Source organism: Heteronotia binoei, chromosome 4, assembly GCF_032191835.1.
Source record: "Heteronotia binoei isolate CCM8104 ecotype False Entrance Well chromosome 4, APGP_CSIRO_Hbin_v1, whole genome shotgun sequence".
Classification (NCBI taxonomy): Eukaryota; Metazoa; Chordata; class Lepidosauria; order Squamata; family Gekkonidae; genus Heteronotia; species Heteronotia binoei.
This window is the reverse complement of record NC_083226.1, coordinates 184,207,373-184,279,278: the sequence shown is the minus strand read 5'-3', so window position 1 is coordinate 184,279,278 and position 71,906 is coordinate 184,207,373. Positions and strand designations below refer to the sequence as shown.

At 46.1% G+C, this 71,906-nt stretch overlaps 1 protein-coding gene across 1 annotated transcript; it reads right to left on the bottom strand.

The window, feature by feature from the left end:
• Positions 1–29,543: 29,543 nt before the first annotated feature.
• LOC132570195 (zinc finger protein OZF-like) lies at positions 29,544–57,839 on the bottom strand. Its single transcript, XM_060236628.1, has 4 exons — positions 57,830–57,839; positions 56,851–57,652; positions 32,346–32,821; positions 29,544–29,680 (listed from the first exon to the last, which is right to left on the bottom strand). The coding sequence occupies exons 1-4, from the start codon at positions 57,837–57,839 to the stop codon at positions 29,544–29,546; spliced, it is 1,425 nt and encodes a 474-aa protein (XP_060092611.1).
• Positions 57,840–71,906: the final 14,067 nt, after the last annotated feature.

Here is a 71,906-nt window from a genome sequence, read left to right as displayed (position 1 = left end):
CAAGAGTCATTATAAACAACAATGGTGATAGCGGGCATCCTTGCCTTGTTCCTTTACTCACTTTCAATTCTTTGGTAAGGTCTGCATTTATACACAATTTTGCATGCTGATCTGTATATATTGCTCTTGTCATTTTTATAAATTGTTCCCCTAAATTAATTTTTTCCATTACCGCAAACATAAAGTCCCAATTTAAGTTGTCAAAGGCTTTCTCTGCGTCAACAAAAAATAAGGCCACTTCTTTTTCCGGGTGCTTTTCATAGTATTCCACGACGTTAATAACAGCTCTTACATTGTCCCTTATTTGTCTTTTAGGAAGAAATCCCGCTTGGTCTTTGTTTATAAAGTTGGTCAGATATTGTTTCAGTCGCTCTGCTAAGATTCTTGTATAGATCTTATAGTCATTATTCAACAATGAGATTGGTCTATAATTTTTCACGTTTGTGCTATCTTTATCTTCCTTAGGAATCAAAGAGACTACAGCTTCCCTCCAGGTCTTTGGGATTTTCCCTTCTTCTCTTATCGTGTTTAACAACTTCAACAGTTTGGGTGTTAATTCATCCTTAAGAGATTTGTAAAATTTTGATGTAAATCCATCTGGCCCTGGAGCTTTACCCTCTTGCATTGCTTTTATTGCTGCTTCTATTTCAATTTTCTCTATTGGGTCATTTAATATCTTTTTCATATATTCCGTCAAAGGTGCCACCTGGATGTTTCGTAGATACTCTTCCACTTTTTCTTTACTTACGTTCACACCCTTGAATAAATTTGCATAGTATTTAAAGAATTCTCTTTTAATTCCTTCTTGATCCACTACTGTTTTCCCATTTGCCATAATTTTATTTATAGTCTTATTTTCTTTCTTTCTTTTTAATTGCCAGGCCAGGTATTTACCAGGTTTGTTTGCACTTTCAAACGATTTCTGTTTCAAATTTTTTAAATTCCATTCTAGTTCTTTATTCAGCAAATGTTTAACTTGGGATTGTAATATCGTAATTTCTTTTATTAATTTTTTCTTCCCTGGTCTTTTTTTTAAGTCCTTTTCTTTTTTATTTATTTCATTTTGCAGTGCTGACAGCCTTTCTTCTCTTGCTCTTTTGTCTTTATTATTCAATGTAATTAATATACCCCTCATTACTGCTTTATAAGTGTCCCATACTGTTTGATACTCCATATCATCCGTTTCATTTATTTGGAAGAATGCTGCAGTCTCCTTTTCTAAGAATGACACAGTGTCTTTATTTTGTAGTAAATCCTCATTAATTCTCCATCTTCTTGATTTTCTTTGCAATTTTGTGGACCAGCATATTGGATTATGGTCCGCCCAAACCCTTGGAAGAATCTCAATTTTTTTTGTTATGAGGCCCAAGCCTTGGGAACCCCACAACATGTCAATTCTGGAAAAAGAATTATGCCTTGCTGAGAAAAATGTATAGTCTCTTACCTCAGGGTTGAACTTTCTCCAAATGTCTTCTAGATTTTCCTGTTTAATCAACTCAAAGAAAGAATTGGGCAGCTTCCCTTCTTTATCATTCTTCTTTGGACTTGATCTGTCAAGGTTATTTTGTATTGTCCCATTAAAATCGCCCATCATCAATACCTGGTCATAGGTCTCTTCGTCCATTTGTCGATTTATGTCTTTAAAGAATTTGTCTTTCGCTCCATTGGGTGCATAAAGTCCTAGTAGTAACGTTTTTTTCGCCTCTATCGTCACCTCAACAGCAATATATCTTACTTCTTTATCTTTAAAGATTAATTTTGGGTCAAGTTGTTCTTTAATGTAAAAAACCACCCCTCTTTTCTTTTGCTCTGCTAGTGAAAAAAATTCCAACCCCAAATTTCTATTCCACAAAAATTTACTGTCCTTGCGTTGTATATGAACTTCCTGTAAACAAATTATATTACATTTTTGCTTTTTAATCCAATGAAATGTTCTCCTTCTTTTCTGTGGTGAATTTAGTCCATTTATATTCCAAGATAGTAATTTGTACTCCATTATGATGTTGGTTCTTTATTTTCTTCAAAAAAGCTATGCATCTCTTGTTCGCTTCTTATTGTAATCCTTTTGCCATTTTGTTCAAATCCAAGACCCTCTGGTATTATCCATCTATATCTTGTGCCCTCTGCACGCAACTGATCGGTTAGCTTCTTGTACTTTTTCCTATCGCTGATCACTTCTCTTGGTAGCTCTTTCATTATTTTAACTCTGCTCCCTTCTATTGCCCAGGCTTTTTGGTACCCTTTCCTCAAGATTTTCTCTGCCACCTCTTTTGATCTTAATCTTATGACGATGTCTCTTGGCAGGCCTTTATTTTTCACATAAACTGAGTTGACTCTATAGGCACCCTCCAACATACTCTTAAATCTGTCAGGGTCTTCTTCTATGTACTCAGTGATGATATCCACCATATAGCCTTTTAAATCTGTCTCTTCTTTTTCAGGTACCCCTCTTAGACGCACTTGTGACTCCAGCAACTTACAGTCGTGTATTATGACCTTTTCTTGAATTTTTAGCAAGGCAGAGGCCTGTGTATCCACTTTCATCTCTACCTCTTTCACTTTATTTTGAGTCTCTTCCTTAAAACTCTCTATCTCCTTCCTAAGGTCTCCAACTTTTTTTTAATATCTTTTTTTATTGCCAAATGCAATTTGTCCATAGCTTTTAACATTTTGCCTCCAGAGCGTCAAATTGAGACTGCATCTTGTCAAATGATTGGGCCCTTGCACGTGTTATTCTTTCTACTGACATATAAAAAATCACCAAACCTTAAAAAAATCCCCACATAAAGTTTGGCATCCAATCCAATAGCTTAGAGCCAGTTCTTTCAGATGAGACTAGTTTCGTTTTTCTCCCTTCTTCCTGAGCAAAGATATTGAATTTTAACAATTTTGACAGTTTTTCTCCCTTTTAAAATGGCAATCGTTATTTCTCTATGGTACAGTTCCAGCCTAGAGAGGTCTCTCTTCGTCTTTCTTGGTCTGAATCTTGGACTCAATTCCTTCCTAGTTCAAAGGTCGGATGTCACAGCTCTTGTTATCCTTATAGGCTCTGATTTATTGTCCAGCCCCTTTTAGTTTCACTTCCTGTCACAGCTTAGACTGATCTCGTGTCTAATCTCGCAGTTTTTTGAGCTGCATGAAGAAACCGCAACCACAAAAATCCACAACAATATGTCTTTACTCCAGATATCTTTGAAGGCAATTATTTTTACGGCGTTCAATTTTCACAAGCTGAATTCTTTTCCTACTATGCCCCCACTCAGCTCAGTTCATTCAAGGTTCTGCAGTTTATGGGCATATATACACGGCAACTCTCTTTTCTTTCTTCTGCGTCACCAGCCTCCGACTGCCAACTTTCACTCTTATCTTGAAGGGTTTTTTTTATTTTTTGCTGTTGTTCACTTCCAAAGCCACAGAGCTCAGCTTAACAAGGTAAAAGTTTTTTTTTCCATTCAATTATGCTTTGCCTTCGTCTGTTGTTAATCCACTCAGTGTTTAAACTATATTCAAAGTCTCTCAGAGTGAAGATAAGAATGATAAGTGTACCTTTTAGATGTTCTCAACTTCCCCGGCTGTTATTTTCTTGCAATTAAAATCAGTCCTTCTAGAGTGCTTGGATTCCGACAGCCTTAAGTGACCGAAGTCACTTTAGAGTCACTGCAGACGATGGTTGACAAATTCCATTGCCGGACATCAAGAAATGAAGGAGTCAGCTTCCTGACTCTTCCAGTTCGATATCAACAGCATTAAAGGAAGATAAGTCGTCTTGGGTTAACCCTTGCCTAGGGTTAATGAGCATAGACCTTATCAGGGGTCTTTAATACCCTGAACAGTGACAATAAAATCCCCCTCTGTTAGGGAGCTGCAGACTGTCTTCCAGCCAAACAGGAAGCCCAGAAACTGCTCTTGAGAGAACATCTCTGACAGAGTTAGGACTGACCCAAGGTCACTCCAACGGTTTAACCTGGAAGAATGGGGAATCAAACCTGGTTCTCCCAGATAAAAGTCCACTCACTGAACCACTACACCAAACTGGCTATAAGGGACACGGATCTCTGAGGCAAAGCACCCCCTCCCAAGGGTTAATGCGATTATTGTCACCTGGTCCAACTTTCAGGTGTTTGCGATTTGTGTCTCTCTGCAGCATTATCTTCTTCAGGGACAGACTACAGAATGTGGCAAATGGTTAATCATGAGAACGTGTAATCAGTAGTGTAAGCAGGAGGGAGGTGGCATTAGGATGGTGCTGACAATCTCTGGAAGATTCCATCAAGAAGGGCCCTTGATTGGGTCGTTAGGACCACTTGAGGTAAAGGTACAACGTATACTACGGGTATCGCCCAGAGGGAAGCCATGGTAGTACACCTTGATATTATCCTGCTTCATCATGAAGAATACTTTTATGTAGAGTAACTTAGGCTACAGCTGGTATATTCATGCTACAACAAGAGTTGTCATCTAATACAAAGTGTTTCATGTATTAGATAGTTCAGTTGGTGTTGTGGGTCAGCCAGGCCTCACCAATAGTGAGGACTCCTCAGTACAACAGGAGCCCCCTGTAGCCAGCCGGCTGACCAGAAGGAATACGAACTGCAGGCTTGTCAGGATTCACAGCCAACAGCTAGGGCAGAGCCACCGAAACCCTAAGCAGGTAACCTCAGTTGGCTGTCCCCAGCCCTCCGGTATCACGCACAAAATTAGAGTGCTGCAGACGGAGGCTGAGTACAGAGCTACAGACAAGACGGCAAAGTGCACGGTCTCCTGGTCTGACGCCAGCTGCTTGCTGATAACAAAGATAGGTAGTTGCAGGATTGTTCCCAGGCACTTCGCTGCAAGCATGATCCTTAGCCGTGGGTTATAAAGCCAGCCAAGAGAGGCTGTCAGGCATGGATACAATGTGTCGAAAGATGCTAAGCCACCAACTCTGCCTTGCTTGGCTTCTGGAGCCCTGACCTTAGACTAAACAACCCTATCTTCCTCCATTCTGGCACCTGATACTCGAAGTCTGCAAGCCAGCGCAACTAACTTTTCTTCTTTTTTTGTTGCCGAGCTGCAGAAACTGAGCTGTTTAGCGATGTTTAAAAATCTTTAATGAACTTTTATATATCTTAAAAGAGGGTCTGTATTACTTGTGCATACTCTCCTCCTGTGCCCACTGAACTGGGTGCTGCTTGGGTACAAAGAGTGAGGACTCAGGGAGACCCAGGCTTCGGTTCTGTATATGACCGTTTCCAGATCACAGGCAGGTGTGTTGTAAAGTTTAGCCACAGAGAAATGAGGATTTCTGAGGGTTCTCATCCCCTTCGGCTCAAGCCAGGGCACCTTCTCCTGTTGAGAGATGACCACAACACTGGCCTCAGTTGCCCCTGGACAAGTACACACACATTCAAACACATGAAGCTGCATGCTACTGAATTAGACCCTTGGTCTACTGAAGTCAGTCTTGTCTGCTCAGTCTGGCAGCAGCTCTTTTTGTTGTTGGCTGCCCTGAGCCTGCTCCGGCAGGGAGGGCGGGATATAAATAAAATGTGAATGAATGAATGAATGAATGAATGAAGCTCTCCACAGTCTCAGGCAGAGGTTTTTCACATCACCTCCAATCTGATCCTTTTAACTGGAGATGCTGCTGGGGGTTGAACCTGGGACCTCCTACGTGCCAAGCAGAAGCTCTGCCAGTGAGCCACAGTAGCGGGAGAGGCCTCAAAATGCTGTATTGCTATTGAATCTTTTGATTCAAGCCTCATCACAATGGCAGCAATTGGCACCTTTGGCCCCTATGAAAGATCCTTACCCAGAAAGGCCACGCTCCCAGAGTTCTCCAGCATGACTTCCCTGTACAGAGCTCTTTGTCCTGGATCCAGCAGGGCCCACTCAGCCTCCATGAAAGAGACGGACACCTCCTCAAAGGAAAAGGGACCCTGGAAGAAAAAGCAGATTCCCTCCTCAGACGTCACGGCAGGCAGAGGTGGCACCAGGGAAGGGAGTCCTCTGGGAAGTTACAGGGACAGACAGAAGGAACGGGGCTCAGAGGAACTCTCACTCACACACCTTGTAGCGACTGCAGGAGTAAAAGCCACCCCCCCCCCCCCAGAAAGGAAGAGGGACCCAGGCTGTCCCCCCTCCCTGCTCATCTCCCCTACCTGGACTGGAGCTGCAGCAGTCGTTTTCACATCTCTGAAAAGAGGAACACTCAACAGCATCTCTTCACTGCTTGTTACTGAGATAAAGGAAGAAGGAAGAATGTTTGTTTGTTTCTTCCCTCCTGCACACACCTCCCCCCCTCCCCAGGAGTCTGAAACCTTCCCTGAGCAAATTCTTTAACACTTTTTACTACATTATGGGAGAAGCACCAGGGATCTAGAGCGAGTTAGAGCGATTCCTCAGTGGAACAGGCTTCCTCCTTGGGAGGTGGTGGGCTCTCCTTCCTGGGAGGTTTTTAAGAGACTAGATGGAAATCTGACAGCAATGAAGATTTTGTGAATTTAGGGGGAGGTGTTTGTGAGTTTCCTGCATTGTGCAGGGGGTTCGACTAGATGACCCTAGAGGTCCCTTCTAACTATTATTCTATGACCTATGAGCTTTGGGGATTCGAAATGCCACCAACATATTTCAAGCCGTTGTGAGATGTGGGGCTGGCCTGGGGGGAGTGAAGGGAGTGGGGGATGTTGAGATGACATAGCATGACATGTTACCATCACATTCACAATCTACCAGAGAGAGGGCCTTCTCGGTAGCAGCCCCCTGCTGGTGGAACCAGCTACTGGAGGACGCGAGGGCCTTGCGGGACCTTACTCAGTTCTGCAAGGCCTGTAAAACCACACTCTTCTGGCTAGCCTTTAACTGATCTGGAGTTACCGTATTGCGGGAGCAAATGTAAGAATACTGAAGCCATCGGAAGCGAAACAACTACAACCTCTAAGAGCACCAGATTGTTTTAATAATTTAAATGGTCTTATTAATGTCATGCTGTTTTAAAATGGATTGTTTTCATTTGTTGCTGCGAGCAGCCCTGAGCCTGCTTCGGCGGTGAGGGCGGGATTTAAATCAAATCAAATAAATTCAACCCAGATGTGACTTGAATACATCTGGAAACTTGAGAGTAACAGGAATGAGTTTTCAGAGTGTCTTTTTGCACGCTCATATTACAACCAGGCTTTCAACCAGATGCAACATAAACATGACATCACACCTGCCCCAAGCCCCCCCTCCTAAAAAACAACTGCTGGGGGGAGCAGACCATCCCCTTCCCTCGTTTAGCTTCCTGTTTCCCACAGCAGGCTGCCAGATGTCCTTTTTAAGTTCGGGCTCAGAAGCCACATTCCCCCATTATTATCGGACCCCGGAATCTGGTTTTCAGAATTCTGCTGCCCCAGAAAATTGGGGCTCCCTTGATTTACTGAGTGGAATGGCTCTCCCCAGGTTTGTCTGCCTTTTCTCTTTAAAGGGGCCAGCATACCTTCGGGACCGCCTCTCCCTGTATGAGCCCCATAAGTCTGTGCACTTAAGCACTATGGCTGACCCAAGGCCATTCTAGCAGGTGCAAGTGGAGGAGTGGGGAATCAAACCCAGTTCTCCCAGATAAGAGTCTGTGTACTTAACCACTATGGCTGACCCAAGGCCATTCCAGCAGGTGCAAATGGAGGAGTGGGGAATCAAACCCGGTTCTCCCAGATAAGAGTCTGTGCACTTAACCACTATGGCTGACCCAAGGCCATTCCAGCAGCCGCAAGCGGACGAGTGGGGAATCAAACCCGGTTCTCCCAGATAAGAGTCGGCACACTTAACCACTACACCAAACTGAAATTTTGGATATTTTATATATCTTTTAACTGACTTTAATTTTTGGCTGTTTTTACGATGTAACCCACTCTGCACCTGTCCTACAGCAAGGGTGGGCTAAAAATCGAACAAAATAAATAAATAACTAAGTAAAGCCACCTTGAGTTTCTCTTCTGGAAGGAAGGTGAGATATGAATATTTAAATTAATAGGAGGAATCACCATGAATTTGCGTGATCTCCTTTTAGAGGCATCACAGTTAGTGGACATGGAGTGCCACAAATTAACTCTGTGTTGTGTGAAGAAGGATTTTAATTCTCTTCCTCACCCCCAACTAGTTTCTCCCCATCAAATCCACAGTGTGCCACGGTTGCACCCAGCCACGACAGGTCTTTACCACAGCAAAGGGCATCTTGGGCCTGCTCCGTGGCCTGCGCCCTCTGCCCTTGCTCCAAGGAAGCTCCTTCTGCCTCAGGAATTGCAGCTTCTGTCTTCACGGATGGTGCCCACATCTGAAACAGCAGCGAGGGAGAGGGGTAAGAGATGGAATGGAAGAGAGACCAAGGAAGACATCTTGCCCCACTCCCAGACTCTGCACCCTCCCATCAGCAGATCTGGTCAGTTATCTGGAGGGATCAGAAATTCTCTAGTAGAAGAGTCTGTGAAAGAGCCTGTTTAATCTCCCATTTGGAAGATTAGCACTCGGACAGATGTCTGGCAAGGAACCTTTGGGAGAAGGCCAGATATGATTGCTGGAATTGGACATACCTGGATGGAGTCCCCTCACCTGTTCTGCCTGCCTCTTCTCCTCTGCCTGACTCAGGAGGAAACCTTCGGCCAGGGCCACCGCCTGGGAACTGGTCTCCGGCCCACATTCCCTGACCCAGCTCTGCATTGCCTGGGGCAGAATGGCCAGGAACTGCTCCAGGATCACCAGGTCCACGATCTGCTTCTTGGTGCGCCTCTCCGGCCTCAGCCACTGGCTGCAAAGTCCATGGAGCTGGCTGCAGACCTCTCGGGGCCCATCAGCCTCACGGTAGCGGAATTGCCGGAAGCGTCTGCAATCTACTGCTGAGATGGCAGTGAGCTGATCATGGATAATTGGCATCATGGATAATTGGGTGGTATGGAGGCTTTCAGTTGCAGCCTTGCAGGTCCCAGGTCCTTCTGGGTTCTGCTCTTCCATCTCTTCCCCCTTCTCTCAGGTCTCCTCTGACCGGGTAATGATGCCTTTAGTCCCTTGGGTATGAAGAGAGGCGTCTCTCTGGAGGAAAGCAAAGTCACAGACAGTCACATGGAAAGTCAAAGGGAATGGAGATACAGTACTGCATTCTCCACTGCAGGGGAAGCCAAAGTGCTTGGTATTCCGGCCAGCCAATCAGCATGAATGAGTCATCCCATTAGATCCCATTTGGGCCTCCTTTCTGCATTAAAGTTGGAAGGGACCTCCAGGGTCATCTAGTCCAACCTCCTGCACAATGCAGGAAACTCACGAATTCCTCTCCCTAAATTCACAAGATCTTCATTGCTGTCAGGTGGCCATCTAGCTTCTATTTAAAAACCTCCAAGGAAGGAGAGCCCACCACCTCCCAAGGAGGAAGCCTGTTAGAATCATAGAAGAGTTGGAAGGGACCTCCAGGAACATCTAGTCCAACCCCCTGCACAATGCAGGAAACTCACAAACACCTCCCCCTAAATTCACAGGATCTTCATTGATGTCAGGTGGCCTTCTAGGCTCTGTTGAAAAACCTCCAAGGAAACCGAGCCCACCCCCTACAGAGGAAGCCTGTTCCACTGAGGAACCACTTTAATGGTCAGGAAGTTCTTCCTAATGTTGAGCCAGAAATTCTTTTAATTTCAACCCGTTGGTTCTGGTCCAACCGTCTGAGACCACAGAAAACAATTCCACACAATCCTCTAAATGACAGCCCTTCAAGTACTTGAAGATGGTGATCATATCATAGAACCATAGAGTTGGAAGGGACCTCCATCTAGTCCAACCCCCTGCACAATGCAGGAAACTCACGAATCCCTCTCGCTAAATTCACAGGATCCTCATTGCTGTCAGATGGCCATCTAGCCTCTGTTTAAAAACCTCCAAGGAAGGAGAGCCCTCCACCTCCCGAGGAAGCCTGTTCCACTGAGGAATCACTCTAACGGCCAGGAAGTTCTTCCTAATGTTGAGCTGGAAACTTTTGATTTAATTTCAACCCACTGGTTCTGGTCCAACCTTCTCAGACCACAGAAAACAATTCCACCCCATCCTGTATAGGACAGCCCTTCAAATACCTGAAGATGGTGATCCTATCACCTCTCAGCCGCCTCCTCTGCAGGCTAAACATCCCCAGCTCCTTCAACCTTTCCCACCCTCCTTTTCATGATCTGCCAAAATTCACAGGATCTTCATTGCTTTCAGATGGCGTTCTAGCCTCTGTTGAAAAACCTCCAAGGAAGGAGAGCCCACCACCTCCCGAGGAGGAAGCCTGTTCCACTGAGGAACCGCTATAACAGTCAGGAAGTTCTTCCTAATGTTGAGCTGGAAACTCTTTTGATTTAATTTCAACCCACTGATTCTGATCCTACCCACTGGTTCTGGTCCTACCTATATGACAGTCCTTCAAGGACTTGAAGATGGTGATCGTATCACCTCTCAGCCGCCTCCTCTCCAGGCTAAACATCGCCAGCTCCTTCCACCTTTCCTCCTAGGACTGGGTCTCCAGACCCCTCCCCATCTTCGTCGCCCTCCCCTGGACCCTTCCAGCTGGTCTAGCCCCTTCTTCAAATGTGGGGCCCCAAACTGAGCCCCATTTGTCTCCAGCTCCAGCTGCCACTTTGTCTCTAGCTGCAGACAGAGCCGAGGTGTGGCCAGGGAGGCGCTTCCCTCCAGACTCCCCTCCCTCGCCCCCCCACTGCAAACGGGGTTGCCAACCTCCAGGCGGGTCTCCAGCTCTCCCCCCGGGATGACCACCCACCTCTCGCCGGGAGAGGCCAGTTTTCTGGGGGGGAAGCCCCGGAGGGTGGGAGGGAGGGAGAGGGGTGGCTGTCCCCGTCTCCGGTTCCCCCCCCCAGCTGGCCCTTCCCGCCATGCACCCCTCCCCCAATGCCCAGGGATTCCCGCCCGCCCGGGAGCTGGCAACCCCTCCCTGCAGCTGCCAGCCTGGGACTCCCCTCCGAGGCCCCCTGCCCGACACCCTCCGGCTGCTGCCGCCTGCTGGGGTTGCCAACCTCCAGGGGGGTCTCCAGCTCTCCCCCGGGAGGACCACCCACCTCCGCGGCTTCCCGCTCCTCTTCCGCGGGCTGCAGAGCCTTCTCCGCCCCCTCCCCGCCTTCCCGGTCCTCCCGCGGCCGCTCCAGCCGCCGACTCGGTGGCCTTAACCCTCTCGGCGCTGCAGAGGAGGGAGCGAGAGGCGCCCGGTCCCCTCCCGCTTGGCCAGGCTGCTGCTCAGCCCCAGATCTTGGGAGCAGACCTGAGCCCGGTTGCAGGACAGGAAGGGACAGATAGCCAAGAAGCAAACAGATGGACGGTGGCTGGATGCTGCTGCTGCTGCAGCCCTCGGCCGGGTCAGGGGAAGGACCCAAGAGAAGCCCTGTTGCCCCCCACCCCCCGCCCCAGCAGCAAGAATACAGAGCATCCCTGCCCCAGACAGAAGAACATAAGGGAAGCCCTGTTGGATCAGGCCAATGGCCCATCCACTCCAACACTCTGTGTCACACAGTGGCCAAAAACCCAGGGGCCCTCAGGAGGTCCACCAGCAGGGCCATAAGAACATAAGAGAAGCCCTAGTTGGATCAGCCCAATGGCCCATCCGCTCCAACACTCTATGTCACACAGTGGCCAAACACACACACACACTGTGGCTAATAGCCACCGATGGACCTCCACTACATATGTTCATCCAATCCCCTCAGGAAGTTGGCTATGCTTGTAGCCTCCACCCCCTCCTGTGGCAGTGAATTCCACATGTTAATCCCCCTTTGGGTGAAGAAGGATTTCCTTTTATCCGTTCTAACCTGACTGTTCATCAATCTCATTGAGCGCCCACCAGCCCGAAGCGTTTTAAACTTTCTTCATAGGGAAAGTGTTCCAACCCTTGAATCATTCTAGTTGCCCTTTTCTGCACTTCTTCCAATGCTGCAATATCTTTTTTGGGGTCGTGAGCAGAGAGTTCAGATCACAGTACTGCTTGACCACTCTTTGGAGATTATGACCATGTAGCAGGGTGAGAGATTTCATCTCACTACTTTAACTTGGAAAGGCCTCTGCATTAGGGTTGCTAACAGGCCTGAAAGGGGGGGGGGGGATCCTGTCTTTTCCCCAGAGGCTTTGTGGGTAGAAATGGGCATCTGAAGAGATAAATAACAGCCTCTGTTAAAGGGAGAGAAGGCTTTTTCCCCCTTCAGGCAGTGAGCCACCCTAGAAAGCAAAACTCAGTTTAGGAAGGAGCACAGCTCAGATTAAAGAGATGATGATTTGCATCAGGCAAATCAGACTTTGTGTTTTCTGTGTTCAGCAGGTTTTTAATGAGTTGGTCTTCATTAAATCCACAGGAGGCTTGGAAGGACGTTGAGTGCCTTTTAGCAGGTCACATTTTCAGGCTAACCGACCTTGCCAGATAGCTTTAAGGACTATTTTTTTCTTTTGGAGGGGAGCCCTTATTCAAAGAGATATGCTTGATAGGTGTGGAAATCTCATGACTTTTACATTTATTTATTTATTTCTAAGTGGGCAAGGACTTGGGGGATGCATCTCATTTCCCCCCCCCCCCACAGTTTCATATTTCCCTTTCTCGAAAGACCTCCTTTTCTCATGCTTCCTTCTCTCCTTCCCACCCCATAGCCAACCTATATTTTCTGCCCCCGTCTTCAGCTTTCCAGTTTGGTGTAGTGGTGAAGTGCGCGGACTCTTATCTGGAAGAATCGGGTTTGATTCTCCACTACTCCATTTGCACCTGCTGGAATGGCCTTGGGTCAGCCATAGTGGTTAAGTGCACAGATTCTTATCTGGGAGAACCGGGTTTGATTCCCCACTTCTCCACTTGCACCTGGTGGAATGGCCTTGGGTCAGCCATAGTGGTTAAGTGCACAGACTCTTATCTGGGAGAACTGGGTTTGATTCCCCACTCCTCCACTTGCAGCTGCTGGAATGGCCTTGGGTCATCCATAGCTCTCACAGGAGTTGCCCTTGAAAGGGCAGCTGCTGTGAGAGCTCTCAGCCCCACCCACCTCACAGGGTGTCTGTTGTGAGGGAGGACGGTAAAAGAGATTGTGAGCCCCTCTGAGATTCAGAGTATGGACCGGGGTATAAACAATATCTTCTTCCTTCCTCTCTCCCCGTTCAGCATCCTCTACCTTGGAAAAGTAAAGCCCAGTTCTGAGCTGCCGGCCACTAGGTCAGGCCCTCCAGGACTTCAGGGGGGGGGAGCCTCACTTTCCCCTCTGAGCCCGTTTGGTATAGTGATTAGGAGGACAGGCTCTAATCGGGAGAACTGGGGTTTTCCCCACTCCACATTAAGCTGCTGGGTGACCTTGCTAGGGGGAAAGTGCAGATGATTGGGGAAGGCAATGGCAAACCACGCCGTAAAAAGTCTGCCATGTAAACACTGGGAAAGCAACGTCACCCCGGAATCAGAAACAACTGGTGCTTGCACAGGGGACCTTTCCTTTCCTTGAATTGTCAAATATAACTTTCATGGTTTCGAACTTTAAAAGCATATCAAGTTAGCATACAAAGGGTTATTTGGTATAATATCATTTTGCGATAAATGTTCAATTACCGGAAACCATGGTCTAACAACCTTTTTTGATATTTTTCATCAAGAGCGGTTCTTGAAGAGCTCCCTCAGCCCCACCTACCTCACAGGGCGTCTGTTGCGGGGAGGGGGAGGGAAAGAGACGGTAAGTTTAAATCCCTCCATTCTAGCCTATTGGCCCATAGGAAAGAACGGACTCCATTCTTTAGTAGGGGCCATGGGATAGAACAGAGGGATCAGGCCTCCACTACGGCTCCCAGTCCCTCCATTTTATTCTATGGGCTCATAGGACAGAATGAGGGAGGGACGCACAAGTCGTTAGTTTTGGCAAGGGCACAAAAGGCTCTAGGGCCAGCCCTTGACGTGATTTTCCAGTGCGCAGTCCAATGCCCCCTTGCTGGGCAAGGCAGCCCTCCACCACCACGGGGACTGGAGGGGCTCCAGCAGCACAGCACGCCTACCCAAGGGAACGCAAGGCTGTCCTAAAATCTTGTCTTCTCGGGGTCATCGGAAGTGGTTTTTTAAGAGACCCATTGGATTGGCAGGGTTGGTGGGCGCACTGCAGGGCCTCAGGTCCCCACGGGGGATGGGGGGTTTTCCTGGCCTGCCAAAACTGAGCCCCGCCTCAACTCGCAGCGTCTCAGCCCAAGGTCTTTCCCATCACCCCTGACACACACGAACCCCTGGGTCCTTTTAAACTGGGAATTCCAGGAATTGAACCTGGGGACCTTCCTGACTGTTAGAGCGGTTCTTCAGTGGAACAACCTGAAGAACTCCATCAGTGCTGCCACGGCCAGCGCCTTAACAGCCCTGATGGAAGCCGTGGCAAGCTAGGCGTTGGAGTTCCTAAGGCTTATGGTCTTGGGCGATTTCAACGTCCATGCGGATGACATGGCCTCCAATCAGGTGCTGGACCTAGTGTCTTCCATGGCGACACTGGGACTCTCCCAATTTGTTACCACCCCCACGCATCAGGCCGGGCACATGTTAGACTTGATCTTTGCGTCCGGGATTCTGGTGGACGGTATCGCAGCAGAAGTGGTGCCATGGTTGGACCACCTACCCCTCAAGGCTCGTGTGGGTGCGCCGCCCCAACCCTGTATGGGTGGCGAGCCTATTTTGGCTCGCCCGCGGAGTCTGATGGACCCTGAGCGGTTCCAAAGGGCCCTGCAGGACCCCTGGCCCCCTAGCGATTCCCTTGATGACCTTGTAGAGACCTGGCACGTCAGGCTATCCAGGGCCATCAACGAGATCGCACCCCGGCGTCCTTTGCGCCCCCGAAACAGGCTAGCTCCATGGTACACCTTGGAGCTACGCCAACTGAAACAGGGACTCAGACGACTAGAAAGGCGGTGGCGGCATACTCATGACGAAGCGGCGAGAACATCCTACAGAACGTTTATGAAGTCTTATGAGATGGCAGTCAAAGCCGCAAAGAAGGATTACTTTGCGGCTAGGATTGCATCTTCAAATTCGTGCCCGGCACAATTATTTAAGATAATTGAGAATTTGACTACTCTGCCTGAAGGCAGACCAAACATGAGAGAATTGGAAATAGGCTGTGAGGCTTTTGCGAAATTTTTTGCAGATAAAATCTCGTCGCTCTTCCAGGACCTTCCCGCCACATTGGATGCAGTACAAGAACCCGAGGCTCCGTGCCTGTCTTCTGATTTTACCTTGGATCACTTCAACGTGCTTAGCCTAGGGGAAGTCGACGGAATTCTCTCAACTGTACGCCCTACAACTTCCGATCTTGACCCATGCCCCTCCTGGCTAATTAAACCTTGCCAGAGGGAGCTTAGATATCCTGTACGGGATATCATAAATAGATCCCTCTTGGAAGGGCAATTTCCAACATCCTTGAAAGAGGCTATGTTCCGCCCTCTCTTAAAAAGGAGTACAGCAGATCCGGCCGAATTGGCAAACTATCGACCGGTCTCGAACTTATCATTTTTAGGTAAGTTTATTGAGAGGGCAGTGACGCTACAGTTGCAGAGTTTTTTGGATGACACTTCCGCCTTAGACTCCCACCAGTCCGGCTTTCGTCCAGGCCATGGGACGGAGACAGTGCTGGTCACCTTGGTGGATGACCTCCAGCGGCATCTGGATCGAGGCGGCGTGGCAGTGCTGATGTTTTTGGACCTGTCGGCCGCATTCGACACGGTCGATCATCGGCTACTGGCCCGCCGGCTCGCCGATGCAGGGATTAGGGGGTCAGCCTTACAGTGGCTTTCCTCCTTCCTTGATGGACGGGGACAAAGGGTGGCAATTGGGGGAGAGCTGTCCCAGAGGCACCCAGTAGCATGTGGGGTGCCACAAAGGGCAGTTCTCTCTCCAATGTTGTTTAACATCTACATGCGCCCCCTTGCCCAGATTGCTCGGAGGTTTGGGCTTGGGTGCCATCAATACGCAGATGACACCCAGCTCTACCTACTAATGGACGGCCAACCTGACTGCATCCCAGAAAACCTGGACCTAGCATTGCAGGCCGTGGCAGGTTGGCTCAGACTGAGCGGGCTGAAGTTGAATCCAACGAAGACAGAGGTCCTTTGCTTAGGCCGCGGTGGCCTGGGAAGGGAAATCCCCTTGCCGGTCTTTGACGGTGTGCTGCTGAAAGCAGCCCATAGGGTCAAGAGCTTGGGGGTTCTTCTGGAGCCTTCATTATCAATGGAGGCACAGATAGCGGCCACTGCCAAGTCTGCTTTTTTTCTTCTTCGACGAGCGAAGCAGCTGGCCCCCTTCCTGGAGCGCCGGGACCTAGCAACGGTGATCCATGCTATGGTCACCTCGAGACTGGATTACTGCAACGCCCTCTACATGGGGCTGCCCTTGTGCCGAACTCGGCGGCTGCAGCTGGTGCAGAACACGGCGGCCAGGCTGCTGTTGGGGCTCCCAAAATGGGAGCACATACGGCCGGGACAACGCGGACTGCACTGGCTGCCATTGGTATACCGAGTTCGTTACAAAGTGCTCGTTATTACCTTTAAAGCCCTATATGGCCGAGGACCTGCCTACCTGAGGGACCGTCTCTCCCCATATGAGCCCCAGAGAGCGCTGAGGTCAGCTGGAAAGAACCAGCTGAATATCCCTGGGCCAAGAGAGGCCAGATTGAAGACCACCCGGGATCGGGCCTTCTCCATTGCAGCTCCACTGCTGTGGAATCAACTCCCAGAAGAGGTGCGGGCCCTACGATGTTTAGATCAATTCCACAGGGCCTGTAAGACCTACCTCTTCAAAATAGCCTTCACCTAATGCCAAGCCAAGAAAGTGCCGCTGGATATGTTTTTAGCTACTGAACCTCACTGAAGACCTAATGTTTATAGCACTGTGACGGAACCGGCCCGATTCTGCCTTCAGACCCAGTCCCGTCAGCTCCCTGCTGAGTTGCCAACTCCTGGAGGGAGCTATTTCTCCTCCGGCCACTTGGGCTCGCTGCCACCACCTGTTCAGTCTAGGGGTTCAGATTGAGAGGAACAGGACTCCCAATCCCCGTCTCTAGCTATGAGGCCAGGCCTCAAGGTCCTCTGCCACCCTGTACTTGGGTATCACAGAGACCTCAGCACTCCTTTGGGAAACCCCTGGAGGATTGGCACCTTATCCAACTGCATGCCTTTCCCCTTCCCCGGGGCCCCCTTTATAAAGCAGCGTGGTCTAAGCGGTCGGGATCTATGTGGTACAGAGTTTGACTGCCAGCATTCCAAACAGTAAAAATATTTAATTAAAAGAGAAAAAGAAAAGAAACGAAAAACAAAACAAAAACAGTTGCATATAAAAAGTTAGCACAGCACAGCACACAGCATGACAAAGAAAAGGTGGTTATAAACGCATCCTACTGTCCCTGGTCTAAACTTGCCCCACCTTGGGGATGACTTACTTGGTCTGACTGCCTGGGGGCCTCACCGGCAGGAGCCCCCATGCTCACAACCTCCTCCTTTGAGCGCCAGTTGAGGACTGCCTGTTCCCCTCTAATTCAAATAAGGAGAAACAAAAGAACTTCCTGCCTCTCTAGGAGGCTTTCCTCCAAGAGTCGACGGTTTAACTCCGGAAGGGAGGGGGGGAGTAAAGGGATGACTAGGCGGCAGCCTGCCTGGCAGTTTCATGTTCCCTCCCAACCAAGCATCATCATGAACTAAGATGGCATTTCTCCACAAGCACCATAATGTTAATTTTAATATAACTTGTAAATTGTTTTAATGATGATTTTATAATTCTAACTGTTGCTGTATGTTGTATTCCTATGTTGTGAGCCGCCCTGAGCCTGCCCTGGCGGGGAGGGCGGGATACAAATAAAAAGTATTATTAGTATTATTAAGCTTCCTCAGGAGGTGGTGGGCTCTCCCTCCCTGGAGAGTTTTCAACAGAGGCTAGATGGCCATGTGACAGTAATGAAGATCCTGTGAATTTAGGGGGAGTTATTTGTGAGTTTATTGCATTGTGCAGGGGGTTGGACTAGATGACCCTGGAGGTCCCTACCCATGCTATGATTCTATGACCACCTGCATGCCTAGCAGATGCTGTGCAGCTCAACCACTGCCCCTCCCCTGTGATGTGTTCCTGAGGACTGGAAGGAAGCTAATGTCACCCCCATCTTTAAAAAGGCCTCCAGAAGAGATCCAGGAAATTACAGGCCAGTCAGTCTGACTTCAATACCGGCAAAGTTGGTGGAAACCATTATCGAAGAGAGAGTTAGTGGGTACATTGATGGACAAAAATTATTGAGGAAGACTCAGCATGGGTTTTGTAAGGGAAGATCTTGTCTCACTAACCTGTTAGGAGTTCTTTGAGTGGGTGAACAAACATATGGACAAAGGGGACCCAATAGATGTTGTTTACCTTGAGGAAATATGTGAGGGGAACGGTGCTCAACATGCAAAACCAGAACATATAAGGAGGGTATGAAGTTCCAACCTAGGATCAGCGTAGGGGTAGTACATAAACACCTAGTTCCTTTAAAGGAAACTAAGTCCTCAGGGCCAGATGAATTGCATTCAAGGGTTCTAAAAGAGCTTGCGGATGTAATTTCTGAGTCTCTGGCTATTAGTTTTGAAAATTCTTGGAGAACAGGAGAGGTGCCGTTAGATTGGAGGCAGGCGAATGTTGTCCCCATCTTCAAGAAGGGGAAAAAAGAGGATCCAGGTAACTACCGACATGTCAGCTGGACGTCTGTACCTAGAAAAGTTTTAGAACAAATCATCAAACAGTCGGTCCTGGAACATTTAGAAAGAATGAATGTGATTACTAAGATCCAGCATGGTTTTCTCAAGAACAAGTCATGTCAGACTAACCTGATCTCTTTTTTTTTCTGAGAAAGTGACTACCTTGCTGGATTGGGGGAATGCTGTAGACATCATTTATCTTGATTTCAGTAAGGCTTTTGATAACGTTCCACATACTATCCTTGTTTTTTTTTTTTTTAACTTTTTATAGTTTTTTTTTATTAGTTCCAAAAAAAGAAATACAACAGCCAATAGCACAGCATTCCAAACATGTATAGCACTAACATAGTATTTGGCATATCATTCATCCCTAAGGAGGATTCATCTGTGGTTTAGATCAATACCGACAGTTAAATACACAATTCAAAAATTAACTCTATAGGTATATTGTCCCAAAACAAAATTAGCTAACAAATATTAGTAACAAAACACCTCTGCAGCGTTAAGCTCTATTATTTAATAAGTAAGTAAGTTAATATTTTTTCCCCCATACCATTTATAGAATTTATCCCATTTCCTGCAAGCATCCAGCTTGGGCTCTCCTTTTAGCATATTCGAGAGGATATCCATTTCAGCAGCATTAAAAATTTTATCCACGACCTCATTTATTTCTGGGCAGTTCCTTTGTCGCCAATATTGTGCAAAGGCTATTCTTGCCGAGGTAAGAATGTACACCGTCAAGTGTTCGTCATCGGGAGGTACCTCTTTTCTAACCAATGATAACAACATCATTTCCGGTTTAAATTGAATATCGATTAGTAAAATTGCCTTCAATAATTCATATACTCTTATCCAGAAACTTTTGGTTACCTTACAGTTCCACCAGATATGAAAAAATGATCCTGTAACCACGCCGCATTTCCAACATTTGGGTGAAATAGATTGGTTAATTTTGGATTGCAGGGGGGTGATATACCATCTATGAAATATTTTGAAGGCATAAGAACATAAGAGAAGCCATGTTAGATCAGGCCAATGGCCCATCCAGTCCAACATTCTGTGTCACACAGCGGCCAAATATATATATATATATATATATATATACACACACACACACACACACACACACACACACATACACACTGTGGCTAATAGCCACTGATGGACCTCTGCTCCATATTTTTATCTAACCCCCTCTTGAAGGTGGCCATGCTTGTGGCCGCCACCACCTCCTGTGGCAGTGAATTCCACATGTTAATCACCCTTTGGGTGAAGAAGTACTTCCTTTTATCTGTTTTAACCTGTCTGCTCAGCAATTTCATCGAATGCCCACGAGTTCTCGTATTGTGAGAAAGGGAGAAAAGTACTTCTTTCTCTACTTTCTCCATCCCATGCATTATCTTGTAAACCTCTATCATGTCACCCCTCAGTTGACGTTTCTCCAAGCTAAAGAGCCCTAAGCGTTTCAACCTTTCTTCATAGGGAAGGTGTTCCAGCCCTTTAATCATTCTAGTTGCCCTTTTCTGAACTTTCTCCAATGCTATAATATCCTTTTTGAGGTGCGGCGACCAGAACTGCACACAGTACTCCAAATGAGACCGCACCATCGATTTATACAGGGGCATTATGATACTGGCTGATTTGTTTTCAATTCCCTTCCTAATAATTCCCAGCATGGCGTTGGCCTTTTTTATTGCAAACGCACACTGTCTTGACATTTTCAGTGAATTATATACCACGACCCCAAGATCTCTCTCTTGGTCAGTCTCTGCCAGTTCACACCCCATCAACTTGTATTTGTAGCTGGGACTCTTGGCCCCAATGTGCATTACTTTGCACTTGGCCACATTGAACCGCATCTGCCACGTTGACGCCCACTCACCCAGCCTCAACAGATCCCTTTGGAGTTCCTCACAATCCTCTCTGGTTCTCACCACCCTGAACAATTTAGTGTCATCCGCAAATTTGGCCACTTCACTGCTCACTCCCAACTCTAAATCATTTATGAACAAGTTAAAGAGCATGGGACCCAGTACCGAGCCCTGCGGCACCCCACTGCTTACCGTCCTCCACTGCGAAGACTGCCCATTTATACTCACTCTCTGCTTCCTATTACTCAGCCAGTTTTTGATCCAAAAGAGGACCTGTCCTTTTACTCCATGACTCTCAAGCTTTCTAAGGAGTCTTTGATGAGGAACTTTATCAAAAGCTTTCTGGAAGTCAAGGTAAACAACATTTATCGGGTCTCCTTTGTCCACAAGTTTGTTTACCCCCTCAAAGAAATGTAACAGGTTAGTGAGGCAAGATCTTCCCTTACAGAACCCATGCTGAGTCTTCCTCAGTAACCCGTGTTCATCAATGTGCCTACTCATTCTGTCCTTGATAATGGTTTCTACCAACTTTCCCGGTATTGAAGTCAGACTGACTGGCCTGTAATTTCCCGGATCTCCTCTGGAACCCTTTTTAAAGATGGGGGTGACATTTGCTACCTTCCAGTCCTCAGGAACAGAGGCAGATTTCAATGAAAGATTACAGATTTTTGTTAGAAGATCCACAAGTTCAACTTTGAGTTCTTTCAGAACTCTCGGATGTATGCCATCTGGACCCGGTGACTTATTAATTTTTAATTTGTCTATTAGTTGTAGGACCTCCTCTTTTGTCACCTCAATCTGACTCAGGTCTTTCAACACCCCTTCCAATATTAGTGGTTCTGGGGCGGGCAAACACTTCTCATCTTCCACGGTGAAGACGGAAGCAAAAAATGCATTCAGCTTCTCAGCCATTTCCCCATCCTCCTTCAGTAATCCTTTTACCCCATGGTCATCCAAGGGCCCCACTGCTTCCCTGGCTGGTTACCTACTTCTAATATATTTGAAGAAATTTTTATTGTTGGTCTTTATGCTTTTTGCAATATGCTCCTCATAGTCCCTTTTTGCCTGCCTGATCACAGTCTTGCATTTGATTTGCCACTGCCTGTGTTCCCTTTTATTAATCTCACTTGGACTGGTTTTCCACCGCTTAAAGGAGTCCTTCTTACCTTTTACAGCTTCCATTACTTTGTTTGTTAACCACGCTGGCCTCTTCTTATACCTGTTTGTGCCTTTCCTAACTTGTGGTATGTATTTTATCTGAGCTTCTAGGATTATAGTTTTAAATAGTCTCCAAGCTTCCCCAAGGGTTTGGACCGTATTTACCTTTCCTTTCAGTTTCCTCCTCACATGCCTCCCCATCTCAGAGAATTTACCCCTTTTAAAGTTAAATGTGGTTGTGGCGGTCTTTTTGGGCAACTCCCTATTTATACAAATGGTGAAATCAATAACATTATGGTCACTGTTCCCAAGCGGCGCAATCACTTTTACGTCTCTCACCAAGTCTTGGGCATTACTTAGGACCAGATCCAGGATCGCCCCACCTCTGGTAGGTTCTGAGACCATCTGCTCCATAGCACAGTCACTGAGAGCATCAAGAAACTCAATCTCTTTCTCTCGACCAGAACACATATTGACCCAATCAATCTGCGGGTAGTTAAAATCACCTATTACGACACAGTTTTTACGTTTAGCCGCTATCTTTAATCCTTCCATCATATTATAATCGTCCTCTCTCTTTTGATTTGGTGGGCGATAACAAACTCCCATAGTTAAATTTCCTTTTGGGCCCTCTATTTCAACCCAAAGCATTTCTAAAAGGGAATCTAATTCTCTGACCTCAGTCTTACTGGACCGTATATCCTCTCTGACATACAGAGCCACCCCACCTCCAACCCTTCCCTCCCTATCCTTCCGATATAACTTATATCCAGGAATCACCGTGTCCCACTGATTCTCCTCATTCCACCAAGTTTCTGAAATTCCCACAATGTCTATGTTTTCTCCCAACACTAAACATTCCAATTCACCAATTTTACTTCGAACACTTCTAGCATTTGCATACAAACATTTATAATTTCCCAGGCAAGCTAGGCCCACCACCTCTGTCCTGCCGCCTCGAGACTCTGGCAGACAGTCCATACTGTTTGTCACCATCACAGTGGACAACTCTGATCCGTTACTCGGTAGAAAAATAGAAGCCAACCCTTCATCTCTTTGAGATGAGTCCTCCCGAACCAGAGACATTCCATCTCCTGTCGGCTTTCCCCCAAGATTTAGTTTAAAAACTGCTCTGCCAGTTTTTAAACTAAATCTTGGGGGAAAGCCGAAAGGCATTTTCTCTATAGTTAATTGGTTTAATATTCTTAAGATTCAGTCTCCAAAAATTGGACCATTGCTCCAAATCTATATTTTTTTGCAGATTTTGAGACCATTTTATCATTGTCTCTTTTACTGACTCGTCCTCCAATTTAATTTGCATCAAGTAATTATAAACCTTCTTGATAACTTTATCTTCTTCTTTAAGTAAAAGTTTGTCAAAGTCAGAATTACTTTTAGTGAATCCTTTGGGTTTATCACTATTATATTTGGCTATTATTTGGTTCATCGTCCACCAATCAAGTTTAACCCCCCGAGCCTCAAGGTCCTCCTTCCTTCTCAAATTATCTTTTTCGTCTAATAGATCTGAATACCTGGTGTTCCTATTAAGATTCCACAGCTGCGGCTGGATTGAGGCTTCTTCAGGGGATAACCATCTCGGTGTTTTATTATAAATCAATCTTCTAATTTTTAGCCAGACCTCGTAGATGGTTTTACGAATTAGATGGTTCTTAAAATAGTTCTGCCCCTTGCTGACATACCATAGGTTCGCATGCCAACCTGCCTGCAAGTCGAAGCCTTCTAAGGCTAAGATTCGCTTATTCTCTAAGGAGATCCAATCTTTCAACCAAAGGATGACACAAGCAAAGTAATATGTTTCCCAATCGGGTAGCCCTACACCACCATTTTCCTTTTTATCTTTTAGGATTTTCCATTTCACTCTAGGTTTTTTGCCTTGCCAAATGAACGCTTTTATTAGTCGATCTAGTTTAACAAAAAAGGATTCCTTAATCACAAAATTGATCGTTTGGAACAAAAACATGACTTTAGGTAGGATAGTCATTTTAACAAGAGCTACTCTGCCCAAGAAAGAAAGTCTCACATTGGCCCATTTCTTTAGTAGAGAGTCTATATATTTTAGGAGGGGTACAAAATTGTTATCATATAGATTGCTGCATTTGTTTGTCATGGCTATCCCCAAATATTTAACTTTGGATTCACTACTGAAACCAGTTCTTCTTTCCAATTCTTTAACCTCTTGTAAGGGGATATTTTTAGTAAGCATTTTAGATTTCTGTTTATTAACTCTTAAGCCGGCAACATGTCCGTATTCAGCCAGTTCTTTTAAAATTTCCTCTACTGAGTCCGTATTTTGGGAGATCAGAACCATATCATCAGCGTATGATAACACCTTATATGATTCATCTTTAATTTTTAATCCTTGGATCTTACTGTTACTTCTTATAGAGGCATTTAACACCTCTAAAGACAGGATAAAAAGTAGCGGCGAGAGTGGGCACCCTTGTCTCGTGCCTTTGCCTATTTTTAATTCCTCCGTCAGAGTACCATTAACGATTATTTTCGCTACCTGGTCGCTGTAGAGAGCCTGTATGTTTCTGACAAACCCGTCTCCAAAATCCATTGCTTTTAATAAACGGAACATAAACTCCCAATTTAAATTGTCGAATGCCTTTTCGGCATCGATGAAAAATAATACTATTTGTTTTTCCCGATGTAACTCATAATATTCAAGAATATTAGATAAGGTCCTAATATTGGACCTCAAATATCGCTTTGGGAGGAAACCCGCCTGGTCAGCGTGAATTAATGTTCTTAAAATCTTCTTACATCTATTGGCTATAATTGTCGCGTAGATCTTATAGTCTACGTTTAATAGAGAAATCAGACGATAATTCCTAATATCATCTAAATCACTTGTAGATTTCGGGATAAGCACAACGTTCGCACTTCTCCAGGAGTCTGGAATTTTAAATGACGTCCAAACCTCCTCTGCTAAGTTCTTAAATTGCATTATGATATTTTCTTTCAGGGAGATGTAATACTCCGCAGGAAGCCCGTCAGGTCCTGCCGCTTTGTTTTTTTTTAATTTAGCCCAGGCTTCTTCTATTTCCAATATCGTGAACGGGCTATTTAATGTGTTCTTCTGTTCTTCGGTTAATTGCTGCAAAGCCTTGTTTTTTATATAGGTATCTTGCACTTCACCATTAATTTCATTCCCCCTATATAGGTCGGAGTAAAAATCCCAAATTATACGCTGCATGTCTCCTAAAAGCGCTCTTTGATTCCCTTCTTTATCCTTTAAAACCTTCATTAATTTTATTTCTCGTTCTTTCCTTACTTTATAAGCCAGCCATTTTCCTGGCTTGTTCGCGTTTTCAAAAAATTGCAGCTTGGCATACCGAACCTTTTTCTCCATCTCCTCCAAATGTATTAGATGGATCTTATGTTGTAACATCTTTATTTCTGCCTTAATTTCTTGTAGGGTGGGTTTCTCTTTTAATTGCTTCTCCTTACATTTAATTAAGTCTGTCAATTCTGTTAAGACTCTGCTTTCCTCACGTCTTTTAAAAGCATTATAACTAATAACTAACCCTCTCATGTATGCTTTACTTGTCTCCCACAAAATCCTATGAGATTTCTTTCTGCGAATTTAATTGAAAGAAGAAATTCATCTCCTCCTTAGCGTATTTAATAAATTGTTTATCCTCCAAAAGCTTAGGATTCATTCTCCACCCTGTTCTTTTCTTAACATCCTTCATAGCCATCATAATAGGATTATGATCAGCCACTGTACTGGGGAGAATTTCTATCTCCTCGACTAATTTCATCAATCCTGCCGACATCCAGACCATGTCGATACGAGACCAAGAGTTATGTCTCCTAGAAAGTCCCTTTTATTTGGATTTAGTGTTCGCCAAGTGTCAACTAGGGTATATTCATCTACCATCCTGAAGAACGCCTCTGGTAGAGTATTACTACCAGGTCTCTTCGATCTTTTTTTAGAGCTTCTCGTACTTCTGTCTAGTTCTGAGGATGGTACCGCGTTAAAATCACCTAATAAACAAATCTTATCATAATTATAGGTACTAATTTCTGCATATAAATCTTTATAGAACTTACTCTGTTTAGTATTAGGTGCGTAGATATTGACAAACAAAATTTTTAATGACTCTTTACATATTTCAATCCCTTGAAATCTAGCATCAGCCGACTGAAAAATCATTTTGGCTTGTAAATCATCCCTAACATAAGTCACCAATCCCCTTTTTTTCTTTTGAAGTTCAGATGTTACAAACGCATTCCCTAATCTATTATTCAATAATAGCAGTTCATCCTTCTTTTTCATGTGAGTCTCCTGTAAACATATAACATCTAAATTTAATTTCTTTAATTGGAGAAATGTACGTTTTCTCTTTTGAGGAGAGTTCAGGCCGTTTACGTTTAGAGATAGAGTTTTAAACAAATTCACCATTTGTGAAAATTCAATAACCTAAAGTTTACCTTAAAAGTTTTTCTTTTTTCTCTGTGCTCTTGTCTCTCTCAGGGTCAAGTCCTCTCCCTGTCTAACCTCACCCTCCTCTTGCTCGTTTAAAAACACCAAATCACCTAGCTCAGCAGGGCCCCTTTGACTTACTTTAGTTTGATCGTCTTTAGAATTCCTTCTATCTGATTTCTTTGACCATGTTGTTGATTGATTTCTTATAAAATCTTCCGCTTTCTCATATGAGTCGATCTTATATCTTATTCCAACATAGGTGAATAATAACCCCTCCGGGATAAGCCATCTGTACATTATACCCCGTTCCTGTAACATTATTGCTAAATTCTTGTAGGGTTTCCTCTTGTGTCTTATTACCCAAGGAATCTCTCTCATCACTTTAATCTTAGTTCCTTTGATCATGAGAGGTTGATCCCTTAGTTCTCACCAGATTTTTTCTTTAAAACACCTACGCACAAACTTTATATGTACTTCCCTTGGAAGGTCGTTTTTCCTCGCATATTGTGAACCAACTCTCAGTATAAAATCAATTTCTCTTTCTATATCCTCTTGGTCTGTATTTATAACATTTGTCAGCGCCTCTGCTATGATTTCAACTAAGTTCTCGCTTTTTTCCTCAGGTATATTCAACAATCTGAGTATATAGTCCGCTTGTCCTAATTCTACTTTAGCCATTTTGATATCATACTCCTCTTGTCCTGTCACAATTTCTCCTATCCTCTGATCTTTTAGTCTCAGCTTTCCCTCAATGGCTTTCGTGATGTTCACCACCTCCGCCATGTCCTTCTTTGTCTCATTACACTTTTCATCAAGAGCTACTATCTTACTTGCTAGACCCTCTATCTGAGTACTCAAAGTTATTTGAGCCTGTCTTAAAGCCTCTAAGAAGGTTTGTTGGATCTCTTTAAGAGAGTCATGCGAGATTGTTGCACCAATTGACTTTGGTTGACCTGGCGAAGCCTTAGCTTTCACTTGCTGTGACATTTTATCTGTTGTAATTTACTACCTTGTTACCCTGTTGTCTTATTTATGGTATAATAAAGTATAATAAAGTATACAAATTCCTCTGTACTTCCTGAGTCCACCAATTACTACAACTAAATTCAACTCTCTCCCCTTAAAGTCATAGAGGGACCTATCTCCCCCCTCCCTTTTCCCTTCCCTTCCCCTCTCCTCTCGTCCCCTTAACAAATCTCCCAACAGAACTGTTCTTTCCAGGGGAAGGAGAGAGACCAGAAGAAGAAAAAAAGAAAGCAAGGGCGACAGTCACAGGTTCTTGTTGTGTTGCTGTGTTGTCTGCTTCCCAAGTAAAAGTTCTTGCTGTGTTGTCTGCTTCCCAAAGTTCCAAAGGATCTGTTATATATAACTCATTGTGGCCCGTTGGCCTCACAAACACTTGCTGGTGAAAGTCAGGATAGGGGCAGTTATTCCTTTCGTTATTCCTGTCCTTCCTCTCCTTCTGGGTCAAGCCGCAGCCGCCTTTCTCCTCCCTTTGTCCTTCTTTCTCTGCCTCTTCTCCAACGGCCCGCCTGACAAGCCCAGAAGCACCACACAATACTGCCTGGTCAGCCTATGAGCCTGTGAGCCGCCTGTAAGTCGTGTCAGCTCCTTACCCACCTCCTCGTCCGTGCCTCGCGCCCTCAGCAATCTCCTGCAAGCCACACCTGTAGAGGATGACGTATCAGGCGTCTCCTCTTCCCTTGTGGAACAAACAGCAGAAAAGTCTTCCGTCCCAAACAAATAAGCAGTTCAAACAAACAGTTCATACACAGTTCTCCCCACACTCGCCTTCTCAGGCGTCTCCTCTTCCTTTGTGAAACAGACAGCAGAAGAGTCTTCTGTCCCACAGAAATGAGCAGTTCAAACAAACATTTCAAACACAGGAGATCCAGGAAATTACAGGCCAGTTAGTCTGACTTCAATACCGGGAAAGTTGGTAGAAACCATTATCAAGGACAGAATGAGTAGGCACATTGATGAACACGGGTTATTGAGGAAGACTCAGCATGGGTTCTGTAAGGGAAGATCTTGCCTCACTAACCTGTTACATTTCTTTGAGGGGGTAAACAAACTTGTGGACAAAGGAGACCCGATAGATGTTGTTTACCTTGACTTCCAGAAAGCTTTTGATAAAGTTCCTCATCAAAGGCTCCTTAGAAAGCTTGAGAGTCATGGAGTAAAAGGACAGGTCCTCTTGTGGATCAAAAACTGGCTGAGTAATAGGAAGCAGAGAGTGAGTATAAATGGGAAGTCTTCGCAGTGGAGGACGGTAAGCAGTGGGGTGCCGCAGGGCTCGGTACTGGGTCCCATGCTCTTTAACTTGTTCATAAATGATTTAGAGTTGGGAGTGAGCAGTGAAGTGGCCAAATTTGCGGATGACACTAAATTGTTCAGGGTGGTGAGAACCAGAGAGGATTGTGAGGAACTCCAAAGGGATCTGTTGAGGCTGGGTGAGTGGGCGTCAACGTGGCAGATGCGGTTCAATGTGGCCAAGTGCAAAGTAATGCACATTGGGGCCAAGAATCCCAGCTACAAATACAAGTTGATGGGGTGTGAACTGGCAGAGACTGACCAAGAGAGAGATCTTGGGGTCGTGGTAGATAATTCACTGAAAATGTCAAGGCAGTGTGCGTTTGCAATAAAAAAGGCCAACGCCATGCTGGGAATTATTAGGAAGGGAATTGAAAACAAATCAGCCAGTATCATAATGCCCCTGTATAAATCGATGGTGCGGTCTCATTTGGAGTACTGTGTGCAGTTCTGGTCGCCGCACCTCAAAAAGGATATTATAGCATTGGAGAAAGTTCAGAAAAGGGCAACTAGAATGATTAAAGGGCTGGAACACCTTCCCTATGAAGAAAGGTTGAAACGCTTAGGGCTCTTTAGCTTGGAGAAACGTCGACTGAGGGGTGACATGATAGAGGTTTACAAGATAATGCATGGGATGGAGAAAGTAGAGAAAGAAGTACTTTTCTCCCTTTCTCACAATACAAGAACTCGTGGGCATTCGATGAAATTGCTGAGCAGACAGGTTAAAACGGATAAAAGGAAGTACTTCTTCACCCAAAGGGCGATTAACATGTGGAATTCACTGCCACAGGAGGTGGTGGCGGCCACAAGCATGGCCACCTTCAAGAGGGGGTTAGATAAAAATATGGAGCAGAGGTCCATCAGTGGCTATTAGCCACAGTGTGTATGTGTGTGTGTGTGTGTATACATATATATATATATATATATATATATATATATATATATATATATATATATATTTGGCCGCTGTGTGACACAGAATGTTGGACTGGATGGGCCATTGGCCTGATCTAACATGGCTTCTCTTATGTTCTTATGTACACAGTTCGTGCAAGAGGGTATCAGCAGAATGCCAGACCGCAAATCAAGTCCACGCTGTCTACAGTTTCTCCACACAATTGCCTTCTCAAGAATCGCCTACCGACAGACACCTCCTTGTTCCGGAGGTTGGAGCTGAGTCGCCTGAGGCGCCGCTTGGCTTCGGGACAGGGAAAGAGGAAGAACGGTGCCTGCGGAGAAAAACTCCCACTGGCACTTTCCCTCGCTCCCTCTGTGTACTAGCCTCCCTCGACTGGAGGTCTGCACGGACCCGCAAGTCCCCCGTGAAGCCTCCGTTCGGCTCGACTCAGCAGAGCTCGCCGAGACGCCGCCGCTTCGCCCCGCCACAGACCGGAAACCACATACTATCCTTGTTGACAAGTTGGTAAAATGTGGTTTGGATCCTGTTACCGTTAGATGGATCAGTAACTGGTTGACAGATGGCACCCAAAGAGTGCTTGTGAATGGTTCCTCATTCTCTTGGAGAGGAGGGACAAATTGAGTGCCTCAAGGATCTGTCCTGGGACCTGTATTGTTCAACATCTTTATAAATGATCTGGATGAAGGAAAAGAGGGAATGCTTATTAAATTTGCAGATGTTACTACATTGGGAGATGTTACTACACAGGAGACGACAGAAACAGGATACAGGATGACCTTCAGGCTGGAAAACTGGGCTAAAACCAATAAAATGAATTTTAACAGGAATAAATGTAAAGTTCTGCATTTAGGTAGGAAAAATCCAATGCATGGTTATAAGAACATAAGAACATAAGAGAAGCCATGTTGGATCAGGCCAACGGCCCATCCAGTCCAACAGTCTGTGTCACACAGTGGCAAAAAATTTTATATATACACACACACTGTGGCTAATAGCCACTGATAGACCTGTGCTCCATAGTTTTATCTAAGCCCCTCTTGAAGGTGGCTATACTTGTGGCCACCACCACCTCCTGTGGCAGTGAATTCCACATGTTAATCACCCTTTGGGTGAAGAAGTACTTCCTTTTATCCGTTTTAACCTGTCTGCTCAGCAATTTCATCGAATGCCCACGAGTTCTTGTATTGTGAGAAAGGGAGAAAAGTACTTCTTTCTCTACTTTCTCCATCCCATGCATTATCTTGTAAACCTCTATCATGTCACCCCGCAGTCGACGTTTCTCCAAGCTAAAGAGCCCCAAGCGTTTTAACCTTTCTTCATAGGGATAGTGTTCCAAACCCTGAATCATTCTAGTTGCCCTTTTCTGGACTTTCTCCAATGCTATAATATCCTTTTTGAGGTGCGGCGACCAGAATCGCACACAGTATTCCACATGAATATTGGAATTTTATGCTGTTTTATAATTTTAATTAATAATTTTAATTAAAATTTATAATTTTAATGTGTCTATATTTTTAATGCACTTAATGTATTTTAATTACTGTATTTATAACATGTTTTATTGAATGTTTGTTAGCCGCCCTGAGCCTGCCTAGGCGGGGAGGGCGGGATATAAATAAAATTAATAATAATTATTAATAATAATAATAATTAATAAAATTAATAAATAATAATAATGAGACCGTACCTTTGATTTATACAGGGGCATTATGATACTGGCTGATTTGTTTTCAATTCCCTTCCTAATAATTCCCAGCATGGCGTTGGCCTTTTTTATTGCAATTGCACACTGTCTTGACGTTTTCAGTGAGTTATCTACCACAACCCTAAGATCTCTGTCTTGGTCAGTCTCTGCCAGTTCACACCCCATCAACTTGTATTTGTAGCTGGGATTCTTGGCCCCAATGTGCATTACTTTGCACTTGGTCACATTGAACATCATCTGCCATGTTGATGCCCACTCATCCAACCTGTGGATATGCCCTTCAGGCCTGCGCAGAGGAATTTTTTAGGTGAAGCACAGTGTGCGTGGTACTGGCTCCACCCTTTCACCTGGGGGTCATCTGCCATGGCCCAGTAAGCCAGGACGCCGGCAGCGAGTCCTCCAGGTGGTAGGTGTTACATTAACAAGCTCTATCTGCCCGGGTTTGATGTTAGAGTTTTCCTTCTCGTAGGCTGGTGAGGTTGGTGGGCCCAGCCTGCCCATCCGGTTATACCGCCGGACAATTCGGTCACACCGTGACGTAGCAAACTCTGTGAAAAACGGGGGGGACCATCGAGAAGGTGTTGCTACGGATGCAGTAATGCAGGAGAGGCCATTGCAGTGACCATCTGCCAGGCATAGCCAGACAGTGACCACGTGGCGTTCACTACACCGGGAGAGGAGAGGCTATGTATTGCGCATATACTTTCCCTGGGGGGGTAGGAGTGCCACTCCGAGTGAATCTTTTTCCACACTCTAAGCATTCATAAGGTTTCTCCCCTGTGTGGGTTCTCTGGTGCACTCTCAGAGTGCTGTTCTTACTAAAACTCCTTCCACACTCTGAACATGGAAATGGTTTCTCCCCTCTGTGGGTTCTTTGGTGCAGTTGAAGAGTGCCCCTCTGAGTGAATCTCGTTCCACATTCTGAGCATTCAAAAGGTTTCTCCCCTGTGTGAGTTCTCCGATGAATTTGAAGTGTGGAAATCAGACTGAATCTCTTTCTACACACTGCGCATTCATAAGGTTTCTCCCCTGTGTGAGTTCTCTGATGCTTTTGAAGAATGGAAAGCACACCAAATCTCCTTCCACATGCTGAGCATTCAAAAGGTTTCTCTTCTGCGTGAGTTCTCCAATGATTCTGAAGATGGCCACTCAACCTGAATTTCTTTCCACACACTGAACATTCAAAAGGTTTCTCCCCTGTGTGGGTTGTTTGATGCAGTTGAAGATATCCACTCCTACTGAATTTTTTCCCACACTGGGAGCATTCAAAAGGTTTTTCCCCTGTATGAGTTTTTTGATGCTCTTGAAGATGGCTACTCTGACTGAATCTCTTTCCACAACCTGTACATTCAAAAGGTTTCTCCCCTGTGTGGGTTACTTGATGCCGTTGGAGAGTGCCACTCCGACTGAATCTCTTCCCACACTCTGAGCATTCAAAAGGTTTCTCTCCTGTGTGGGTTACTTGGTGCCGTTGGAGAGTGCAACTCAGACTGAATCTCTTTCCACACTCTGAACATTCAAAAGGTTTCTCCCCTGTGTGAGTTCTCCCATGCCCCCGAAGTTGACCCCTGAACCTGAATCTTTTCCCACACACCATGCATTCAAATGGTTTCTCCCCTGTGTGAGTTCTTTGATGCTCCTGAAGATGGCCACTCCTCCTGAATCTCTTTCCACACTCTGTGCATTCGAATGGTTTCTCCCCTGTGTGAGTTCTTGGGTCCAGAAGGAGTTGTGATCTATTTCTGAAGTACTTTCCACACTGAACGGATTTACTTGCCTTCATTATCCTGTGCTTTGGAAAATGTACATTCTGCTTTCTTCCATCTTGATTCTCAGCCAAATGGCCACAGTACTTTCTCTTAGGTAGGCCTTGATAACTGACATTTTCTTTCAAGCCTTCATTTTTAACTCTGTCTGACATTTGCTGATGAAGTTCCTCGTCCTCCTCATTTCTCTGATCATCCTCTGCTGGAATAAATAGAGAGGCCCTTTTAGTACCTGGGAGGTTTGTAAGGTCCAAAGGCATCTATTTGACTGCATAAGGAAAGCATTGACGGCCCCTTGGCCTCATCCAGCTTGGCTGATCTTGACTTTCCCCAGAATATCTAGTATTGAAGGATACCTCAGCGCCTCAAGAGCCACAGCAGAGCTCTTGCCCAGAATGAGTTTCTGCACCTCCAGATTTCAGGCCCCAGAAGTTCGCTCTCCCACTCTCTCTCCTTACTCAGAGGGCTTTATGGTTGCACGAAACCAAATGCCGCTCAGAAGTAAATCAGAAATCCCCCATGGCCGTTCCTTGCTTCTTCCCTTGACATAACATGAAGGATACTCACTCTCAGCCAGATCGTTTGGGAAGGAAATATGTTCTTGGGATCTCCTGAGGAACTCTGCAGCCTTTCTTTGGATGTGACACCACAGTCTGTCTCGAACAGAGCCTCTCTTACATTCCTGGCTTCTTTTGCAGATAGATAGACAGACAGACAGACAGACAGAGACAGACAGATAGAGATACTGATCATTTTTTTGCCTTTCTTTTGTTGCAAGGTCATTGTCTGTCTCCACCATAGTCTCTCTTATATTTCTGGGTTTTTCGCAGAGAGAGAGAAAAAGAGACTGACCATTTTAATATGAGGAAGGAAAGAAATTCAAGAGTAAAAATTCTTCTGAAAGGATGGAAGTCATGGTCAAGATCAAAGTGAAGAAGAAAAGGAGATTTATTTATTTAAGTTATATTTATATGCTCCCCATTCTGTACAGACTCAAGGCGGCTAACAGCATAAAATAGACAGTGAACAAAAGTGATATTAAAACAATAAAACAACAAAACAATCAGATAAATGGCAATGGTGCTACTTCAGACACATCATGTAATATTTTCTTTCTCACTCGCACAGATCTTGGGCAGTTAGTAATGAGAACCTCCGTCTTATTTATTTATTTTAAGTTTAAATGGTTTTATTGAAGCAAATTCTGTATAAGAAACGTCATAAGTAAATGCAAAAGTTACATATGAGTTGATAAAAACAGCCAATGCAATAACAAACATTAAGTATAACAAAATAACAAATACTCTTTAAACAATATAAATAATATTTTATAACCAAGAAAAATACATGACAGAACAAAAAAGATAAATGGGACAAGCCAATACATAAATTACATAATTACACTAAAATAAAATTATAACCACAAAAAGTCTTTATACAGTTTGCTTTTGTTGTAGGAATTAATATAAAATGGATAAGGGTCATTAGTGTCTAACGCCGCCTGGATTTTGTCCATTGCTATATGCTCCCAAATTTTCAGGAGCCAGGTGTTGAGGGACAAATTGTTAGAGTTTTTCCAGGATTGGGCTACCGTTGTTTTTGCCGCCATTAAGAGTTTGGCAATTAGAGATCTTTTCGAGGGTGACAGTTTTGCTCCGGGCCAGTGGTTGAGAAGTAACACGGTAGGATCATCAGGAATTATAATACCCAATAAAGTTGAAAGATGAGAACAGATTAAGGTCCAAAAGGGTCTTATTTGGGGACAATCCCACCAACAATGAATGTAAGAGGCTTTGAGACCACAATTTCTCCAGCAATCAGGGGAGTTCGAAGTGATCATATGCGATAGTTGGGTAGGGGTAAGGTACCAACAGGCAATTAATTTAAAGTTCTGTTGTGATATATTTATTATGTTAGAGTGTAAAATTTCACTGGCCCAGATAGAGTCCCATTGATCTGGAGAAAGTGTAGTCTTGCAGTCCCTATGCCACGAGGTCGTGTAAGAGGGTAAAGAGGATTCCAATTTGGTTAAGAGAATACGGTATATACGCGAAATAAGACCTTTTGACATCCCACTATCCTGCAGGTGGAGGATCAGGTATTCGAAGTCTGTCGCTGGACGGGAAAGTGACGATTTCAATTTGGTGTTTTGGAGTAAGTGTCTAATTTGGAAATATTGAAACCAAGGTTATGGAGTTAATAATTTTTGATCTAGTTTATCTTTGGGTAAAATTTGTTTAGAAGAGGAAAGAAGATCGAAAAAGAAGACTCTTGAGGAGTCTTGCCAAGCTTTGAAAGAAGAAGGTAGTTGGGCCGGGGGGAACCATTTTTGACCAATAAACAAAGAAATGATGGAAAAACCAGGTGCAAGATAGGAACGCTCCGAAACCCATGTAGAAAGAAGTGCCTTAAGAAATGGATTAACAAAGTGCCATAAAGGATGATCTAATCTCTTGAGCCATAGTAGCTCATAATATTTGAGGAGAATAAAGTGGGCCTCTTCAACAAGTATCCATGCTGGAGGAGGGCGTTGATATAAAATGTTGGTGATTTGGGAAAGGATAGCAGCTTTGTAGTATCGAGTAATGTCAGGAACTGCCAGGCCTCCTTTTGCTCTTGATCGGCAGAGAGTTGTTATTTTAATTCTGGCTTTTTTGTACTTCCAGATGAAGGCGGGCAAAGCTTGTTGCCAAGAGTTTAGCATCTTTTGAGGTATCGCAATGGGAAGGGCCCGAAATAAATATAAAATTCGTGGAAAAATAAAGGATTTGATCGTTTGAATTCTTTCCATCCAAGACAGTTGCAATTTGTCCCACTGCTTTGAGGTAGTAGAGATGTCTGATAAGGTGGCAGTATAATTTGTCTTTAATAAACTAGAAAGGTTTAAGGGGATTTTTAGCCCTAAGTATGGCCAATTTTCGGTAACCCAATGGAAGGGGTATTTGATGTTTATTTCTTTCTTAGTTAGGAAGGATATTAATTGGGTAAAGAATAGATTTAGAATGATTAACTTGAAGACCAGAAAGTGTACCAAAATTATCCAAAAGAGTGGAGATAACGTCCAAGGATTGCAGAGGGTGTGAAATTTATAAAACTATGTCATCAGCAAATAAGCTGATTTTAAATGTGAAGCCTTGAACTGACATGCCGGGAATCTCAGGAGAAAGACGAATCAAATTAGCGAACGGTTCAATAGCCAATGCAAATAGAATTGGTGAAAGGGGGCAGCCTTGACGTGTCCCTCTTTCCAGTTTAAATGCAGAAGACTGTTGGCCGTTGATTTGTAGAAAGGCAGATGGATCTAAATAAAGGGAGTCGATGACCTTAATAAATTTTGGGCCAAAGCCCATGTGGTATAGAACTTTGCGGAGAAAAAGCGGCTCCATGCTGCCAAAGGCCTTTTCGATATCTAGGGCCAGAATACATGATTCAAATTTTTGGAGGGCACAATATTGTATTAAATTGATTGTCTCGTATTGTCCATAATGTCTCAGTTTGGAATGAATCCTGATTGGTTGGTATGAATGTAGGAGCCTATAATTATATTCAGTCTAGCTGTCAAGATAGACGTAAATAACTTATAATCATTGTTAAGTAAAGAAATAGGGCGATAAGATTTGGTGTTTGAAGGATCCTTGTCTCTTTTAGGTATAAGAATTATCTTCGCCTGAGACCATGAAGGGGGCATATGACAAGTCTCCAACACAAGATTACAAATTGAAGTAAAATGGGGAATTAGAGATGGGCCAATTTTTTTGTAGAACTCTGAGGGTAAACCATCCCTGCCCGGAGTTTTGTTAGGTTTGGAAGATTTGATAGCATCAAACACTTCTGTGGGGGAGATAGGAGAGTCTAAGAAGAGTTGATGGTCATGTTGTTTTATGGAATGTTGTTAGCCGCCCTGAGCCTGCCAAGGTGGGGGAGGGCGGGATATAAATAAATAAATAAATAAATAAATAAATAAATAAATAAATAAATAAATAAATAAATAAATGTGATAGGTGACTAAGAATGTGTTGGTTTTGTAAAAAGTGATCTATTGAAAAAGGAGAAGGATTAGTTGAAGTATACAGCTTTTGAAAATAGTCATGGAAGGTGTCTAGGATTTTTTTTATTAGAAGAGTGTCTTTTACCTGAGTGATCAGTGATAACATTAATTTATCAAAGATTTCAGGTTTTCACGGCTGGCATCATCATTAGGGTTTGTAGAATCTTTCGGGCTCAAGTGCCGTGTTCTACTGGAGAAAGTTTTTCTTCCAGACGTTTTGTTCTCAGCTGCGGAGAACATCTTCAGTGGCGTTGCAGCCGGAGCAGGCGCTCTGACCTTCTTGGCTGCTGTGCATTGAGTGAGGCCAGGGCTGCTGGAGAGCTGCTATTTCTAGGCTGGAGGGGGTGTGGTGAGAGGGCAATTGGTTTGTGAATGTACTTATTGTTTGGTGGGGCTTCCTGGAAGGGCGATGATAAAGAAACTGGCTGTGGAATGTGACCATTGTTCTGTGTTGATTGCTGGGAGGGTTGGAGGGGGTGTGAAGATAAGGAAGATGGTTGTTGATTGTGCTGATTGTTCTCTGGAATGTGCTGGTTGTTCTGTGACCTTCTGCAATTTGTAGTCTGTAGGGTGTTTTGCAGAGCTGGATACCAAGGATGGTGGATGGAAATGCCTTCGTCCTTTCTGTTAAAGTTGTGCTGGTGTTTGTAAATCTCAATAGCTTCTCTGTTCAGGCGGGTGTCTCTCCCCTAATTCTTTTCTTAGTTTCCAGGATAGTAATTTCAGTGAGCGAGGGTGGTTGTACCAATACCTCTGTTTTAAAAAAAGAAGATTCTTCTTGATGGTAGAAGATTCCATTAGATCTAGCTTTTTCCTCTCTAGCATGAGTTTATGGTAAATCTTTTTTGAACAGGTTTTTGTTTGTGTTTTTGTTCTAATAGTTTAATGTTATCCAATAAAAGTTGTCTAAGCTCCAATTTTCTTGTCTTGTAGGCCAAGTTCAAGGAAATGCACTTGCGCCGTAGAACAGCTTTCATTGCATCCCAAACTATATCGGTGGAGACCCCGCATTCAGAATTGTTTTCAAAATAAAGATTAATCTCTTGTTCAATTTGTGTGCAGAATTCTTGATTTAAAAGAAGCGACCTATTCAACGACCAGTTATAACAAGGTCTATCCTGGGGGGCAATTCTTAGTGTACATTCCAACCAGGCATGGTCAGAAAGAGTTCTGAGGCCTATGCTAGTGTGGGAGATTTGATTCAATAAGGAAGGGGAGGTAAGAAAATAATCAATTCTTGTGAAGGTATTATGCACAGCCAAAAAATACGTATAATCTTTAATTCCAGGGTTTTGGATTCTCCAGATATCGCATAGGTTAGAATTTTGAAAAATGGCTCTCAAGGGTGTGGAGGGGGTAGTTGTGGGGGGATGTGATTTAAAAGATCTATCCCAGATAGGGTCAATTATTTGATTAAAATCACCTCCTATAATAACTGCCCCTTCTTGGAAGAGGGCAAGTCTAGATAGAGTGGATTTTATGAAGGTGAGTTGTGCTGTATTGGGGGCGTATAGGGAAACCAAAGTAAATAGGGAATTATTAAGCATACCCTTAATGAAAATATATCTTCCCTGAGGGTCAACCTCTTGGGCTATAGGTACAAATCTAACTCTTTTAGATAATATGATAGCAACACCACGTGACTTTGATGAACCGGCAGCTAGGAATTGTGTTTGAAACCATTTTGAACGAAGGATGTTAGAATTTGCCTTTTTAATGTGGGTTTCCTGCAAAAAAAGGAGGTCAGGTTGTAATTTGTTAACGCAGAGGAGAGCCTTCTGACTTTGACAACATTGTTAAGGCCTCCACAGTTAAGAGAAATTAGTTTTAAGTCTGACATAACAATAACCAATCAAAAAGTAATAAAATTGTAAGCTTAAACAACACTGAGAGGCCTAATAGCCAAGAATTAGATTTCTTCGGAGCCAAGTGCAAAGGATTTAGCCAGGTAGATAACAACCAACACTGTATTATAGCAGCACACACCTTTTGAAGGAGATAAACAACGACTATGAAGGTAAAAATAACAAGGCTCAAAGCAAAATTGTACGAAGTCAGTAAAATGGTTAGGATAACACCTACTAAAGGTAAGGACAAAGTCTGGCGTTCAAAGCCATAAACGTAAAGTGAGTGCATCAAGCATAATTTTATCTCTCTCTCTCTCTCTCGGCTTGGCTTCGCGAACAAAGATTTAAGAAGGGTGCAATAGTCCATGTCTGCTGCAGGCTCACTGGTGGCTGACAAGACCAATGCGGGACAGGCAGGTCCGGCCACAGTGGCTGCAGGGAAAAGTCTGATTTAGGGTTGGTGCTGTAGCAGTGCGATTCTTCCTCAATCTCCTTTTGTCCTCAAGACCAGCTATGCGTGCGTTCTCAAAGGAAGAGACAGCCTGGTGGATGGTGTGCCTCCATGCTTTGCGATCTGAGGCTAGGTCAGACCACTGGTGATGGTTGATGCGACAGGTGCCAAGGGATTTCTTCAAGGAGTCCTTGTACCTCTTCTTTGGTGCCCCTCTATTTCGATGGCCGGTGGAGAGTTCGCCATACAGGGCAATCTTGGGAAGGCGGTGGTTTTCCATCCTAGAAATATGCCCTGCCCAGCGCAGCTGCGTCTTCAACAGCAGTGCCTCGATGCTGGTAACTTCCGCCCGCTTGAGGACTTCAGTGTTGGTCACAAAGTCACTCCAGTGGATGTTGAGGATGGTGCGAAGGCAGCGCTGATGAAAGCGCTCAAGGAGTCGCAGGTGATGACGGTATAAAACCCACGATTCGGAGCTGTAGATGAGGGTTGTCATTACAACCGCTTTGTAAACATTGATCTTTGTGCCTTTTTTCAGATGCTTGTTGCTCCACACTCTTTTGTGCAGTCGCCCAAATGCACGGTTTGTCTTTGCCAGCCTGTTGTCAATCTCCTTGTCGATCTTGGCATCTGAGGAGATGATGCACCCCAGGTAGCTGAACTGCTGGACTGTCTTCAGAACTGATTCACCCACAGTGATGCAGGGAGGGTGATAATCTTCCTGGGGTGCAGGCTGGTGGAGAACTTCTGTCTTCTTCAGACTAACTTCTAGGCCGAATAGCTTGGCAGCCTCTGCAAAGCAGGACGTCATATGCTGCAGAGCTGATACCGAGTGGGAGACGAGTGCAGCATCATCAGCAAACAGTAGCTCTCGGATGAGTTTTTCCATTGTCTTGGAGTGGGCCTTTAGTCGCCTCAGGTTGAACAGGCTGCCATCGGTGCGATAGCGGATGTAGACACCATCCTCATCATCTAGATCTACTGCGGCTCTTTGAAGCATCATGCTAAAGATGATCGTAAAGAGAGTTGGCGCGAGAACGCAGCCTTGCTTTACACCTGTGCCTATTGGGAAGAGGTCGTTGCAGTGTCTGACTTGGCCTCGCTGGTCTTCGTGTAGCTGGATGATCATGCTGAGGAACCTTGGGGGACATCCTAAACGTTCCAAGATTTGCCACAGGCCTTTCCTGCTAACGGTATCGAAAGCTTTGGTAAGGTCGACAAATGTCACATACAGAGCCTTGTTCTGTTCCCTGCATTTCTCTTGGAGCTGCCTGAGAACAAATACCATGTCGGTGGTGCTCCTGTTAGCTCTGAAGCTGCACTGGCTCTCTGGGAGGAGTTCTTCTGCAATGGTGGGCACCAGTCTGTTCAGGAGTATTCTGGCAAGGATTTTGCCTGCGATGGAGAGCAGGGTTATCCCCCGGTAGTTGGAGCAGTCTGACTTTTCCCCTTTGTTCTTGTATAGGGTGATGATGATTGCATTGTGAAAGTCCTGTGGTAATTTGCCTTGTTCCCAGCAGGTGACAAGTACTTTGTGAATTGAGCTATGTAGTACTGTGCCCCCATGCTTCCAGATCTCTGGTGGAATTCCATCAACTCCTGCTGCCTTGCCACTTTTCAGTTGCTTGATGGCTTTAACAGTCTCTTCTAGGGTGGGGATCTCATCCAACTCTGTTTTCACTGGTTGAAGTGGGGTGAGGTGGATTGCTGAATCTTGAACTACGCGGTTGGCACTGAAGAGAACCTGAAAATACTCCGACCACCGGTTCAGTATGGATGCCTTTTCTGTGAGGAGCACTTGGCCGTCTGCACTACGCAAGGGACTCTGAGCCTGATATGATGGACCATATACTGCCTTCAGGGCTTCGTAGAACCCTCTTAAATCACCAGTGTCTGCACACAGCTGGGTTCTCTCTGCAAGCTTGGTCCACCACTCGTTCTGAATGTCTCAAAGCTTGCGCTGGAGGTTGCTACATGCAGCGCGAAAGGTTGCTTTTCCCCAGGACATTTCAGAACATTTCAGAACGATGAAAAGGGGTTTCAAAAACCATTGTATAACCAAGGGGATCCATTTGACACATGAATCATAACTGAGAGCTAACAGGGCTGACCAAAGGTGGTTAAAGCTAGCAAATTGGAAAAGCTGTTCCGTGGGCAGAATCAACAAGTGGCTTTCCCTCCTGAAAAAATAAACAAACAACATTAAACGAAACACAAAACTTTCTAGACTATTCATTGTCTCTAAGTAGAGAACAATAAAATTCTGCTTAGGCAGTTAGGACAAAACAAGAGGAGGAGGGCTAGAAAAAGGGACCTCCCAACTGTCCCGTTAAAATGGAGTTAAAAATAAAATTAAAATTAAAAGTTTCCTCCTCCCCCTGCTCCGTTTTGGAGTGTGTGAGTAGAACAAAGGCATGTTACTAACACTGATCTTATAGTAAATATAGGAATATACACTAGGTGAGTTGAAAGTGTGGAGTAAACTTAGCGTCGCCTTCTTGGCTTAGAAGAGAATGGCATATTAGGTGGTCGGAGTCCATTGGCCAAATTTGTATCAGTGGCTGAGGGTGGGTCAATGTGGAGGTGTCTGAGGAGGTCACATCCAGAGGCAAAGTCAAAGGCTGTCAGGCGAAGACCCTGGTGGATCACCAGGATTTGAGTGGGAGAGGACCAGAGAAAACGAATCTTGTGCTCAGCAAGTACGTTTAAGATGGGTTTCATGTTTTTTCTGTGCTGCAAAGTCTCTGGGGAGAGGTCAGCCAAAACAAGGATCTTTTCCCCTTTGTAAAGTAAGCCCTCTTCAGACCGGGTTTTTTGTAGTATTGAGATTCTGGTCCTGGAGTCTGGGATCATAGACAGAATGTCACGTGGAAAGTCTTTTGAATTAGGTTGTAAAGCACCTAGACGATAAGCAGAGTCAATAACGGGGGGCAATGCCATCTTGGAGATTAAGGGCAGAAGCCAGCCAGGATGCTATGAAGGTCTTGATCTCCTGATTTTCCTCAGCCTGCTCAGGCAGCCCTCTAAATTTCAAATTTGCCGCCCTTAGTTTATTGTCCAGGTATAGGACCTTTTCATGCAGCCATGAATCAGAGCGCTGGAGGTTCTCCACTGCATCATGGGTTTTGGAGGCCATTTCAAAGGCTGCATCAGCAGTTTGGGTTACAGCCACTAACGTTTCATTTATTTTTTTGAGTTCAGATTGGATAGGGGCTATTGCTTTGGAGATTTTATCCTCTGGGCTGGGAGAAGAGCCGGACGCCATTTTCAGAGATCGCTGGGGGGAAGGTCAGTACCTGCTGCGTTGTTGAGGACGTCTTTTTGGCTGCCTTGGGAGTTCCGACGCTGCGTCTGCCCATGCCCGGGTGAAATTAACGCGATGTGCTGGAGTGGGGGGAGTGCGAAGGGACAGTTTGCTGGGAAAGGCTTTCTCAGGTGTCCGCCATTACCGGCGACACCCCGCCTTCCCTCGAACCTCCGTCTTAGAGATTGGATTTATATCCCACCCTTCACTACCTGAAGGAGTCTCAGAGCAGCTTACAATCTCCTTCTTGTCCCTCCCCCTCCCCACAACAGACACCCTATGAGGTGGGTGGGGCTGAGAGAGGTCTGACAGAAACTGTTCTTGAGAGAACAACTCTGACAGAGTTAGGACCCACCCAAAGTCACTCCAGCAGTTGCATCTGGAGGAGTGGGGAATCAAACCCGGTTCTCCCAGAAAAGTGAATATTGTCATTAGTAAGTGATTATTAGGTCCGAATTTCAGGTGTTCCTGATTTGCATCTCTCTGCAGCATGATCTTTTTCAGGGCCAGACTCCAGAATGCGGCAATTGCTTAATCATGAGAACCTGTAACCGGTACTGTAACCAGAAGGGAGGTGGGATTAGGAGGGTGCTGAGAAGCTCTGGAAGATTCCATCAAGAAGGGCCCTTGATACTGGGAGCCTGCAAGCCAGTGCTGCTAGCTTCTTTCCCTTTTCTGCTGCTGAGTCGCAGAAACTGTGCTCTTTAATGATGTCTTATTTTAAAATCTTTAATGAAATTTTATACATTTTTAAAAAGGGGTCTGCTTTACTTGTGCACACTCCCCTCCTGAGCCCACAGACTGGGTGCTGCTTGGGTACAAAGAGTGAGGGGTACAGAGAGTGAGGAAGATCCTGCGAATTTAGGGGGAGGTGTTTGTGAGTTTCCTGCATTGTGCAGGGGGTTGGACTAGATGACCCTGGAGGTTCTTCCAACTCTTTGATTCTATTAGGAAGAACTTTCTGAAAGTTAGAGTGGTTCCTCAGTGGAACAGCCTTGCTCGGGAGGTGGCGGGCTCTCCTTCCTTGGAGGTTTTTCAACAGAGGCTAGATGGCCATCTGATAGCAATGAAGATCCTGTGAATTTAGGGGGAGGTGTTTCTGAGTTTTCTGCATTGTGTAGGGGGTTGGACTAGATGACCCTAGAGGTCCCTTTCAACTCTATGATTCTAAGATCCTGCGAATTTAGAGGGAGGTCTTTGAGAGTTTCCTGCATTGTGCAGGGGGTTGGACTAGATGACACTGGAGGTCCCTTCCAACTCTAGGATTCTATGATTCTAAGATCCTGCGAATTTAGAGGGAGGTGTTTGAGAGTTTCCTGCATTGTGCAGGGGGTTGGACTAGATGACCCTAGAGGTCCCTTCCAACTCTATGATTCTATTAGGAAGAACTTCCTGAAAGTTAGAGCGGTTCCTCTGTGGAACAGGCTTCCTCCTCGGGAGGTGGTGGGCTCTCCTTCCTTGGAGCTTTTTCAACAGAGGCTAGATGGCCATCTGACAGCAATGAAGATCCTGTGAATTTAGGGGGAGGTGTTTCTGAGTTTCCTGCATTGTGCAGGGGGTTGGACAAGATGACCCTGGAGGTCCCTTCTAACTCTATGATTCTATGACTCAGGGTGACCCAGGCTTTGGTTGTGGACATGACCATTTCCAGATCACAGGCAGCGAGGAGGTTTGTAATCCCACTCAGAGGGAAGGGTGTGTTGCAAAGCCTGGCCACAGAGAAATTAGGTTCTGGCACTTTCCAAAGTATTTCTGGGGGATCTCATTCCCTTTGCCTCAAGCCAGGACACCTGCTCTGGTTTGGGTGATGGCCACAACACTGGTCTCAGTTGCCCCTGTGTAAGTACACACACACACACACTCATGAAGCTGCCTTCTACAGAATCAGACCCATGGTCAACTCAAGTCAGTCTTTTCCTGTTAGTCCAGCAGCAGCTCTCCAGAGTCTCAGGAAGACATACGAATATAAGAACATAAGAGAACATATGAGAAGCCATGTTGGATTAGGCCAATGGCCCATCCAGTCCAACACTCTGTGTCACGTAAGAACATAAGAGAAGCCATGTTGGATCAGGACAATGGCCCATCCAGTCCAACACTCTGTGTCACGTAAGAACATAAGAGAAGCCATGTTGGATCAGGCCAATGGCCCATCCAGTCCAACTCTCTGTGTCACGTAAGAACATGAGAGAAGCCATGTTGGATCAGGCCAATGGCCCATCCAGTCCAACACTGTGTGTCACACAGTGGCCAAAAAACCCAGGTGCCATCAGGAGGTCCATTGGTGGTGCCAGGACACTAGAAGCCCTCCCACTATTCCCCCCCCCCCCAAATCAAGCACCCAGAATACAGAGCATCACTGCCTCAGACAGAGTTCCATTTATACCCTGTGGCTAATAGCCACTGATGGACCTCTGCTCCATATTTTTATACAATCCCCTCTTGAAGCTGGCTATGCTTGCAGCTGCCACCACGTCTTCTGGCAGTGAATTACATGTGTTAATCACCCTTTGGGTGGAAAACTTTGTTTTGGCTGGCAGATAGGGTTGCCAACTCTGGGTTGGGAAATTCCTCGAGATTTGGGGAGGGCAGAGAGAAACCTCAGTGGGGTCTAATGCCAGAGAGTTCCCCCTGCAAAGGAGCCATTTTCCCCGAGAGAACAGATCTCTGTCGTCAGGAGATAACTTGTAATTCTGAGAGATCTCCAGGCCCCACCTGGAGGTTGGCAACTCTCACAGGGCAAAGTGCCAGCACACTTTGCAGAACAGGTGGCATCTTGCCACCTAGAACAGAGTCCTACTTTGGCTTATCACTGGACGTGCCTACCTTCACGCCAAATGCCAGGACATCGGCAACTACATACGCCTCAGACTTTGAAACACACACACATAGAGGAAATATTTAGAGTCTGAGTAGAAAATATTAAACCAGAGGGGCTGAGGCAGCATAAGGCAGCTTCATGAGTTCATGCATAAGAAAATAAGAGAAGCCCTGTAGGATCAGGCCAATGGTCCATCCAGTCGAACACTGGGGCCAGGACACTAGAAGCCATCCCACTGTTGTCCCCCCCCCACCCCCCGCAAGCACCAAGAATACAGAGCATCCCTGCCCCAGAGATTAGAACATAAGAGAAGCCCTGTTGGATCAGCCCAATGGTCTATCCAGTCCAACACTCTGTGTCACACAGTGGCCAACAAACCAGGTGCCACCAGGAGGTCCATCAGTGGGGCCAGGACACCAGAAGCCCTCGCACTGTTGCCCCTCTGAAGCACCAAAAATATAGAGCATGACTTGCCCCAGACAGAGAGTTCCATCTGTACCTTGTGGCTAATAGCCACTGATGGACCTCTGCTCCATATCTTCTTCCCATCCCTTCTGGAAGCTGTCTATGCTTGCAGCCACCGCCACCTCCTGTGGCAGTGAATTCCATGTGTTAATCACCCTTTGGGTGAAAAAGGATTTCCTTTTATCCGTTCTTACCCGACTGCTCAGCAATTTCATTGAGTGCACATGAGCCCCAAGCGTTTTAACCTTTCTTCACAGGGAAAGTGTTCCAACCCTTGAATCATTCTAGTTGCCCTTTTCCAATGCTATAATATCTTTTTTGAGGTGCGGTGACTAGAATTGTACACGGTACTCCCAATTTCATTTCATTTCATTTTATTCGATTTATATCCCGCCCTCCCCAGAAGCGGCTCAGGGCGGCTCACAACACAGACATTCTAACATAGGATTAAGTTTTAAAATACATCAATTACATCAGTTAAAACAATAAAACAATATAGTCATAAAACAATAAGACAAAGTGGTCTGCCAAAGTACTATACTACAGCCTTCCTAAGAATTTTCAAGTACCGATCAGTTATATGCCAACCGGAAGCGGACTGTCTTGCAGGCCCTGCAGAACTGCCCAAGGTCCCACAGGGGCCTCATCTCTTCCGGTAGCTGGTCCCACCAGCAAGGGGCTGTAATTGAAAAGGCCCTGTCCCTGGTCGACTTCAGACGGGCCTCCTTTGGCCCAGGGATTACAAGTAGATTTTGAGAACCCGATCTCAGCACTCTCTGGGGAACATGTGGGGAGAGACGGTCCCTAAGGTAGGCAGGTCCTAGGCCATATAGGGCTTTAAAGGTAATAACCAGCACCTTGTACCGAGCTCGGTATATTATTGGCAGCCAGTGCAGTCCCCGGAGCCCCGGCTGGATGTGATCCCATCTAGGGAGCCCTAATAGCAGCCGGGCAGTGGCATTCTGCACTAGCTGCAACTTCCGGGTTCGGCACAGGGGCAGCCCCATGTGGAGGGCATTACAGTAGTCCAACCTCGAGGTGACCGTTGCATGGATCACCGTTGCCAGATCATCATGCTCCAGGAGAGGGGCCAACTGCCTCGCCCGCCTAAGATGAAAAAATGCGGACTAAGCAGTGGCTGCTTTTTGAGCCTCCGTTGTCAAGGAAGGCTCCAGTAGTACCCCCAGACTCCTGACCTTGTGCGCCGTTGTCAGTGACGCACCGTCAAAGACTGGTATGGGAATTTCCCTTCCTGGGCCACGACGACCTAAGCAAAGGACCTCTGTCTTCGCTGGGTTTAGCTTCAATCCACTCAGCCTGAGGCATCTAGCCACGGCTTGTAACGCCAGGTCCAAATTTTCTGGGACACAGGCAGGCCGGCTGTCCATAAGTAGATAGAGCTGGGTGTCATCAGCGTACTGGTGGCAACTCAACCCATACCTTCAGGCAATCTGGGTAAGGGGGCGCATATAGATGTTGAACAACATCGGGGAGAGCACTGCCCCCTGAGGCACCCCACAATCAAGCGTGTGTCTCTGGCACACCCGACCATCGAGGAAAGAGGAAAGCCATTGTAAGGCCAGCCCCTGAATCCCTGCGTCGGCACCAAATGAGGCTGCACCATCGATTTATACAGGGGCATTATAATACTGTTCTCAAGATCTCTCTCGGTCAGTCGTCTCCAGTTCACACCCCATCAGCTTGTATTTATCGTCAGGATTTTTGGCCCCAATATGCATTACCTTGCACTTAGCCACGTTGAACCTAATTTGCTACATTGACGCCCACTCGCCCAGCCTCGACAGATCCCTTTGGAGTGCCTCACAATCCTCTCTGGTTCTCACCACCCTGAACAATTTAGTGTCATCCGCAAACTTAGCCACTTCACTGCTTACTCCCAACTTCAAATCATTAATGAACAAGTTAAAAAGTATCGGACCCAGTACTTAGCTCTGCGGCACCCCACTGCTTACCACCGTCCACTGAGAAAATTGCCCAGTTATACTCACTCTCTGTTTCCTATTAATTCGCCAGTTTTTGATCCACAAGAAGACTTGTCCTTTTACCCCATGACTCTTGCGCTTACTTAGGAGCCTTTGATGAGGAACGTTATCAAAAACATTCTGGAAGTCAAGGTAAATAACATCTATTGGGTCCCCTTTGTCTATATGTTTGTTCACCCTCTCAAAGAACTCTTAACAGGTTAGTGAGACAAGATCTTCCCTTACAGAACCCATGCTGAGTCTTCCTCAATAATTTTTGTCCATCAATGTACCTACTAATTCTCTCTTCGATAATGGTTTCCACCAACTTTGCTGGTATTGAAGTCAGACTGAGTGGCCTGTAATTTCCCTCTGGAGCCCTCTTTAAAGATGGGGGTGACATTAGCTACCTTCCAGTCCTGTCACAGGGGAGGGGCAGTGATTGAGCTGTACAGTATCTGCTTGGCATGCAGGTGGTCATAGAATCCTAGCGTTGGAAGGGACCTCCAGGGTCATCTAGTCCAACCCCCTGCACAAGGCAGGAAACTCACAAACACTTCCCCCTAAATTCACAGGATCTTCATCACTGTCAGATGGCCATCTAGCCTCTGTTGAAAAACCTCCAGGGAAGGAGAGCCCACCACCTCCCGAGGAGGAAGCCTGTTCCACTGAAGAGCCGCTCTAACAGTCAGGAAGGTCCCCAGGTTCAATTCCTGGAATTCACAGTTTAAAAGGACCCAGGGGTTCGTGTGTGTCAGGAGTGATGGGAAAGACCTTGGGCTGAGACGCTGCCAGTTGAGGCGGGGCTCAGTTTTGGCAGCGCCGGGAAAACCTCCCATTCCCCGTGGGGACCTGAGGCCCTGCAGTGCACCCATCAACCCTGCCAATCCAATGGGTCTCTTAAAAAACCACTTTTGGTGACTCTGAGAAGACAAGATTTTAGGACAGCCTTGCGTTCCCTTGGGTAGGCGTGCTGTGCTGCTGGAGCCCCTCCAGTCCCCGTGGTGGTGGTGGTGGGCTGCCTTGCCCAGCAAGGGGGCATTGGATTGCGCACTGGAAAATCACGTCAAGGGCTGGCCCTAGAGCCTTTTGTGCCCTCGCCAAAACTAACGACTTGTGCGTCCCTCCCTCATTCTGTCCTATGAGCCCATAGAATAAAATGGAGGGACTGGGAGCCATAGTGGAGACCTGATCCCTCCGTTCTGTCCTATGGCCCCTACGAAATAATGGAGTCCGTTCTTTCCTATGGGCCAATAGGCTAGAATGGAGGGTGTAACGGTCCGACCTTTGTGACCGAGACCAGGCGGGCCATTAGAATGGTGGCTCAAACAAAAAATCCAAATATCCAGGCCCAAAACCGGATCCTGGGGTAAACTGCCACCAGGCTGGATTACTTTTTACACTCTGGGCGTTTTCGCACTGACCTTAATCGGCAGCGACGCCCCTCTTCACCGCGCAGGATCTGCGCGGATTTTGCACTAATTGCCGCGGAGCACCCGAAAGAGCCGGAAAGTCCCGCGGCTTTTGCAGCGCAAATGGAAACTGGTTTTTGGCGGTTTCTGTTTGCCATGGGACTTTCCGGCTCTTCCGGGTGCTCCGCGGCAATTAGTGTGAAATCCGCGCAGATCCTGCGCGGTGAAGAGGGGCGTCGCTGCTGATTAAGGTCAGTGCGAAAACGCCCTCTGAGATCCCAGCCCAACCACAGAGTTTTATCCTCTAAGCCCAGGGAAAGCCCAACCACAGCAGATGTGGCCGGGAGTTCCCCAGACAAGGTATTTTTTCTTATTTGGTAGATTAGGCGACCTTCGGGGCGGTCGAGTAAGCTTTTGGCATGTTGCTACAACCCCCCACACAAGGCACAAGAAAGCTCTTTTTAAAACAAAAAAGAGTTTATTTAAAGATAGGCTTAAAAATTATCATTAAGAGCAGTGAGCCAAAACAATAACATTGCAAAATATACTTAACTAAAGGCACCATATGGTTCCAAAGAAATCAGGAAACAAAGTCCATTGAATCCACAAACAGGGAGCCCCAACGTAGAGTCCAGGGTCCCAGAGTCTAGTCCAATCGTCCCGTAGAGGGCCCAGAGCAAAGAAAAAGGTAATCTTTTATTCTTAAGGAGCCCTCGTGGGTAGATTCGAAAAACCCAATCAGGACTCAACTCTCCCCAATAACATTAATGAGACCCAGATATGGGTGTCGGCCACAGGTGTCTCCCTTCGGTTCCCTGGGCAACAAATCTGCAGGGGCACCAACTCAAGGCCCTCTTTAATGGGCCTGACCTTTAGGTTCTAGGGCTTTGCCAAAAAAAATTAAAACATTTAAAAATTTATAAGCAGGCCTCAAGCCTGCCCAAACTTAAAATTAGGAGGAACCATATATAATTTTGGTCCACAGCATTACAGAGGGATTTAAATTTACTGTCTCTTTCCCTCCCCCTCCCCGCAACAGGCGCCCTGTGAGGTAGGTGGGGCTGAGGGAGCTCTTCAAGAACCGCTCTTGATGATAAATAACAAAAAAGGTTGTTAGACCATGGTTTCCGGTAATTGAACATTTATCGCAAAATGATATTATACCAAATAACCCTTTGTATGCTAACTTGACATACTTTTAAAGTTTGAAACCATGAAAGTTATATATATTTGACAATCCAAGGAAAGGAAAGTTCCCCTGTGCAAACGCCAGTCGTTTCCGACTCTGCGGTGACCTTGCTTTCCCAATGTTTTCACGGCAGACTTTATACGGGGTGGTTTCCCATTGCCTACCCCAGTCATCTGCACTTTCCCCCCAGCAGATTAGGTACTCATTTGACCGACCTCGGAAGGATGGAAGGCTGAGTCAACCCTTGGGCCGGCTACTACAACAAGCTTTCACTGGAATAGAACTCATGTTGTGAGCAGAGAGTTCAGATCTCAGTACTGCAGTACTGCTGCTTTACCACCCTGCGCCACGGGGCCGCTTGACAATTCCGTTATGTTTATACAGGGTTTGTATTTTGGTTTGTATTTTTTATTGCATGATGTGTTAGGTAACATAAAATGTAATAAAAATGGAAATGGGGAAAGAAAAAGAACTGCTCTTGAGAGAAAATCTCAGAGAACTGCAGCTGATCCAAGGTCACCCAGCAGCTGCATGTGGAGTAGGGAATCAAACCCAGTTCTCTCGATTAGAGTGTCTGCTCCTAACCACTATACCAAACTGACTCAGAGGGGAAAGTGAGGCTCTCCCCCCCCCCCCCCGAAGTTCTGGAGGGCCTGACCTAGTGGCCAGCAGTTCAGAACTGGGCTTTAGTTTTCCAAGGTAGAGGATGCTGAATGGGGAGAGAGGAAGCAAGAAGATATTGTTTATACCCCGTCCCATACTCTGAATCTGAGTGGCTTAAAATCTCTTTTACCATCCTGCCTCACAACAGACACCCTGTGAGGTGGGTGGGGCTGAGAGGGCTCTCACAGCAGCTGCACTTTCAAGGACAACTCCTGCGAGTGCTATGGCTGACCCAAGGCCATTCCAGCAGCTGCAAGTGGAGGAGTGGAGAATCAAACCTAGTTCTCCCAGATAAGAGTCTGCACACTTAACCACTATGGCTGACCCAAGGCCATTCCAGCAGAGGCAGGTGGAGTAGTGGAGAATTAAACCCGATTCTTCCAAATAAGAGTCCGCGCACTTCACCACTACACCAAACTGGAAAGTTGAAAACGGGGACAGAAAATATAGGTTGGCTATGGGGTGGGAAGGAGAGAAGGAAGCATAAGAAAAGGAGGTCTTTCAGAAAAGGGAAATATGAAACAGTGTGTGTGGGGGAGGAATGAGATGCTTCCCCCAAGTCCTTGCCCACTTAGAAATAAATTAATGTAAAAGTCATGAGATTTCCACACCTATCAAACATATCTCTTTGAATAAGGGCTCCCCTCCCCCCCCAAAAAATTAGTCCTTAAAGCTCTCTGGCAAGGTGGGTTAGCCTGAAAATGTGACCTGCTAAAGGGCACTCAAAGTCCTTCCAAGCCTCCTGTGGATTTAATGAAGACCAACTCATTAAAAACCTGCTGAACACAGAAAACACAAAGTCTCATTTGCCTGGTGCAAATCATCATCTCTTTAATCTGAGCTGTGCCCCTTCCTAAACTGAGTTTTGTTTTCTAGAGTCACTCACTGCCTGAAGGGGAAAAAAGCATTCTCTCCCTTTAACAGAGGCACGATGGGCTGTTATTTATCTCTTCAGATGCCCATTTCCACCCACAAAGCCTCTGGGGAAAAGACAGGATCCCACCCTTTCAGGCCTGTTAGCAACCCTAATGCAGATAGCTTTCCAAATTAAAGGAGTGAGATGAAATCTCTCACCTTGCTGCATGGTCATAATCTCCAAAGAGGAATTCAAGAGGACCTCTGAGGAGTCAGAGGTGGGGAGTAACCTTGGCCCAGGGCTCTCTCCGGGGCATTTCTGGCTCATGGTTTTATGCGGAGGGGGAAGGAGCAGGAGGAGAGAATTTTGCTTCTCCTTCCTGGGAAAATCTGGGGGTGGAAGTGGGAGGAGAATCAGGATTAAGGAACATGTTCAGCAGTACTGTGGTTAGAACTCTCTGCTCACAACCTGAGTTCAATTCTGGTGAAAGCTGGATTCAGGTAACCGGCCCAAGGTTGACTCAGCCTTCCATCCTTCTGAGGTCGGTCAAATGACTACCCAGCTTGCTGGGGGGAAAGTGTAAAAAGAATGGGGAAGGAAATGGCAAACCACCCCGTAAAAAGTCTGCCGTGAAAACGTTGTGAAACCAACGCCACTCCAGAGTCGGAAACAACTGGTGCTTGCACAGGGGACCTTTGCTTTCCTTCCTTCATCTTCCGCAAGGTTCACATGCCAACTCCACAGATACTATTCCATTTCCAAAATGCTGGATACTACTGTGTGTCTCTGTGTGCGTCTGACCTCTTAGAACTTACTGAGTGGTTGGGTGAGGAGACAACCCAAATGAATTCTACCGCCAGAACTCTTTCGGCTTCAAGGAAATAACACCAAAAAATCACACACAGCAGGCTGGACGGGGGAGATGAGAGGGTTGTGTAATGCCTCTCAAGAGCTACTTGTCAGATTTAAGAAGTTTCTGAACTAAGGCTGCCCGTTGGTCACACGATGTTTATGCCCGTAGCAGAGAGGCTGCAGGGATCTGTTATCCTCAACTCGTCCATTTCATCACAGGATTTGGAAAAGGAAATGTTTCTGCCAGTTTTGCAGATGTCAGAAAACTTAGATTGGCAGATCACATGAAGCAGCAAGTTTCACTGGGGGGGGGGGGGGGGGAACCACTAAAAAAGCCCTCCTTTGTGTAACTACTTTCTGAGCCTTCAGCACTTGGGTGTCTGAAGAAGACTCTCCAATCTGATCCATTAGATTGGCCTGCATCTGACTCAACGCTGTCGCTAGGTACATTTGCATACCGTTTGCCACTCTTCAAGGATCTCCTGTGAAATCACAACATGCGGCGGTTCAGTGATCCCCAGTAAGGGTGTTGATCTCTCTGTCTTACACATCTCAGACGGGCTGAGTTTATCTTCTACACCTTAATTTACTTATTTAACAAAAATGTTATATCTCCCCCTTTCCCTGCTCAGAATCAAATTAAACTACTCAATTCTTTAGTTGGCAGGATCACACTATACCAACTTATTTATTTCTTTTTTAAAGTAATTAATTACAGTTAATCAAGTATTGATTACATCTTTAATTACAATTAGTTATAATAAAACTTAACCATTAATTACTTCTGTTTTGCAGTTGTCAAACACCCAAAACCGTTCACAATATCTCTCAGTAATAATTACTTCTATTTTCTAATAATTAAACATTCACACCATGCCTCTCATACCCTCCTCTCTTCACTCATGCTTTATCATTGCATCCTACACCAATCACTCACCGAGAACTCCATCTTCCACTCTTTATCAGTCATCCCACACTCTCTTCTATACAGTCCAGTATCTCTCCTGAAATTTAAAGTTCAAATAAACACGTCTTGCTGTCAGCCACTTTGAATCTTCCAACCTTGTTCTTCCTTCCTTCTTCCCGCCTTGTTCCTTCTACAGTTTATAGTCTAACTATCATAAATCTAGTTCCACCAATTCACTGTATCCCCGTCTATAATTTTTCCACTTCCACTATATTAAGCAGCCAACCACACCTAGTCACTTAGCTTTCCACTCACACAAAACCAACAACATTTACTCTTTTCTCTCTCTCCTGCTTCCAGTTATTGCCGCTTTAAAGTGTTATCATCTCATGCTTTCATTTAAAGTCCAAAAAATTTCATTAAGACAGAGGTGGCCAAAGAAACCTCTCCGGATGTTTTTTGCCTACAACTCCCATCAGCCCCAGCCATCAGCCAAAAAACACCAGGCAGAAAACATCTGGAGAACTACTGTTGGCCACCCCTGCATTAAGTCTTCTCTCTTCTTCTACTTTCCGTCCACTCGCTCTGGAATAAATCTCACCAGCCAGTTTCATTTAGTGTTTTGATTTCTGCTATTCTGTCCCTTCCAGAACACCATCCATGTAGCACAAAAGCAGCAGTCACAGACAATTGTATTTACTGCTCCAAAAATCGTGCAGTCAAAATTAATTGAATAGAAAGTTTGTATTTATAACAATAATCAGCAATAGGTCCATCAGCAGCCGCAATCTGCCTGCTAACCAAGTATACCAAACGCTAAACCCTTAATCCATTTCAGCTGTTGCCGTCGTCAGTTCCAAACTTCTCCTCTTCTCCGTCGCCGCCCTCAGTTCACCCCCCCTTCATCGCCCAACCACAAATTCCAAGCCACTGCATATTCTTTAGCACATAGTAAACCACTTATCTCTGTCTATTGCCTTTTGTTGGAAGTCTCTTCTCAGTTGTAAAAACCTTGCTGCCCTTTCTCCTCCTCTCCGGCATTCACAGCTTGCCGCTAAGGCGTCTGCAACAACCCGGGCTTCGGGGATACCAGGAGGCTCAAAATGGAGCCGACAGCCCCAGCTCGACCCTCCTCTTGCTCCCCCTGCCTTGAGAACCCCCCAACTGGGGTCCTACTGGGTCTACCTGCTTCTGGTGACCCCAAAAGCCCATCCCCCGCAAGAGCAATAGGAAATGCGACTGCTCGTCGCTATGCTGAAACCGGAAGCTTTTTGTGTAACTTCTTTCTGAGCTTTCAACACCTGGGTATCTAAAGAAGACCCTCCTCAGAGCCAGATATAGGAATGTTTCACCCCTCTGTAGATCCTCTGAGGAATATGACAATCAGATCTGTGCTTCAAGCTCTTCCGACACCCTGAGCATTTATAAGGTCTTGAATCTCTTTCAATCGGCAGAACCCATCTCTGCTTTCTTTCCTGTGAGATCTATTTGAGGGCTTCAAACATGGCTGAAGCTCCTTCCACAATCCAAGCATTTTTAACATTTCTTCCTAGTTAGGGTAAGATTTCTGTGTAGATTCATGCTTTGTACAAGAGTTAATATAGTGTCAATGGCCTTTTGATAAGGTTCCACATACTACCCTTGTTGGCAAGTTGGTAAAATGTGGCTTGGATCCTGTTACCATTAGGTGGATCTGTAACTGGCTGACAGATCACACCCAAAGAGTGCTTGTGAGTGGTTCCTCATCCACTTGGAGTGGAGGGACAAGGGGAGTGCCTCAAGGATCTGTCCTGGGACCTGTTTTATTCAAAAATCCTAATAAATTATTTGGATAAAGGAATAGAGGAACCACTTACTAAATTTGCAGATGATACTAAATTGGGAGGGGTAGCAAATACAGTAGAACAGGGGCGGCCGACGGTAGCTCTCTAGATGTTTTTTGCGTACAACTCCCATCAGCCCCAGCCAGCATGGCTGATGGCTGGGGCAGATGGGAGTTGTAGCCAAAAAACATCTGGAGAGCTACCTTTGGCCACCCCTGCAGTAGAAGACAGAAACAGGATCCAGGATGATCTTGACACGCTGGAAAACTGTGCTAAAACCAATAAAATTAATTATAACAGGTATAAATGTAACGTTCTGCATTTAAGTAGGAAAAGCTGGAAGGGACCTCCAGGGTCATCAAACTCACAAACTCCTCCCCCTAAATTCACAGGATCCTCATCGCTATTAGATGGCCATCTAGCCTCTGTTCAAAAACCTCCAAGGAAGGAGAGCCTCCCGAGGAAGCCTGTTCCATTTAGGTAGGAAAAATCCAATCCATGGTTATAGGACGGGGGAGACTTGTCTTAGCAGTAGTATGTGTGAAGAGGGCCTTACATGAGTCAGCGTATGTTCCACTAATACCCCTAGATCCTTTTCGCACATACTACTGCTAAGACAAGTCTCCCCCGTCCTATAGCCATGCATTGGATTTTTCCTATCTAACTGGAACAGGCTTCCTCGGGAGGCGGTGGGCTCTCCTTCCTTGGAGGTTTTTAAAGAGAGGCTGGATGGCCATCTGACAGCAATGAGGATCCTGTGAATTTAGGGAGCGGTATTTCCGAACTTCCTGCATTGTGCAGGAGGTTGGACTAGGTGACCCTGGAGGTCCCTTCCAACTCTATGAGATTCTAATGTTTTATATGAAGAGTAGTTGTCTTTTAGGTGTAAAATGTGAAGAAAGATCTTTTTTGGGGGGGGGTAAGCATTTTCACCATTTCTCTTTCTGGTGGTTCTTATATTCGCTAGATGATTTCCAAGCTGAGTTAAACTGCATATTCTGAGCATTTTTCCTCTGTACTGCCATTGAGGACTTCTATTGTTAATCAGTGTCCTATCGTTAATCAATCACTCTGAGCACTCAAAATGTTTCTTCCCGATGGGTTCTTAGGTCTGGTGAACGATGGCCACTCCAAATGAATCTCTTTCCACACTCTGAGAATTAAAAGGGTTTCTCTCTGTATGGGTTCTTAGATGCTGTTGAAGAATGCCGCTCCAAGTGAATCTCTTTCCACACTCTGAGCATTCATAAGGTTTCTCCCCTGTGTGGGTTCTTTGATGGACTTGAAGACTGCGACTGTGACTGAATCTCTTTCTACACTCTATGCATTCAAAAGGTTTCTCCCCTGTGTGGGTTACGTGATGCTCTTTAAGACTATTACTCCGACTGAATCTCTTTCCACACTCCGAGCATTCAAAAGGTTTCTCCTCTGTGTGGGTTCTTTGATGGCCTAGAAGACTATTACTCCGACTGAATCTCTTTCCACACTCTGAGCATTGAAAAGGTTTCTCCCCTGTGTGGGTTCTCTGATGCAGTTGAAGACTGCCACCCTGACTGAATCTCTTCCCACACTCTGTGCATTCAAAAGGTTTCTCCCCTGTGTGGGTTCTTTGATGCTCTTGAAGATAACTACTCCGATTGAATCTCTTTCCACACTCTGAGCATTGAAAAGGTTTCTCCCCTGTGTGGATTATTTGGTGCCGTTGAAGATGCCCACTTATACTGTATCTCTTCCCACACTCTGAGCATTCAAAAGGTTTTTCCCCTGTGTGGGTTCTTTCATGGCCTTGAAGACTGCTACTCTGACTGAATTTCTTTCCACACTCGGTGCATTCAAAAGCTTTCTCCCCTGTGTGGATTGCTTGGTGCTGCTGAAGATACCCACTCGTACTGAATCTCTTCCCACACTCTGAGCATTGAAAAGGTTTCTCCCCTGTATGGATTGTTTGGTGGCGTTGAAGATGACCACTCGTACTGAATCTCTTCCCACACTCTAAGCATTCAAAAGGTTTCTCCCCTGTGTGGGTTCTTTGATGGCGTTGAAGACTGCTACTCTGACTGAATCTCTTCCCACACTCTGTGCATTCAAAAGGTTTCTCCCCCGTGTGAGTTCTTTGATGCTCTTCAAGTTGGCCACTCCTCCTGAATCTCTTTCCACACTCTTTGCAGGAAAATGGTTTCTCCCCTTTATTTTGCTGATGTTCCTGAAGATTTCCAAACCTCCTGAATCTCTTTCCAGACTCTGTGCATTTGAATGGTTTCTCCCCTGTGTGGGTTCCTTGGTCCACAAGGAGCTGCGATCTAATTCTGAAGTACTTTCCACACTGAACAGATTTACTTGCCTTCATTATCATGCACTTAGTTATGTTATGCTTTCTTCCATCTTGATTCTCAGCCAAATGGCCACCATACTTTCTCTTAGGTAGGCCTGGAAAACTGACGTTTCCTTTCAAGCCATTTTTAACTCTGACTGGCATTTGTTGATGAAGTTCCTTGTCCTCCTCATTTCTCTGATCATCCTCTGCTGGAATAGAGAGGCCCTTTTAGTACCTGGGAGGTTTGTAAGGTCCAAAGGCATCTATGTGACGACATAAGGATTGACGGCCCCTTGGCCTCATCCAGCTTGCCTGATCTTTACCAACTTTCCCCAGAATATCTAGTATTGAAGGATACCTCACACTCCCTCAAGAGCCACAGCAGAGCTCTTCCCCAGAAAGAGTTTCTGCACCTCCAGATTTCAGTCCCCAGAAGGCCACCCTCCCTCTCTTCCTCCTTACTCAGAGGGCTTTAGGGTTGTTGCTCAGAAGTAAACCAGAAATCCCCTGTGGCTATTCCTTGCCTCTTCCCTTGACATAACCATAAAGGATACTCACTCTCAGCCAGCTCATTTGGGAAGGAAATATGCTCTTCGGATCCTCTTGTTGAACTCTCCAGCCTTTCTTTGGATGCAAAGCCATTCTCTGTTTCCACCACTCTCTTTCTTATACTTCTCATTTCTTTTGCAGGAAGAGAGAGAGAGAGAGAGAGAAAGAGACTGATCATTCTTATATGGGAAAGGAAAGAAAGTCAAGAATAAAAATTCTTCTGGAAGGATGAAGTCGTGGTCAAGATCAAAGTGAAGAAGAGGAGGAGGAGAAGATTGGATTTAAACCCTGCCATTCACTACCCAAAGGAGTCTCAGAGCAGCTTACAATCTCCTTTTCCTTCCCCTCCCCACAAAAGATGCCCTGTGAGGTGGTGGGGCTGAGAGAGCTCTGACAGAAACTGCTCTTGAGAGAACAACTCTGACAGAGTTAGGACTGACCCAAGGTGACTCCAACAGTTTAACCTGGAAGAATGGGGAATTAAACCTGGTTCTCCCAGATAAAAGTCCACTCACTGAACCACTACACCAAACTGGCTATAAGGGATACGGATCTCTGAGGCAAAGCACCCCCTCCCAAGGGTTAATGTGATTATTAAGTCACCTGGTCCAATTTTCAGATGTTTGCAATTTGTATCTCTCTGCAGCATTATCTTCTTCAGGGCCAGACTACAGAATGCGGCAATTGGTTAATCATGAGAACCTGTAACCAGTAGTCAGTAGTGTAACCAGGAGGGAGGTGGCATTAGGAGGGTGCTGACAATCTCTGGAAAATTCCATCAAGAAGGGCCCTTGATTGGGTCGTTAGGACCACCTGAGGTAAAGGTACAACATATACTATGGGTATCGCCCAGAGGGAAGCCATGCTAGTACACCTTGATATTATCCTGCTTCATCATGAAGAATAGTTTTATGTAGAGTAACTTAGGCTACAGCTGGTATATTCATGCTACAACAAGAGTTGTCATCTAATACAAAGTATTTCATGTATTAGATAGTTCAGTCGGTGTTGTGGGTCAGCCAGGCCTCAGCAATACTGAGGACTCCTCAGTACAACGGGAGTCCCCTGTAGCCAGCCGGCTGACCAGAAGGAATATGAGCTGCAGGCTTGTCAGGATTCACAGCCAACAGCTAGGGCACAGCCACCGAAACCCTCAGCAGATAATCTCAGTTGGCTGTCCCCAGCCCTCCGGTATCATGCCCAAAATTAGAGCGCTGCAGATGGAGGCTAAGAAGAGAGCTACAAACAAGATGGCAAAGTGCACGGTCTCCTGGCCTGACACCAGCTGTTTCCTGATAACAAAGATAGGTAATTGCAGGATTGCTCCCAGGCACTTCGCTGCAAGCATGATCCTTAGCCGTGGGCTATAAAGCCAGCCAAGAGAGGCTGTCAGGCATGGATACAACATGTACGAAAGATGCTAAGCCACCAACTCTACCTTGCTTGGCTTCTGGAGCCCTGACCTTGGACTAAACAACCCTATCTTGCTCCATTCTGGCACCTGATACTCGAAGTCTGCAAGCCAGCGCAACTAACTTTTCTTCTTTTTTTGTTGCCGAGCTGCAGAAACTGTGCTGTTTAGCGATGTTTAAAAATCTTTAATGAACTTCTGTATATCTTAAAAGAGGGTCTGAATTACTTGTGCACACTCTCCTCCTGTGTCCACTGAACTGGGTGCTGCTTGGGTACAAAGAGTGAGGACTCAGGGAGACCCAGGCTTCGGTTCTGCACATGACTGTTTCCAGCTCACAGGCAGGTGTGTTGTAAAGTTCAGCCACAGAGAAATAAGGATTTCTGAGGGTTCTCATCCTCTTTGGCTCAAGCCAGGGCACCTTCTCCAGTTGAGAGATGGCCACAACATGGCCTCAGTTGCCCCTGGGCGAGTACACACACACTCAGCTGCCTGCTACGGAATTAGACCCTTGGTCCATTGAAGTCAGTCTTGTCCGCTCAGTCTGGCAGCAGCTCTCCACAGTCTCAGGCAGAGGTTTTTCACATCACCTCCAACCTGATCCTTTTAACTGGAGATGCTGTTGGGGGTTGAACCTGGGACCTCCTGCGTGCCAAGCAGAGGCTCTGCCCATGAGCCACAGTAGCGGGACAGGCCTCAAAACAGTGTACTGCTATTGAATCTTTTGATTCAAGCCTCATCACAATGGCAGCAATTGGCAGCTTTGGCCCCTATGAAAGATCCTTACCCAGAAAGGCCATGCTCCCATAGTTCTCCAGCACGACTTCCCTGTACAGAGCTCTTTGTCCTGGATCCAGCAGGGCCCACTCAGCCTCCGTGAAAGAGACGGACACCTCCTCAAAGGAAAAGGGACCCTGGAAGAAAAAGCAGATTCCCTCCTCAGACGTCATGCCAGGCAGAGGTGGCACCTTGGAAGGGAGTTGTCTGGGAAGGTACAGGGACAGACAGAAGGAACGGGGTGCAGAGGAACTCTCACGCACACACCTTGTAGTGACTGCAGGAGCAAAAGCCCCCTCCCCCCAGAAAGGAAGAGGGACCCAGGCTGTCCCCCCTCCCTGCTCATCTCCCCTACCTGGACTGGAGCTGCAGCAGTCGTTTTCACATCTCTGAACAGAGGAACACTCAACAGCATCTCTTCACTGCTTCTTACTAAGAGAAAGGAAGAAGGAAGAGTGTTTGCTTGTTTCTTCCCTCCTGCACACACCTCCCCTCCTCCCCAGGAGTCTGAAACCTTCCCTGAGCAAATTCTTTAACACTTTTTACTACATTATGGGAGAAGCACCAGGGACCTAGAGCGAGTTAGAGCGATTCCTCAGTGGAACAGGCTTCCTCCTTGGGAGGTGGTGGGCTCTCCTTCCTTGGAGGTTTTTAAACAGAGACTAGATGGACATCTGACAGCAATGAAGATTCTGTGAATTTAGGGGGAGGTGTGTGCGAGTTTCCTGCAATGAGCAGGGGTTGGACTAGATGACCCTAGAGGTCTCTTCCAACTCTATGATTCTATGATTCCTGACCATTAGAGCGATTCCTCAGTGGAACAGGCTTCCTCTTTGGGAGGTGGTGGGCTCTCCTTCCTTGGAGGGTTTTCAACAGAGACTAGATGGCCATCTGACAGTATTGAAGATCCTGTGAATTGAGGGGGAGGTGTTTGTGAGTTTCCTTCATTGTGCAGGGGGTTGGACTAGATGATACTAGAGCTTCCTTCCAACTCTTCTATGATTCTAACAGCCTTCCTCCTTGGGAGGTGGTGGGCTCTCCTTTCTTGGAGGTTTTAAATAGAGACTAGATGGACATCTGACAGCAATAAAGATCCCGTGAATTTAGGGGGAGGTGTTTGTGAGTTTCCTGCATTGTGCAGGGGGTTCGACTAGATAACCCTAGAGGTCCCTTTTAACTCTATTATTCTATTACTTATGAGCTTTGGGGATTCGAAATGCTGCCAAAATATTTCAAACCTTTATGAGATGTGGGGCTGGCCTGGGAGGAGTGAAGGGGGTGGGGGATGTTGAAATGACATAGCATGACATGTTACCATCACATTCACAATCTACCAGAGAGAGGGCCTTCTCGGTAGCAGCCCCCTACTGGTGGAACCAGCTACCGGAGGACCCGAGGGCCTTGCGGGACCTCGCCCAGTTCTGCAAGGCCTGTAAAAACACACTCTTCCAGCTAGCCTTTAACTGATCTAGAGTTATCATATTGCAGGAGCAAATGTAAGAATACTGCAGGCATCGGAAACGAAACAACTACAACTTATATCAGCACCATATTGTTTTAATGATTGATTTTTAAATGGTCCTATTAATGTCATGCTGTTTTTAAATGGATTGTTTTCGTTTGTTGCTGTGAGCCCCTCTGGGCCTGCTTCGGCGGGGAGGGCGGGATATAAATCAAATCAAACAAATTCAGCCCAGATGCGACTTGAGTAACAGGAATGAGTTTTCAGAGTGTCTTTTGGCAGCTCATGTTACAACCAGCTTTTCAACCAGATGCAACATAACATGACATCACACCTGCCCCAAGCCCCCCCCCCCCAAAAAAAAAACACAACTGCTGCTGGGGGAACAGACCATCCCCCTTCCCTAGTTTAACTTCCTGTTTCTCACAGCAGGCTGCCAGATGCCCTTTTTAAGTTTGGGCTCAGAAGCCGCATTCCCACATTATTACCAGACGCCGGAATCTGGTTCTCAGAGCTCTGCTGCCCCAGAAATGACGTCTGTCTGGCCTCAACAATGGACAGGGCCTTTTCAGCCTTGGCCCCTGCCTGGTGGAATGAGCTCCTCCTGGGAGATCCGGGCCCTGAAGGATTTAATTCAGTTCTGCAGGGCCTGTAAAACAGAGCTCTTTCACCAGGCTATCAGCTGAGACAGTGAATATCACCCATCACTTCTTATTCGCCTTTCCTCTTTCAATCCATCCCTGTGGGACATGGACAAGAGGCCATATTTGTGAGGCAGAATCTGCCATTCTAGTCTCTATTGTTTTCTGAAATTTTGGATATTTTATATATATATTAACTGATTTTAATTGTTGGTTGTTTTTATGATGTAGCCCACCCTGCGCCTGACTTACACGAAGGGTGGGCTAAAAATCGAACAAAATAACTAAGTAAAGCCACCTTGAGTTTCTCTTCTGGAAGGAAGGTGAGATATGAATATTTAAATGAATAGGAGGAATCACCATGAATTTGCATGATCTCCTTTTAGAGGCATCACAGTGAGTGGACCTGGAGTGCCACAAATTAACTCTTTGTTGTGTGAAGAAGGATTTTAATTCTCTTCCTCACCCCCAACTAGTTTCTCCCCATCAAATTCACAGTGTGCCACAGTTGTACGCAGCCACGACGGGTCTTTACCACAGCAGAGGTCATCTTGTGTCTGCTCCGTGGCCTGCGCCCTCTGCCCTTGCTCCAAAGAAGCTCCTTCTGCCTCAGGAATTGCAGCTTCTGTCTTCACGGATGGTGCCCACATCTGAAACAGCAGCAAGGGAGAGGGGTAAGAGTTGGAATGGAAGAGAGACCAAGGAAGAGATCTTGCCCCACTCCCAGACTCTGCACCCTCCCATCAGCAGATCTGGTCAGTTATCTGGAGGGATCAGAAATTCTCTAGTAGAAGAGTCTGTGAAAGAGCCTGTTTAATCTCCCATTTGGATGATTAGCACTCGGACAGATGTCTGGCAGGGAACCTTTGGGAGAAGGCCAGATATGATAGCTTGAATTGGACATACCTGGATGGAGTCCCCTCACCTGTTCTGCCTGCCTCTTCTCCTCTGCCTGACTCAGGAGGAAACCTTCGGCCAGGGCTACCGCCTGGGAACTGGTCTCCGGCCCACATCCTCTGACCCAGCTCTGCATTTCCTGAGGCAGAACAGTCAGGAACTGCTCCAGGATCACCAGGTCCACAATCTGCTTCTTGGTGCGCCTCTCCGGCCTCAGCCACTGGCTGCAAAGTCCATGGAGCTGGCTGCAGACCTCCCGGGGCCCATCGGCCTCCCGGTAATGGAATTGCCGGAAGCGTCTGCAATCTACATCTGAGATGGCAGTGAGCTGATCATGGATAATTGGCACCGGGCATTCCCAGAATTCAACATCACTCTCGGCTTGGGTGGGATGGAGGCTTTCAGTTGCTGCCTTGCCAGTCCCAGGTCCTTCTGGGTTCTGCTCTTCCATCTCTTCCCCCTTCTCTCAGGTCAGCTCTGATCGGGTAATGATGCCTTTAGTCCCTTGGGTATGAAGAGCGGCGTCTCTCTGGAGGAAAGCAAAGTCACAGACAGTCACAGGGAAAGTCAAAGGGAATGGAGATACAGCACTGCATTCTCCACTGCAGGGGAGGCCAAAGTGGTTGGCATTCCGGCCAGCCAATCAGCATGAATGAGTCATCCCATTAGATCCCACTTGGGACTCCTTTCTGCATTTAAGTAGGAAAAGTTGCTAGGGACTTCCAGGGTCATCTAGTCCAACCCCCTGCACAATGCAGGAAACTCACAAATTCCTCTCCCTAAATTCACAGGATCTTCATTGCTGTCAGGTGGCCATCTAGCTTCTATTTAAAAACCTCCAAGGAAGTGGAGCCCCCCACCTCCCAAGGAGGAAGCCTGTTAGAATCATAGAAGAGTTGGAAGGGACCTCCCGGGTCACCTAGTCCACCCCCCTGCACAATGGAGGAAACTCACAAACATCTCCCCCTAAATTCACAGGATCTTCATTGCTGTCAGATGGCCATCTAGCCTCTGTTGAAAAAACTCCAAGGAAGGAGAGCCCACCCCCTACAGAGGAAGCCTGTTCCACTGAGGAACCACTTTAATGGTCAGGAAGTTCTTCCTAATGTTGAGCCGGAAATTCTTTTAATTGCAACCCGTTGGTTCTGGTCCAGCCTTCTGAGACCACAGAAAACAATTCCACCCCATCCTCTAAACGACAGCCCTTCAAGTGCTTGAAGATGGTGATCCTATCACCTCTCAGCCGCCTCCTCTGCAGGCTAAACAGACCCAGCTCCTTCCACCTTTCCTCCTAGGACTTGGTCTCCAGACCCCTCCCCATCTTCGTCGCCCTCCCCTGGACCCTTCCAGCTGGTCTAGACCCTTCTTCAAATGTGGGGCCCCAAACTGAGCCCCATTTGTCTCCAGCTCCAGCTGCCCCTTTGTCTCTAGCTGCAGACAGAGCCGAGGTGTGGCCAGGGAGGCGCTTCCTTCCAGACTCCCCGCCCCCGCTGCAAACGGGGTTGCCAACCTCCAGTCCTCCCCCCAGGTTTCCCCGCCCCCCAGCTGGCCCTCCCCGCCATGCACCCCTCCCCCAATGCCCAGGGACTTCCCGCCCGCCCGGGAGCTGGCAACCCCTCCCTCCCTGCCGCTGCCAGCCTGGGACTCCCCCCGAGGCCCCCTGCCCGACACCCTCCGGCTGCTGCTGCCTGCTGGCGTTGCCAACCTCCAGGGGGGTCTCCCGCTCTCCCCCGGGAGGACCACCCACCTCCGCGGCTTCCCGCTCCTCTTCCGCGGGCTGCAGAGCCTTCTCCGCCCCCTCCCCGCCTCCCCGGTCCTCCCGCGGCCGCTCCAGCCGCCCACTCGCTGGCTTTAACCCTCTCGGCGCTGCAGAGGGAGGCAAGGGGCGCCCCGCCGTCTCCTGCGCCGAGAGGAGCTCCGGCTGCTGCTCAGGGCTTTGGTGGCTTTTCTGCGCCAGATCTGGGGAGGCTGCAGGGCAGGAAGGGGCAGATGGACAGTGGCTGGATGCTGCTGCTGCTGCAGCCCTCGGCCGGGTCAGGGGAAGGACCCAAGAGAAGCCCTGCTGCCTCCCGCCCCAGCACCAAGAATGCAGAGCATCCCTGCCCCACACAGAAGAACATAAGAGTTGGATCAGGACAACTGGCCTCTCCACTCCAACACTCTGTGCCACAGAGTGGCCAAAAACCCCAAGTGCCATCAGGAGGTCCACCAGTGGGGCCAGGACACTAGAACCCCTCCTACTATTTCCCCCCAAGCACCAACAATACAGAGCGTCCCTGCCCCAGACAGAATTCTATTTATACCCTGTGGCTAAGAGCCACTGATGGACCTCTGCTTCAGATGCTTATCCAATCCCCCCTCGAAGCTGGCTATGCTTGCAGCTGCCACCATCTCTTGTGGCAGTGAATTCCTCGTGTTAATCACCCTTTGGGTGGAGAAGAACTTCTTTTTGGCTGGCAGATAGGGTTGCCACCTCTGGGTTGGGAAATTCCTCGAGATTTGGGGAGGGCAGGGAGGAACCTCAGTGGGGTCTAATGCCAGAGAGTCCCCACTGCAAAGCAGCCATGTTCCCCGAGAGAAGAGATCTCTGTTGTCAGGAGATAACTTGTAATTCCGAGAGATCTCCAGGCCGCACCTGGAGGTTGGCGACTCTGACAGGGCAGGGTGCCAGCATACTTTGCAGAACAGGTGACATCTTGCCACCTAAAACAGAGCCCTACTTTTTGGCTTACCACTGGACGTGCCCACCTTCATGCCAAATGCCAGAAAATCAACCACTGCATACACCTCAGTCATTGGACTTTGACACACACACAGAGGAAATATTTAGAGTCTGAGTAGAAAATATTAAACGCGGGCTGAGGCAGCATAAGGCAGCTTCATGAGTTCATGCATAAGAACATAAGAGAAGCCCTGTGGGTCCGGCCAATGGTCCATCCAGTCCAACACTCTGTGTCACACAGTGGCCAAAAAACCCAGGTGCCATGATGAAAAATATTTTCAAAAAGGTTGTTAGACCATGGTTTCCGGTAACTGAATATTTATTGCAAAATGAAATTATACCAAATAACACTTTGTATGCTAATTTGATATACTTTTAAAGTTTGAAAACATGAAAGTTATATATATTTGACAATTAAAAAAAGGTCAAGGTAAAAGTACTCCCCTATGCAAGCACCACTCGTTTCCGACTCTGGGACGACGTTGCTTTCACAACATATGAACATATGAAGCTGCCTTATACTGAATCAGACCCTCAGTCCATCAAAGTCAGTCTACTCAGACTGGCAGCAGCTCTCCAGGGTCTCAAGCTGAGTTTTTTTGCACCTATTTGCCTGAAACCTATTTAGTTGGAGATGCCGGGGATTGAACCTGGGACCTTCTGCTTACCAAGCAGATGCTCTACCACTGAGCCACCATCCCTCCCCAAACAACATTTTCCATTATGTTAATACAGGCTTTGTATTTTGTTTTGTATTTTCATTTTATTTGTAAAAACAATTTTTATTATTCTACAACATATTATATCACTATTTCATTTACTTCTCTCAAATAAAAGTCAATATGTTGCATCACATTGTCACCTCCCCTCCTCCCTTTCAAGACTTCCCCAGTGTTACTTACAATATAAAAGCAATAAAGGTAATTTAACATTTAAAAAAACCAACTGTTTAATAAGAAAAAAGGAACTTATACTTCTTTATGGTTATTAACTCATTAGATTAATGATCCAATATATTACTAAATTAAGTCATATTATCTATCTTATTATAATCTTTTAAGAACAAAATATTTTCTCATACTCTCATTTTAACTATCATTCTTGTCTCAGTAAATTAAAAATAGCTGATAAACAAGTTAGGCATTATCAAATATCACCAAGTGTCCTTTCACTCTCCAATGTTCTTCCACATAGTTCTGAAACTTTCGCCATTCATTATTAAATTTTTCCATATCAAGTTCCTTAAGTGTTCTTGTTAATTTGTCCATTTCACTCCAGTGCATAGTTCTCATAACCAAGTCCCATTTTTCTGGAATTTTATTTTGCTTCCACAACTGCACATACAATGTCTGTTCTCCCGATTAGAGTCTGTCCTCCTAACCACTATACCAAACTGACTCAGAGGGGAAAGTGAGGCTCCCCACCCCCCCGAAGTCCTGGAGGGCCTGACCTAGTGGCCGGCAGCTCAGAACTGGGCTTTACTTTTCCAAGATAGAGGATGCTGAATGGGGACAGAGGAAGGACGAAGATATTGCTTATACTCCGTCCTATACTCTGAATCTCAGAGTGGCTCACAATCTCTTTTACCATCCTGCCTCACAACAGACACCCTGTGAGGCTGGTGGGGCTGAGAGGGCTCCGACAGCAGCTGCCCTTTAAAGGACAACTCCTGCGAGAGCTATGGATGACCCACTTAACGACTATGGCTGACCCAAAGCCATTCCAGCAGGTGCAAGCTGAAAAGTGGGGAATCAAACCCGGTTCTCCCAGATAAGAGTCCGCGCACTTCACCACTACACCAAACTGGAATGCTGAAGAGAGGGGGACAGAAAATATAGGTTGGCTATGGGGTGGGAAGGAGAAGGAAGCATAAGAAAAAGAGGTCTTTCAGGAAAGGGAAATATGAAACTGTGTGTGTGTGGGGGGGAATGAGATGCATCCCCCAAGTCCTTGCCCACTTAGAAATAAATAAATGTAAAAGTCATGCGATTTCCACACCTATCAAACATATCTCTTTGAATAAGAGCTTCCCTCCCCCCAAAAAACCCAGTCCTTAAAGCTATCTGGCAAGGTCGGTTAGCCCGAAAATGTGACCTGCTAAAGGGCACTCAAAGTCCTTCCAAGCTTCCTGTGGATTTAATGAAGACCAACTCATTAAAAACCTGCTGAACACAGAAAACACAAAGTCTGATTTGCCTGTTGCAAATAATCATCTCTAACCTGAGCTGTGCCTCTTCCTAAACTGAGTTTTGTTTTCTAGGGTCGCTCACTGCCTGAAGGGGGAAAAAGCATTCTCTCCCTTTAACAGAGGCAGGATGGGCTGTTATTAATCTCTTCAGATGCCCATTTCCACCCACAAAGCCTCTGGGGAAAAAACAGGATCCCCCCACCCTTTCAGGTCTGTTCGCAACCGTAATGCAGATAGCTTTCCAAATTAAAGGAGTGAGATGAAATCTCTCACCCTGCTGTATGGTCATAATCTCCAAAGAGGAATTCAAGGGGACCTCTGAGGAGTCAGAGGTGGGGAGTAACCTTGGCCCAGGGCTCTCTCCGGGGCATTTCTGGATCATGGTTTCATGCGGAGGGGGAAGGAGCAGGAGGAGAGAATTTTGCTTCTCCTGCCTGGGAAAATCTAGGGGTGGAAGTGGGAGGAGAATCAGGATTAAGGAACATGTTCAGCAGTACTGTGGTTAGAACTCTCTGCTCATGACCTGAGTTCGATTCTGGTGGAAGCTGGATTCAGGTAACCGGCCCAAGGTTGACTCAGCCTTCCATCCTTCTGAGGTCGGTCAAATGAGTACCCAGCTTGCTGGGGGGAAAGTGTAAAAGGACTGGGGAAAGAAATGGCAAACCACCCCGTAAAAAGTCTGCCGTGAAAACGTTGTGAAACCAACGCCACTCCAGAGTTGGAAATGACTGGTGCTTGCAGAGGGGACCTTTCCTTTTCTTCCTTCACTTTCCGCAAGGTTCACATGCCAACTCCATAGATACTATTCCATTTCCAAAATGCTGGATACTACTATGTGTGCATCTGACCTCTTAGAACTTACTGAGTGGTTGGGTAAGGAGACAACCCAAATGAATTATATTGCCAGAACTCTTTGGGCTTCAAGGAAATAACACCCAAAAACACACACACAGCAGGCTGGAGTGGGGAGATGAGAGGGTTGTGTAATGATTCTCAAGAGCTACTTGTCAGATTTAAAAAGTTTCTGAACTAAGGCTGCCAGTTGGTCACACGATGTTTATGCCCGTAGCAGAGAGGCTGCAGGGATCTGTTATCGCCAACTCATCCATTTCCTCACAGGATTTGGAAAAGGAAATGTTTCTGCCAGTTTTGCAGAAGTCAGAAAACTTAGATTGGCAGATCACATGAAGCAGCAAGTTTCACTGGGGGGGGGGGGACCACTAAAAAAGCCCTCCTTTGTGTAACTACTTTCTGAGCCTTCAGCACCTGGGTGTGTGAAGAAGACCCTCCAATCTGATCCATTAGATTGGCCTGCATCTGACTCAACGGTGTCGCTATATATTTATTAAGCAACCAACTGCACCTAGTCACTTAGCTTTCCACTCACACAAAACCAACATTTACTCTTTTCTCTCTCTTCTGCTTCCAGTTATTGCCGCCTTAACGTGTTATCACCCCATCCTTTCATTTAAAGGCCAAAATGTTTTCATTAAGTCTTCTCTCTTCCTCTTCCTGTTGCTCTTCTACTTTCCGTCCACTCGCTCTGGAATAAATCTCACCAGCCAGTTTCATTTAGTGTTTTGATTTCCGCTATTCTGTCCCTTCCAGAACACTGTCCAAATAGCACAAAAGCAGCAGTCACATACAATTATTTTACAGCCCTAAAAATCATGCAGTCAAAATTAATGGAATAGAAAGTTTGTCTTTATAAGAATAATCAGCCAGAGGTCCATCAGCAGCCGCAATCTGCCTGCTAACCAAGTATACCAAATGCTAAACCTTTAATCCATTTCAGCTGTTGCCGTCATCAGTTCCAAACTTCTCCTCTTCTCCATCGCTGCACTCAGGTCACCCCCCCTTCATCGCCCGACCATAAATTCCAAGCTGCTGCATATTCTTTAGCACATAGCAAATCACTTAGCTCTGTCTATTGCCTTTTGTTGGAAGTCTCTTCTCAGTTGTAAAAACCTTGCTGCCCTTTCTCCTCCTCTCCGGCATTCACAGCTTCTTCGCCATTAAGGCGTCCGCAACAACCCGGGCTTCGGGGATACCAGGGGGCTCAAAATGGAGCCGACAGCCCCAGCTCGACCCTCCTCTTGCTCCCCCTGCCTTGAGAACCCCCCGACTGGGGTCCTACTGGGTCTACCTGCTTCTGGTGGCCCCAAAAGCCCATCTCCCGCAAGAGCCGTCGGGAATGCGACTGCTTGTCACCATTCTGAAACTGGAAGCTTTCTGTGTAACTACTTTCTGAGTTTTCAACACCTGGGTGTCTAAAGAAGACCCTCCTCAGAGCCAGATATAGGAATGTTTCACCCCTCTATAGATCCTCTGAGGAATATGACAATCAGATCTGTGCTTCAAGCTCTTGCCACACCCTGAGCATTTATGAGGTTGCACCCTTGTGTGGACTCCTCCAGGCTAAGGAGATGTGAACTGGTCTTGAATCTCTTTCAATCGGCAGAACCCATCTCTGCTTTCTTCCCTGTGAGATCTATTTGAGGGCTTCAAACATGGCTGAAGCTCCTTCCACAATCCAAGCATTTTTAACATTTCTTCCTAGTTAGGGTAAGATTCCTAGTAGGGTGTAGATGCATGCTTTGTACAAGAGTTAATATAGTGTCAACAGCCTTTTGATAAGGTTCCACATACTACCCTTGTTGGCAAGCTGGTAAAATGTGGTTTGGATCCTGTTACCCTTAGGTGGATCTGTAACTGGCTGACAGATCGCACCCAAAGAGTGCTTGTGAGTGGTTTCTCATCCACAAGGAGAGTGCCTCAAGGATCTCTCCTGGGACCTGTTTTATTCAAAATCCTAATAAATGATTTAGATGAAGGAATAGAGGGACCACTTACTAAATTTGCCAATGATACTAAATTGGGAGGGATTGCAAATACAGTATTACAGGGGTGGCCAACAGTAGCTATCCAGATGTTTTTTGACTACAACTCCCATCAGCCCCAGCCAGCATGGCTGATGGCTGGGGCTGATGGGAGTTGTAGGCAAAAAACAGTAGTATGTGTGAAGAGGGGTCTTACATGAGTCAGCATATATTCCACTAAGACCCCTAGATCCTTTTCGTACATACTAATGCTAAGACAAGTCTCCCCCGTCCTATAACCATGCATTGGATTTTTCCTACCTAAATGGAACAGGCTTCCTCGGGAGGTGGTGGGCTCTCCTTCCTTGGAGGTTTTTAAAGAGAGGCTAGATTGTCATCTGACAGCAATGTGGATCCTGTGAATTTAGGGGGCGGTATTTCCGACCTTCCTGCATTGTGCAGGAGCTTGAACTAGATGACCCTGGAGGTCCCTTCCAACTCTATGATTCTAATGCTTTATATGAAGAGTAGGGGTAAAATAGGAAGAAAGACCTTTTTATGGGGTAAGCATTTTCATCGTTTCTTTGTGGTGGTTCTTAGATTCTCTAGATGATTTCCATGCTGAGTTAAACTG

Bases quoted from the DNA above. Each gene is read 5' to 3' on its own strand.
- LOC132570195 (XM_060236628.1), bottom strand. The intron at 32,822-56,850 runs CGTAACCCACAC...CCTTCTGGACCC, and splicing joins AATAGTCTTAAAGAGCATCA to AAGAACTCACACAGGGGAGA. The intron at 29,681-32,345 runs GTAGGAGTGGAT...CCTGTCCCGAAG, and splicing joins CCAGTGTGGGAAAAAATTCA to CCAAGCGGCGCCTCAGGCGA.